The sequence below is a fragment of the Peromyscus eremicus genome, chromosome 1, assembly GCF_949786415.1.
Source record: "Peromyscus eremicus chromosome 1, PerEre_H2_v1, whole genome shotgun sequence".
NCBI lineage: Eukaryota > Metazoa > Chordata > Mammalia > Rodentia > Cricetidae > Peromyscus > Peromyscus eremicus.
Window position 1 is genome coordinate 8,137,243 of NC_081416.1, and position 66,304 is coordinate 8,203,546.

Sequence of the window (66,304 nt, forward strand, 5' to 3'; positions counted from 1 at the left end):
AGCACTTGAGAAGTGGAGGCAGGAGGGGCTGTAGTTCAAGGCCGTCCTGGAATTCACGAGACCTTGTCAAAAAAGAAAAAAAGAAAGAAAAAGAAAGGAAGAAAGAAAGAAAGGAACAATGGAATTAGAAAAATGCAGTGATCCCAACTCTCAGAAAAGGAGGAAACATACAGTGCACTTGAGGAAATTCAGCTGCTGTCTTAAGTACTGAAAGAAAGGCCCTGCCACCTCATAGTCCTACCTCCAGTAAGAATGCCTTCCAAAAACAAAGTGCAGGCTGGCCATATGGCTCAGTATAGTGTTTGCTTAGCATGTACAAGGCTCTGGGCTCTGCCCCCTCACACCATAAAAATAAAGGGGAGTGATGGGTAGGGAGAGGAGGGAAAGGGGAAGGGAAAAGTCACTTTAGACATGTGCAGTTGAAATAAATCACCAGACCCACACTCTAGGAGATACTAAAGCAAGTTTTCATAAGATTCCTCGGCCAACGAGCAGCACAGGTAAGATTTAAAAACAGCTTTGCCCCAGCAAGCACTCAGCAAACGTCAGCCGCCAGAACAAGGGATGCTCAAGACAGGCACCGCGAGCTTCATTTTATACAAGAAGAAGTCAAGACTGCAGAGGAGAGGGAACTTAGCCCAGCCACGCAAAGCTAAAGGTCAAGACTCTCTGGACTTGGAGATTGCGATTTTTCTTTATCTGCTAAGATCTCGAGTGCAGGAGCAGAAAGGTGGCCACAGGGTCAGCCTTCCCCTGGCAAGCATAAGCAACCAGACATGTCTGCACAGCGGGGAAGAGCCTCCATCTTTGACCCACGTGTCTGGCTCCTCACACTAAGGGACCCAGTGAAGGAAATAGAAATTCTAACATTAAGGCTAGCACCCTTAGGGGCTGGGTGTGTTCAGGGAGTCCAGACTCTGCAAGCTAGCACCATGAAGGAACTTATAAAGGGTTCCTTGCACCTCACCAAGAGTAGATTCTCACTTCTAGGTCCACCTCTCCAAAACCCATGAGAGAAGAGGAACCTCAGTAGTCCTCTGTGTTCCAAGAGGTAGTACTTCCTGTATTCCAGAACTCACTGACAGATACCTGATCTCTTTGATGACCCCAATAAAATGTTCTAATGGCAATATGATTGACCTTATTAATTAAGAAGTCCAGCGTGGAAGCAGAAGTGGCCCTGTACATCTCAGGAACACGATTGGGGCTAACCTGCATGGCCTCTAGACTCTGTCATGCTTAGCGAGGCCCCTTCACTGCCCTGGCCACCTTCTGAGGTCTGCTTATATGACAGTGACAGCTCCCACTTACAGCAGCCTAGCTATGCGTGAGGACGCAATGGAGGACCAATGCATGAGGATGCAATGGAGGACCAATGCATGAGGATGCAATGGAGGACCGAGGGGGCACCTGAAGCCTCAGGAGTATTGAACCCTAGAGAGACCCCCCCCACATACATACAATAAAGTTTAATTTATAGATTAGGTGTAATAATAGATATGATAATAATAGAACTATAATCAACTGCTTTAGTAAAGGCGAAGCTGGTTCTTCTGAGAGCATGCAGATGTCCTGTGAGGATGCAGGATGGATGACACAAGTCTACATGAGACGAAGTAGCCTCAGTCCTTCTGACGTCATCAGTTGGGTCTCATTTCCTGTTCTTGTCTTCCAGCCACAAAGTTAATACCTTTCCCACTCTAATTAAATTCTTATCACACGCTGTGGAGGTAGCAATCACAGGTTGAGGTGTGAGCGCTAAGCCAGCACAAACGCCCTCTTCCTTCTTCACAGTTCCCTGGATAGAAGAATCATACCATAGATCTTAACAACCTCAGAAGACATTTTCTTTCTTTCTTGAGAATTTTCACCTTTCAACTTAAAGGAAGCACTTTTTGGCGTCCTTCAGGCGTATCCAAATTGGCATCATTACTCTTACGTTTTTTAAAGCTCGTAGTATTAAGCAAAATAAGAGTGGCCTGGGCACCAGCACTATGATACCCAACAGCCCCTCTGATAACCAAAACTAGGTGATCAAAAGGTGGATAGCATGTACCTCATGAACACTCTGCACACAGGGAAAATCTGCATGAGATGGGAGGATGAAATCAGTGTAACATTCGTGTTTCTCAGAACAGTATGTAATTTCAAACTTATTTGTTGTTTCTGGAATTTTCAATTTGATATTTTCAGATCACAAGTAATCGCATGTATCCAAAAACACGGACAGTGAAACAACAGATGAGGGAGGACCAATGTATTTTAAGTGTTTATTGGCTGCACTGATAGTGGGTGATGGTAACACATGACTTCTGTTTGTATCCTCTGAAGACTTCCAGTGGGTGTCGGCTTTTGCGAAGTACCTGTTGAAAGCTGCCATCCATTTTTAAAACTGAAATAGTGTGGTCTGTATTTTCCCAGTCTGATTGACAGCTTAGTTTGTGTTACTCATTTTGTAAGTGGATTTGAGTTCTTTGTGTTGCTTATGATTTATTTGTACCTTTTTTTTTTTTTTAAGGCAAGGTTTCTCTGTGTAGCCCTGGCTGTCCTGGAACTTGCTCTGTAGACCAGGCTGGTCTTGAACTCAAAGATCTATCTGCCTCTGCCTCCCAAGGGCTGGGATCAAAGGCGTGCACCACCATGCTGGGCTGTGTCTGTTTTCCCTAAGTACGGTCTTCATCATTTGCTCATTTTTAAATTGGGGATTAGCCTTTCTCTTAAAAAAGAATTTAATGACATTTAAAGTTTTTTCTTGTGCATATATATGTGTGTAAGCATGGAGTGAGAGTGGAGGCCAGAGGACAACTTATACAAGTTGGCTCTCTCCTTCCACCTGGGACTAGAACTCAGGTCATCAGATTTGACAGCAAGTGCCTCTACCTGTTAGCCATCTTGCCAGCCCCTTGGTCTTTTTCTTTTGAGTAAGAACTCTTTGTATATTATGGAGCTTAGCCTTATGCCTAATATTGACACAACTTCATGCCTTTTATCTTTGCTGATTGTATACTTTTGAGGCCACATAGGGTTAGAGTTTTTTGTTTTGTCTTTCAAGACAGGGCTTCTCTATGTAGCCCTGGCTGGCCTGAAATTCAATCCGTAGACCAGGCTGGCCTCAAGCTCAGAGATCTGCTGCCTCTGCCTCCCAAGTGCTGGGATTAAAGGCATGTGACACCATCTATTTTGTTTATTTGTTTTATTAATTTGTTGCATTTATTAATCTTTTATGATACATGCTTGTTTTAAGTCCAATTCCCCTACCAAAGGCAGATGGTAACAGGCAAGGTTCAGCCTTGCCACCTGCCAGCAGAGGGCCTGAGCGGAGAGGGAGTAGGGAAGGGCTCAGGTTCCCTCCTGGCTACTCACTAGCTGTGGGTCTCTGGGGAGGTAATTCGCTCCCCCTTGGCTTTGCCAGTTCCTTTACCCACACTGTTAGTCAGGGTCCTCTAGAGGAACAGAACCAAGAGAAGGAATATTTGCTGTAGGGGGATTTACTATAGTGGCTCACACACTGGTCTGGGTGGTCCTACAGTGGCCACCTCACCCTGGAGAGGCTGAGAACCTGGTAGTTGCTTGACCCGTAAGACCAAATGCCTCCACAGTCCCAATCTGGTCCAGAAGGCCCGGAGGGTTCCTGGAGAGCTGCTGGTCTGCAGTGCACTCTGGAATCTGGAAGCTGGGTCCTAATACCAGTGAAGGAACGCAGCAGAGGGAGAGCAGCACATGAAGAGCTCGCTTCCGTGTGAAGGCGAGCTGGCAGAAGACTGCGTTCCTCTCCTTTATCTGGGCTGCCACTGGGAAAAGCTGCCCATCGCTAAGTGGATCTTCGAACATCAAACAATCTGACCAAGAAAACTCCTCATAGGAGTACCCAGTCATGTGTCTTTTAGCTAGTTCCAGATCCACACAAGCAATCATGCTTAACCATCATACCCACAAACATGGGGGTCGTAGGGCCCCCTTAAGGAGCTTCGTGTCAGAATTAAATGAAGTAGTACATGAAGAGCACTCTAACACGCCACACATCACATGTGTAACAGATTACAAGCCCTCCATACAAAACTCCTCCAGCCCCTTTTGTGTACAGGTGGGTCTGTGTGTGTGCGTGTGTGTGTGTGTCTGTGTGTGTGCGTGTGTGTGTGTAACAGGTGTAAATGAGTGTGTGTTTGTGAGTGGGAGGAGAGGGCCAGGCTGTGGGAGACAGGGCGCAGTTGGCTCAATTACTCATGGCCTCAAAATAAAAAAGCCGCTTGAAGTATTTACAGGCCCCAGGATGATTGTAAATCCCACAGCCCTGGCTCCTGGCCACACTACTCTTTACTCACCCTCCCCCATCTCCACTGGGGCCAGTCTGGCTGCCTCCTGCTTTTCCTCCGGATAGCCTGAGCATGAACATCCAGAGGAGCAGACACCAGGGTGCTCCAAAGGGAGGCTTGGACTTTTGTGGTCTGCTGGGCTTTCTGGAGATCCCTGTCTGGACTGCTTGCCTGCTCTGGTGATCTCTTAGGTAAGAAGACTGACGCAGAACCAATGGACTGCTGCCTTACCTGTTGGCTTAGCTGGGTGTGCAGTTCCCAAGTACCCATCACACCAGCTTACATAACAAGTGAGGCTTTATGCTTCTAAGAAAGGAACAGGATTCCTTCCTGTATGCCCCTTCCTGTCCCTGGTCTCTGGAAAAGCTGAGAATTTAAAGGTCTCTTGTCGTGAATTAATTTCTAAATAGATAACCACATGCCAAACGAGCTTCCTGGAGCTGCTTTTCTGTGATCTTGCTAAAGAAAAACAACCAGGAATTGTCTCTCAGTATCCCGAGTTGCCTAGAAGCATATCTCCGATCCCAGGAAGCTGGTGCTGGGAATAGGCTCATGGTCAGTAAGTCCAACCTCCTTATGTCTAAGACATAGAACTAAGGAATATTTTCACTGTCTCCTCTGGGTTCCCAGCACAGCTAACAGAAATCCTTGTTCAAGTGATGGTTGGCTGTACTGGAACTCGGGCTTCCTGATGGCCAGTCCAGGACTCTTCCTACTCCACCAAGATGCCACTGGGAAGGTTCTAAAAGCAGAAAAACTTTGTAAGATTCATTTTGGAGCCAGGCATGGCACACGGCTGTAATCTGGCACTCTGGGACCCAGGAAGAGGGTCTCAGACTTAAGGCCAGCCTAGACTACATCACAAAAGCCTGTCTCCAAAGACAAAAGAAACAAAATGATCCTTTCTCGGGGTAACTATGCTGGGTTAAAGATGACCGAAAAATGTCTGTTGTTCCTCCATGGAGATCTGGCTCCAACACTGCATCCCAGGAACTAGGCTGGGCATTGCAACCTGCTAGACAAATTGGATGAGGTGGAAGTGAGAATCTGGGATTTCCCAAGCTAGGTCATTAAAAGCCCAGACCGTAGCCATTTGTTAGCACTCCATTGCATCCCTGCGCTTTTCTGTAAATCCAGCTCATTGCCAGAGAAATCACTTGCTCTCTGGCTGCCTTGCTGCCAGCCTGGCCAGGCGTCTAAATCGCCTGACAACCCACCAGAGTGAAGTTACTTTGGACCTCTGACAACTCAGTCTTACTCAAGTGACCACTACTGATGCCACATGCTGAGAAGAGCCACTTAGCTCAGCCCTGCCCATTCCCTGACCCACAGAATCATAGATGTGATAAGATGGCGGGTATTCTGATCTGAGCTTTGGTGCCACACAAAAATAGACACAGTGTGATAATTATCTTGAAAAGCTGCCTGCTGGGTTCTTTCTAGAGTGAGCTCATATACTCCTGGATTTTATACACATTCTAAGCATGAATTATTTACTTATTATTTAGAGGATAGGATTTCTCTATGTTTTCTAGGCTGTCCTTAAACTCCTGGAACCCAACTCAAATTGGATTTGTAAAACAAAAAAAACAAAACAAAAAAACTCTTCTTAGAATTGCCCCTGAAAAGATTGTATATGCCTTTAACCACACTCAGGAGACAGAAGCAGATCTCTGTAAGTTCTAGGCCAGCCAGGGCCACAGAGACCCACCCTACCTAAAAAACTAAAACCAAACCCAACTCTCCCTAGACTCCAAATATGACGATATGATAAATCTAACTTAGATGGGCGGGCACGCACGCACGCACGCACGGAGACTACAGCTTCACTCTTTATGGAGTAACTGCTGTATTCTAGCAGTTTGTTTTCACTCAATTCTTGATTCTTGAACTGTCTTTGAGGACAGATTCATACGATGTCCCCATGTTGCCAGAGAAGAAATGAGGACACAGATTCAGCAAACTCCCCAAGTCCATGTGATCAAGGACAAAACTGAGGTTCAAGACCCATTCTTTTCAATCCCTGGGGATTCGTCCGCCTCTCAGGCAGGCTGTGCTGGTGACACTCAACCGTGCTGTAGGTGCAGTGTGCGCCGAGGTCCCAAAGCCCCACAAAAGCTGCTTGACCCCAGGAAAAAGAATGAGGACTAAGCCAGTCGCTCTTCACCAGCTCAAGCCCCGCCCCCCTCAGGCCCTACCACAGCTGTCACCACCACAGACCCAAGGCTCCCATTTCCTCCTCCCCCTTCTAGTCCACAGGAGGGCAGGAACCCATCTTTCCTGGGACCGTGGAAGCCAGAGCTCAAATCTGTCAAAGGCCCTGCCAGCTGCTGACATGGTGCCCACCCCATTCTGAGCTTGTTCCCTGGTGTCTAAGGCGGCTGGTGCTGAAGAGGGTCCTGCCATGGGGATGTGTGGAATCCTGCAGTTGGCTTTCTTTGGATATGTCCCAGGCCTGGGCTCTGCACCTGCTGCTGAGGAAGTCACCTCCTACTTCCCATCCAGCCCTGTCTCTGCCGCCCAGCCAGTACATGCACACATGTCCCAGCCAGTGTCACCTCCACCTCCCACTCAGGCCTCTGGTGCTCTATAGGGTGAAGAGACACAGAACTGGACTAACCACGAACTTCTTCACTTAGTTTGGTGGCTTTGGGTCTTTTCTTAATCTAAACTTAAGATTCTCTATCTGAAAAATTAATTGTAGAATCTGACTCGTAGGTTTTTCTGTCCGGATCCTTGACAAATCCATCTCCTGATCAATCCCTGCTCTAACATTCCTCCGGCACAAATGGTAACCCACTTCTCTTCACCCTTGGCCTCCCTTCCCCCATCCCACACCTGCCCTGCTCCATTTGGCCTAAAGAACCCTTTGGCCTCCTTGCCTGCTGATCCTGTGATCCCAGCAGCGATGTACTCCATGTCAGACTTTAGAGAGGCTTCATGTTTAGAAAGTGTATCCAGCCCTTGAAACAAGGCACAAGTATACTGCAAACTCTTATGGCCGTACGCGGGAAGCTGCCCCCACCCCAGGGTCATCTGACCTCCTAAAAGATTAAAGGTAATTGTTTGGTCCACTATTTCCTGATTAATCTGGACTCTGTAAAAGGAGCTGATTTGTGGTAGAACAACTGCTAAATTGGAAATGATTCTTGTCATTGAGAGGACTTAAGTGTCCTGTAGAACTTTGGTCAACCTTCTGGTCTCCCACATTAACGAGATGCATAGATTGCTGACATCCATTCCCTGCAGTTGAGATTCTTTCAAACGTACACATCAAAAAAGATCTCAGATCTTGGGAGGAGGGCAGAACTGAGATGGGAGGACTCGTGAGGGTGAAAAATGGGTGAGAAGCTACCATGGGTGATAAAGACTATGCTTGAGGGAGGGCTGTGCACCTACATCCTGGTAATGATGTGCACAGTGTTGTGGTTAATGGGTAGGTGTATGAGTGCAGAGGGGTGTGTGTATGTTTGGGAGGACAACAAAAGTGTCATTGCTGACAAGTAGTAAGGCAAAGTGTCAGCCACCCCACTTTGCTGGACCTTCTTCTAAACCTGAGAGGTGGACAAGAAAAGCTGGTCTCAGGGCTAACAGATGGCTCAGTTGTTAAGAGCATGTGCTCCACAATCCTGAGGACCCAGTTCAGATCCCAGAACTCATTTAACAGAGCATCCCCACAAATACCTGTAGCCCTGGAGACAGGGAATTGCTGGTTTTCAGCCTAGCCGAGAAAACATGAGCCCCAGATTCAGGGAGAGACCTGCCTCAAAGGAATAGGCAGGGAGTGATAAAGGAGACACTCGACACTCTCTTCTGGCATCTGCGTGCATGTAGACATGTACACCAACACATACATGCACTATCCTCACAGACATACACACAAGTAACATACATACAAAAAAAGAAAACCTGGTCTCCACCAAAGGTTTCTAGAGAGATTCAAGTCCTTAGGAGGAAAAAGGAAGGTTTAATGTGGTGAAGGTCAGGTTCTAAAAGGCTTGCTTACTGGTAAGGGCTTGAGGAAGGTGTGCCCACAAACATGGAAGGCAGTGGACGAAGACCAGAGACATCTGGTTCAAGAATGAAGACCACTCCTATGATAGTCTGGATTCTGAGAAAGGATACTGTGGCTTTCTTTCCTTAACAAGATTCACAATGGCCTAGAGACCAGCACTGGATGGGCTCATGCTTGCTTCAGCAAAAGTGCTCTAGAAACCACTGGAAAGTTTTCTCCCACTTTGCAAACCAGCGTTTTAGTAGGTTTTAAAGGTTTTAGTAGGTCTGACTGTGCTCTGAAGCCAACAGATTCCCCTGGCTAGCTAGGCTTGCCTATGAATCTCTAGGCTTTGGGCAGGGGAGGATCACACTCCACCAACCATAATGTATTAGTTTAAATAGGTTTTTTTAAAAAAAAATTATTTATTATGTATACAGTGTTTTGCTTGCATGTATGCCCCTATGCCAGGAGAGGGCACCAGATCTCATTATAGATGGTTGTGAGCCACCATGTGGTTGCTGGGAATTGAACTCAGGACCTATGGAAGAACAGCCAGTGCTCTTAAACTCTGAGTCATCTCTCCAGTCCCTAAATAAGTTCCTTTTTTTTTTTCAAATAAGTTTTTTTTTTTAAATAAGATTTATTGGTCTGTGTATATGTATGTTCTTGTGAATGTGGGTGCCAGATCCTTGGAGTTGGAGTTACAGGTGGCCATGAGCTGCCGTATGTGGGTGCTGGCAACAGAACTGTGGTCCTCTGCAAGAGTAGCCAGGGTTAATGGCTGAGCCATCTCTCCAGGCCCTATATTAGTTACCTTTCATCACTGTGACTAAAATACTTGAAAGAGACAGACTGAGGGAGGAAATGTTTATTTGGGCTCAGTTTCAGAGGGATTTCAGCCCATCACAGGGGCACACAGGGTAAGGTGGCTGTCAGGGCAGGAACATGAGGCAAGGAACGGTGTAATCTTCAAAGACTTGCCCCCAGTGACCTCACCCTGCTTCAGGCCCCACCCCTTCCGGGCACAGCTGGAGACCAGTGAACAGAAGCAGACTTAAGCCTGGGGGGCCATTCCAGATCCAAAGCATAATCCCCCAAGAGAACACGAGAATGAGGCAGAGACTGGCAGTCTGTCCTGCCCATCTACACCTAAGGGAGGTTCTGGAGTCCTCTTCAGCCACCAGCTGCCCCACCCTCCATTGGCCACTGAGTGCAGCTTCACCCCAGCACCCACTCACCATGCTCGGTGGCTAGAGTGAATCACGACAACAAGAGCTTGCAGAAGGCACAGCAGGGAAAGCAGACAGTGTTGCTTGAGCCCACCCGTCCACACTGACAGAGAGGTGCTGCATCGTGTGGAACCTGGGAATGGCTTTTGTATGGCTTGGGAGGTAATGATAACCTCTTGGAGGCTCAGTTCCTCTCTTTAGAAAATGGGAAGAAGAGGTCTTGCAGGGGTGTCCTGACAGATCACACAGTGCATAGTGATTGCTACCAATTACTCCCAAACACCCAGTGGATTAAAATGTCAAAACCAAGAAACAGTCAAACGTCATCAAACACAGAAATACAAAGTAGGTCACACTACAGTCTGCTCTAAAGACCAACGTGAGACTTTAAAGGGAAAAGCAGAGGGGAAGCATGGGTTCACTCAGATCAGAGCTCTGCCCCCACCTTTCCTCTAACCCTGTCTATCCTAAGAGATTGAAGTCTCAGAAAATGGGCAGTGTTGTAGGACAACCCAAGACGTCTCTCTACTCCCTGCCTTGACAATCAGGAACTGTCTCAGTTCTGCCAACATCAGTGTTACCCTCTACCTCAAATGTCCCGTTTCTGTTTTGAGCTGGCTCTATAGCTGAAGATGACCTTGAACTCTTCCCACCTCCACCTCCCAAGAGCTTGAATTACAGACGTGTGCCACCATGCTCACTACAAGATGAATTACAATAGATCTCAGGAATAAAAAACAGAAGACATGGGTGGAATCGAGTCCTGTTCCAGAGCTGCAAGTCAGAGCTCAATCCAAGTTCGTCCAGGAAACCACGCTCTAAGCGGCAGGCTCAGAGGTCAAGAGGCAGAGCCCACTGTACAACCTTTTCTAAGTGGGAAGAGAAGACAAGGGCCAAGGCGGAGGGGAGGAACTGAAGGTAGGGCAGGCCAAAGACCCTTCCAACCTGCCAGCTGGCCACAGAGCATAGGGTCCAACACAGAGAAGGGCAAGGAGGGTCTCCTGCCCAGACACTGTGTGGAAGAGCCTTAATTCCCAGGAACCTTTGTTGTGTGGCATCCCTGGAAGACGGAAGCCCAGCAGCAGGGACCAAAGCTCCATATACACCACCAGCTTTGAAACCAGCTGGTTCCAAGATCCCCTCTCCCTTCCTTGTGGCTCTAGTTGGGGGCAGGGGCTTCTCTTTGAGTTGAAAACCGGGACTCTGCTCTCAACTCCATTTTCTAGCATGTTTGGCAAGTTACTTCACATTGAGGAATGTGGGTTCCTTCTGCATCCTGGGGTTACTGTCACCCACTTAAAGTCTGTTCCTTTCATGAAACACAGAAGCCCATCTGTACTATGTAGGTTCATACAGGCTAGCTCATAACCATCAAGACAGTACAGCAGCATTTTGAAAGATTGGAATCCTCATGCTTTGGCCACAGTGGGGTCAAGAAATCACTTCTAACCAAGTATCTTTTCTCCCCAACCAAGTATAGGCATCTTAAGTGTGTCCACAAGAAAAACAGGATGAAGCCACAGAAACAGCCCCCTTGACATGTGGCGTTAGTGATTTCTCCTCCACAAAGCTAACTTCACCAGCAAGGCCATGCTCAGAACAGTTAGTATTATAGAAAATGGGTTGAGGCCACTGTGACTGCAGCTGGGCATTCAGACAGGATTGTGTTGGCACAGGCATGAAGACAGGCCTCTAGGCATGTTCACCATGGAGGGAATCCTTTATTTCTTTTTACAAAGGTGTGTGTATGGACTTCCATCTGTGCACTTCCATCTGTGCACAGTTCCCGAGTCCAAAAGAGGACATCGAATCCCCCAGAAGTGGAATTTCAGGACGTTGTGAGCTGCCATGTGGGTACTAGGAATTGAACCCAGGTCCTCTGCCAGGGCAACAAGTAAAAAAGAAAGAAGGGGGAGGCAGGAGGCATAGTGGCACAGGCCTCTATCCCAGCACTTGAGACACAAAGATATGTGGACCCCTGTGAGCTGGAGGCTAGCCTAGTCTACAATGTACCAGGCCAGCCAGGGATACATTGTGAGAACCCCCATCTCAAAAACAAACCCCCCAAAAGTGCTCTTAACCACTGAGCCATATCTCCAGCTCCAAGCCCTTTATTTACTTATTTAGGTTTTTCTTTTTTCTTTTTTTGAGACAGCGTTTTACTATGTGGTCTTGGCTGGCCTCCAACTCAGATTAAAGGTTCATATCACCACACCCACCGGAGCCCTATACTCTAAAGCAATATCCAATCTAGGTTTGGGGACAACCTGAAGTTAAGCATGCCTTTCCCAAAGCTGCAGATTCTCTAAGAAGAAAACAAGCAAGCATTCCCATCATGCTCTGAGGGAGAGAACTTAGCAATTATAAATTGAAATATAACAAAGGGGGACACTGCTGATTTAAGAATGCCAGGCTAGACAGAAATGAGAACTGGGACACATGTGACTTTAAATGAGGACTCAGAAGGCACAGGCCGAAGGAACCAATGAGCAAACCCCTGCTCTGCAGGGAACAAGCAGGGCTGCTGCAAGGAAGGATTGCCATCTTCACAGCACCCAAGCTGCTGAACTGTTTTCCAAACAGTGACACAATCTGTTGTGAGCACCAGACACCTTTGCCCAAAAGCGTCCAATTTATGAGTGAGCTGCAAGCAGTTAACACTTAGCTCATAAAGCTCTGCCCCTGAGGTCTCAGTTATACCACACCTTGATCTCACAACTTCTGCAACTCTAGCAAGGAGCCAGTTTGAAAAAAATTAGACCCAAAACAGGAGGGGTTGGCATGTAGTAAGTGCCCCCTCTAGTGGTTATGGGCAAAATAATTTGGGATTTAGAGAGCTTTGAGAGAAAAAAAAAAAGAGCACCATGCACAAAGCTGAAGAAAGCATGGTCTCTGTGAGGTGGCCCGATACACTGTCTGGAAACTGTTCCCGGCAAGTCTCTGCCTTAGAAGTGGCACTGACCTTTGCATTAGACATTCACAGGCTCCGTAACACTAGTCCCAAATAATTTGGCTCTAAACCCATGTCCTTCAGGCTCAGTCTCTCACAGTGGTATGCTTTCTTCCCATCTGAGTTTTCAGTCTTTGGGGCTGGGTTTTGTTCTAGTATATTATCACCATCATTATTATTTGGTATGTCTGCACCGGCTTGTCTGTATGTGCACCACGAGGTGCCTGATACCTTGGAACCGAGTTATAGGCAGTTGTGAGTCACCTGATGTGGACTCTGGGAACCCAATCAGCAAGCGCTCTTAACAGCTGAGCCATCATTTTTAATGGCTGAATAACTTCAGGCAGAGGTCCTGGTATCACTGCTTTTTGACATGTGCTTGATAATTAGCTTGCAGATACTCAGTTACAAAGAACCCATCAAAGATAATGTTCAAACGTTAATGTCTCTGGAAAAGACTCATACCAATGTGCCAATGTGACAGAGTAAATATATCCACATTCTCTTTGCAAATCTAATCTCCATGCTGCCTCATATCCTGTGTATTACTGGCTGCCACAAGGCCTCTTACACCCAGGAGACACTCTGTCTCTAGGAAGAGTAGACTGACGGCCGCATGGTGGCAGATTTATGGAGAACACTGGCACCTTCCATGTAGAAGCCTGGCAGCTGGGAGTAACCCAGTCCCCGAGACATGGAGAAAAGTGACCTGAGTGTCCCTAAATTGATGAGCTCTTTAAAAAGAAAAAAAAAAAAAAAAAAGAGGCACAGGGAGAGGACAGACTGAAGGTGATACCCGGTGAGTTTCCTTGATTCTCAGTTCACGCTGGAGAAGGGAACCCACAGCGTGGTCTGGTTATCTTAGTTTCTAAGTATGCTAATGTATCCATCTGGGTCACTTACCTGATCTGGGCTTCAAATTTCTTCATCTGTAAAATCGAAAGTATTAAACTAAAACAAATAAATGCAACTCTGGAACTAAATACATTCCAACTCCAAGGCCATGGCCCATTCCTAGGCAAGGCTACTAAAAGAGATTTTGTTGGTGTTACCTTTTCCAGGTAGACTAAAGGCACTGGGCACCAGGGCTCCACCCGAACACAAGAGGGCAATGCTACCAATGACACGGCATCTAAAGAGAAAAGGCAGACCCTCCTACAGGCAGTGGCCTGCTCCTCTGTGAAGCCAGCAGGTCGCTGCTGTGGCCTATAAGGACTACTAGTTGGGACAGTGAGGATTCTTCCGAACACCAACCAGCAAGCTCCTGTGAGCTGAATAGGGAATTAGTTCTTCTAGAGTTAGGAGAAAACCCAATAATAATAATAATAATAATAATAATAATAATAATAATAATAATAAATACCCTTTAGAATAATAGACATTAAATAAGAGTTTGAAAACACCTTTACTGATGCTTATTTTAAAGAGATCATTCGAAAATCAGCTTGTCTTTTCCCATTTCTGAATTTATACTTTCCACCTAACCCATCTAATATCACAATTGAAAAAAAGCTTTATTTGCTGATTTCCAGAGGTAATCATCATAAACGCCAGAGATTTCATGAACACGTTAAGCCCAGCACAGTGGTGCATACGTATGGTCTGAGTTACTGTGACGGTCAAGGTAGAAGAGTCACTTGAACAAGAATTTGAGATTAGCTTATGTACTAGAGCTAAATTCCAACTCAAAAATTTCAGGTTTAGATTCTCAGATTTATTGTGGCTACATAACTGAGGATGAGCTCGTGGCTAGGGCTATATAGCTCACTGGTGGAATATATGCACAAAATCCAGGTTTAATCCCTGGTACCAGATAAAACTCCCCAAAACATATCCCCTAATCCTAAATTTCTTGGGCATCATCAACATGCCACTCACAAAGTTTCAGACTTTGAGCTGACAAGATGGCTCAGCAAGATGAAGGTACTTGCTCTGCAGGCCTGACAACCTGAGCTTGATTCCTGGAACCCAATTATAGATGTAAGGAGAGAACAGACTCTACAAACTTATCTGACCTCTCATGTGCACATGTGAGTGTACACACACACACACACACACACACAGAGTTATAAATGTATCTATCGTTTTTAATATTTAAAGGTTTGCAGACTTGGGGCATCCAGCCTATAACAAACTGTTACTGCATGACTTAAAGTTAATGTACACCTTAAATTCAATGTAAAGTCTCATTAATCTTTAAAGTGGCTCTTTTGGTGTTTCTAGGTTCTATTAATGGACGAGTGCCTATTAAAACAAATTCTTCCATAGATAATGACTTCAAGTCACTGGAAATATGAGCAAGCAAAACCAAGTTAAATATGGCGGAAAGAATAAACAAAACCGTGCCCTTGCAAATAACCTTACTAATAAAGAAAATCTCATATATTCTACCGAGAAAGTTACACTGCAAGTTGTCCAAGGTCACAGGAGACTCTGAAGGGTGGTCACAGCACGAAGGAGTAAAGTTCAAGTTACAATGGAGAAACTCAGCAATCCTGGGCAGATTAAAGTAATTATGACTGGTGATAAACCATATTAAGAATGCACACTGCTTATATGGTGGTACTTCACATCTGTAGTATTACTATTCACCCTAGAAAACTATCAGATAAACCCAAATTGAGGAACATTCAGTATCTGAAAAGTACTCTTCAGAACTGTGAAGGCTGCCCTCGGGAGGCAGAGGCAGTTGGATCTCTGAGTTTTAAGACCAGCCTGGTCTACAGAGCGAGTTCGCTACATAGTGAGACCCTCTCTCAAACCAACCAACTTCCAAATACCTATCTACCTACTTGTCAAGTTGTAAGAAACAAAGATGGAGAAAACCACACATCAGAGGACACAGACAACTGTCATGTACTCTGCAGAATCTGAGGCAACACAAAGGGCAGTACTGAGTCATACTGGTGAAATCTGCGCAAAATCTGCAGTTTTAATTGATGGTCATAGAGTAATGCTGGGTGGTAAATACACCATAGGAACCATTGGGGGCTGAACTGTGCCCCTGTCCCCAAATTCACATGTTGAACCTGTAAACAAAAAAAGGCAGGTTCTTAAAGAGGTCCCTAAGTTAGTATGAGGCCTTAAATCTCATGACTGGTATTCTTACTGGAAAAGGAAATTCAGACACACAGATTTTCTGTTGTTGTTGTTGTTGTTTTTTCAAGACAGGGTTTCTCTGTGTAGTCTTGGTCGTCCTGGAACTCACTTTGTAAACCAGACTGGCCTTGAACCCACAGAGATTTGCCTGCCTCTGGGACTAAGAGTGTATGCCACCACTGCCCGGCTGATGTTTTTGTTTTTAATGTCCCACTTCAAAAGACCCTATATTAAGAATACACACACACACACACACACACACACACACACACACACACACACACACTGAAGTAAATCTAATTTTTGAAACATTTTTAAAAAGCCCTCTTAAAATTCGACAAGAATAGGCTGGCCAGATGGTTAAGTGGTAAAGGCTCTTGCTGCCAAGCCTGACGACCTGAGTGAGTTCCACCCCCGAGACCCACATGGGGGAAGGAGAGACCCAACTCCCATCTCTCCATGCACATCATGGCAAGAATATATGCACACATACATAAATAAAATTTAGAAGAATTCTTCAAGAATTCAAATAACAGAATTTAAAGATAGACAAAAGATATGAATAAAAGTTTCACCAGAGAAGATACACAAATGACAAACTCACAGAAAGTTCTTAACATCATTGATAATCAGAAAAATGCAAATTAAAACCTTTACTGAGACATTGCTTCACATCCATAAGAATGACTATTTTAAAAAGAAAAAGGAGTAACAAGTGTCAGTAAAGATGGAAAAATAGTAACTACATTAGTTAGAAACAATGGTCAGCTCCTTTGGAAAAGCTTGACAGTTCCTCAAAATGCTGAAATTAGTTACTCTAGGACCAAACAACTCCATTCTTAGACACAGTCCTGAGAAACAAAAGTTCACAGATACCTGACATTCACAGCAGCATTATTTATAGAAGTAAAAGTTAAAAAACAAAACAACCCTCCAAGCCCCGATGAGGGATAAGCAAACCTCAGTGCATATCCACACAGCAGGAATAGTCCACATTATGTCACAGAGGAACCTCGACAACACTAGGCTAAGTTAAAAGCTGCCAGTGACAAGGGCTACTATATTGTATGAATCCACATGAAATCACCGAAACAAACGAATCTATAGCACAAGACTAAGAGCCAATTTGTGGTTGCCAGAGGCTGAGGGGTCAGCTCACATCCACAGTTCTAATATTATAGAAATGACTGTACAATTCTGTGATTATACTAAACATGCTGAATTGCACACAGGCATACATGGGTAAATTTTATGACACATGAATGACAAGACCTTTTAAACAAACCAAATGCCCCAAAAACCTCATGCGGAATGTGGCTTCAGTAACAGACTCTCACTTTTTGTGGTACTAGGGAATGGGCTTTGCACATTGGAGACAAGGATTCTCATACTGAGCTACTTCCCCTGGCTAGTTAAAAACATCCTATTTAAACTGTCCTAACTTATCCAGGAAACTGCATGGCTCATTTTTGGAGTCAGCATTTTAAATTCCACTTAAAATTGCTTTCCCAAACCCACAACAACTTCTGTTAAAATACACTGTCATATTAAATTTACTATGTCCAAAGGGAGTGGCTAGAGAGATGCTCAGTGGCCAAGAGCACTGGCTGTTCTTCCAGTGATCCAAAGTTCATGTCTGAGTGGAAGCTCAGACATGTCTATAACTAGCCCCAGGAGATCCGATACCCTCTTCTGGGTATATGGACATACACTCAGACAAAAATGTTCAAAGGACTACTATACTGAGTGAAAGCAGGGTGTTTAGCAACCGTCAAACTCAGCATCATCCGATGAATTTTCAAGCAAGGTGGTTGGGACAGCACTCCCTTAAGATTGTGACTGGACTGCCCAAGGAAAGACCCTTTGAAAAGTTCACAACAGATGAAAACCTGCAGCCAGAACTGAACACCCACTGATGCAATTAACAGAATATGGAACTGCATTTTTCAATCCTCTATTAACTGAAAACCAACACTTTCTTATGCAAAATATTTAATGTTTCTAACCATTACAATGACAAAAAGCCACATTTACACTAAATTAGTCACAAACCAATTATTTAATAGAAGCTATAAAAAGTGTAACTGGTAAAATAATTCAGAAGAATATTTAGAATATCTCAAAAGATTTAAAATAGGAGGACACTTTACAAAAAGCTGTGTAGGAAATAAAATTCCTCAACTATACGTAGAAATGTAACATTACAGGGGAGTTTATAAAATACAAAGACAAGTATAAAAGGACTGTGTATTCTAAATCCAAAAACTCAATAATAACCAATTATTTAGTTTTAAAATTTACAGTTCTGGGTATGAAGACCACATTATTATACACATCTTCCAAGACAACAGGCAGTATCTTTCAATTAACCATGGGTGGTATCATCTTCTACAAAATCTTTGGCCATCTCCGCTGTGATCACATCAATGTGACTGACCTGAAGAACAGTAAATGTTCAAGTCTGTTAGATCTTAAAGGAATATATCAGTTACTATTAGTACTGCATAGGGTAGTATCTAATATATACAGCAACCACCCACAAAACTTTTAATTTTACCTACCATGTCAAGTGATTCTGAAAGCACTGGCTGTTGGAAGTCTTTATGAACAACCCTGTCTGTTCAACGTGGAAGGTAAAACAACAACAACAACAAAAAAAAAAAACCATTCTACAGCTTGGCATGGTGTCAACACCCATGATCTCAGCACTTGGGAGGCAGAGGCAGGACTGCCAGTTGAGGGCAGCCTGGGCTACATTTCAGTTTGGGGGCTGCCAAGGATCAAACCCTAAAGCCTTATAAATGCTAGACAAGCACTTGGCCACCCACACCCACAACTCTTTTTCTCTTAATGAAAATCAAGGTAACAAATGGCATGAAAGTTAAAGTTTTTCCTTTTTCTAGGAAGACGTCATCATTTAAACAATGACTTTCTAAGTCTTTCACTAATGTAACATAAAACCAAAATAAAAAATACAATGAAACCTAATACAAAATAATACAACCTAACATAAAATACCAACGTAATACAAAATAAAATTACCTTATTTCTGAACTTTACACCATAGAATTTGTCGGCTGACTCGAGCAGTTCAGGCCTAAAAGTAGTAGTAATAAACTGGGCATGCACAGCTAGTTCCATGATCATATCTGTGAAAACAAAAGTGAGTTAACAAATCTCCTTTCTCATACCTGAAAATTTTAAAAGCAACTATTTTTATTCCTGCCTAAAATTCAAATCTGCTAAAGCAGACTGTGATTTTTTTTTTGTCTGCAAAAATTATCAACTTAACTTTTCAAAAGTAGTAATAAAATCTTTGGCAGAGGCAGTGTGGTCTACAGATTGAGTTCCAGGACAGCCAGGACTACACAGAGATCCTTGTCTCAAAACAACAAAAACAATTAAAAAAAAAAACAAACCCATTTCATCCTAGTATGTCTTAGAGTTACAGAATATAATGTTTTTATTTACTATAAAGAAACTTCTAACCCAGTATGGTGATATTATAATCATAGCACGTGGAAGGAGGCTAGAGGATTAGTTGTCCAAGGTTCCTGTATGACATTGTCTCAAAATGAAAAACCAAAAATAAATCCGAAACAGAAGACTTTTAACATTAGAAATGTCAGAGCCTGGGCTGGAGAAATGGCTTAGAGGTTAAGAGCACTGACTGTTCTTCCAGAGGTCCTGAGTTCAATTCCCAGCAACCACATGGTGGCTCACAACCATCTGTAATGAGATCTGGTGCCCTCTTCTGGTCATACATGCTGTATACATAACAAATAAATAAATCTTTTTTTTTTAAAAAAAAAGAAATGTCAGAGCCAAACATTTTCTCATGTACACACAAAATCCTATGCTAACTACACCCATTACTCCACTCAAAAGCTTTTAACACATAAGATCAGATTTAGCATCTCAAATAAAAAATTAAGTTTATGGCAAGCACTACTTTCTGAACATCGTGTGTGTTTGTGTGTGTGTGTGTGTGTGAACATTTTGTCTGCATGTATACATGTATACCATGTGTGTACCCAGTACCCTTCCTCGGAAGTCAGAAGAGGGTGTTGGATCCTCTGGAACTGGAATTATGAATGCCATGAGTCGCCATAAGGGTGCTTGAAATCAAACTCAGATCCTGCAAGAGCAGCCAATGCTCTAATTGCTGAGCCATCTCCAGACACACAAGCACTACCCTTAATGCCAAAAAAAACCACAAGTTTTAAGGCTTTTGGATAAAAATTTAATTGAAAGATTTTTCAATTAAGTGAAAGAATTAATTACATCTATTTCTCTAAAGTAAACTCTCAAAACAGTCTAATACTAAACTATTAAAACTGTTCAGAGAAAATATTTACTGAATATACACATGCACTCAAATACTTCAGGCAACAAGCCACTAAGAAAGGGCTAAGCCACCATTACTATTATCTTTAAGACATTTCTGGAGACAGGGTTGAATGCATCCCAGGCTGGCCACGAACTTGATGTGCACTTTCCACTGGTCTTGAACTTCCGATCCTCCTGCCTCACTTTCTAAATGCAAGGAACACAGACAAGGGCCACCTTGCCCGGTTTATGAAGTACTGGACATCAAGCCCAAGACTCTGTGCTTGCTGGCTAAGCACTCTACCCTAGCCCAGCCAGTTCTTCAGTGTGCCTATGTTTAGCCCGATACTAATGTCTTCCTGCCACTCTCCCTGGCCTTCCACCTTATCTTTTTTTTTTTTTTTTTTTTGAGATAAGGTCTCTCACTGAACCTGGAGCTCATGGTTTGGCTACACTGGGTGGTCTTTGAACTCCCAGGATTCTCGACCAAACTCCATTTATTCCCTGGCCAACTTTTAGGTGAGTGCTAGAGGTCCAAACTTGGGCCTCATGCTTGCATGGTAGGACTGTACTCCCCATCTCCCCAGGCATAGCAAGTTCTTATCGAACAGAAAATCAGAACTCTACCTGAGACAGCTTTTCTGTGCTGAGCATCCAAAGCTTGGTCAATCTCATCAAACAAGTAAAAAGGAGCAGGGTCACATTTCTGAATGGCAAAAATCAGAGCAAGGGCCACCAGAGATTTCTGTCCGCCCGAGAGCTGCTGCATTTCTCTCATTTCACCTTGCTTTCCCGTAAATGATACCTAAGAGAACACAGAGTGTTACTATCCTAAAGGCGATGGTACCATCACCCTTCAAAATTAAGCGGCACATAAGCAATTCAGATAAAATACAAAGTCGACTTTGGTGAAGCTACAAGGAAAACTGAACGTAAAGGGACTCTTACCCTAATTCCGACTCCTGTGAACTGGTCAACCGACGGAACACTGCTTTGTGACCCCGAGCCCCTCTCACTTTCACCACTCCCTTCTCCTTCATCCTGAGACTGACTGCCCTCCACGTCGCCTTTCTTCATCACCAGAGTCGCTTTGCCACCAGGCACTAACTTCTGGAATACTTCACTGAAGTTCTTGGACACCTTAAAGAAAAAAATGTCCACTGAAATACAAATGTGGCCCAGGGATAATTCTGTCTGAAACCAATATTTAAAAGCAGTAAGAGGTATTTTTAAATGTTAGCCAAAACAACAGATCCTTTCCAGAGCTGTGTGAAACACTCAGTCACTACGTTAGTGGCCAGTAAGCTGCATTAGTTCCTGTATGTTAAATCCACCTTCAAACAAAAGAAGAACTGAAGCTTCTGCCTATCTGGGATTTTCATTACCACCAGAACATACCTGTTTGAAAGTTAACTGAATAGCTTCATATTTTCGAAGTTCAAGTACGTTCATTAATTCCATGATTGATTTGTATCCTCTATCCAATTCTTCTTGTCGCTTTATCAACTTTTCTTTCTGCTCAGAGAAATTCACAAACTGATCTAAAGCTTTTTTGTTAACATGGCTGTACTTCTTCAACTCTGTGTTGCACTGCTCAAGTTTTCGAAACAACTGAAAGAGAAACAAACTGGATTAATATACTCACACACTGGAGGGGATTTAGCAAGGACAACTCTGAAGTGCAGGGAGAAAGCTTTACCTGCTTAAGGCTCAGTGTCTGATACTTCTCAAAGGCTTCCTGGGGAAGGGAGCCCAGCTCTCGGATCTTCTTCATGCACTCCTCTTTCTTCTTCAGCAGCATGCCTTGCCGGTTGGTCATCTTCTCCAGTTCTTTAGTGTCATGATTTATGGCATCCATGTGTTCTTTCTCCATATTTTTCCAGCGCTCCATACTTTTCTGGAGCTCTTTAATTCCAGCTTCTGTTTTGTCAATGGAATTATCCAAATCTAAGATGGGGAAAAAGAAAAGTAAGGATATTAAGACTCATTTCATAATCAGAATGTTATCTGAGTGAAGACTAATGGTCAGACTGTCTAAAGTAGGTAGGCTTTAAGTTTTCTGTTTATATTTTACTATGAAATTCACAAATTACCCAATTCCAGAGCACTACCACCGGAGAATTTGTAGAATCATTTGCATATCTACATTCTATCATGAATGACTTAAAGAGGTAATGACATTCCCTCCTTTAGACCACCACACACAGTTAGGACCTGGACATGACTTTGGAGCATGGCCCGATGAGGACCATCTCTTCTCCCTCTGACACTTTCCTCCCAATAAATAAAATGCAGAACATGTTACTAGTCTCATAAAACTACCAGAATCATTTTAACAAGTCACTTCTGTATTTCATTTTGCAGCAAACAATTTTGTGAAACAAACTAAATTCAACAAAACACTGAAAAAAATTTAAGTATTTACCTTCTGATCTTGCCATAGTATCTTTTACTCTTTTATTGATAGCTTCAAGTTCTGAGGTTGTGGCAGTAAGAACAGTACCACCTTCTGTCTCTCTCAGTTCATTAAGTTCCTGTAACACAAAGAACAAAGTTTAATGAGATTAAACCTTAAAACAGAAATTTTGAGTTTAAAAATATTATAATTAGCTGTTTAAATGAACATTTAAGGAAGCACATGTCTCATATGTGTATGTATTTATACTTGAAAATAACTGAAGCAGCCATTACAGAGGAAAAACTTAATGATGTAAATCTGAGTGCCTAACTACTAAGTAACTGTAAAGTGACACTGAGCATGTAAGCATCTAGAACACAACAAGATTACAATCAAATAAAGCAGGTGTCACTATTATACTGACATTACACTACAGAAAACTGGGAACAGAAATATTAAATAATGACTTGCCCAAGTCACACACTAGGTGGCAGTGCTAGAATTCCAACCTAAGGACTATCCTCAGTCAGTCTTTTGGTCCCTAACTGATGCTTCCAATCAGTGCTCACTGACACACTTTCTCTAGCTTATGAGAAGCTCAGAAAAGAATGTACCTGTTCTACTTGGTCCAAGCGTTTCCTCAGATTCTCATTCAGGTAAGTCTCTACTCGAGTAATAATACCTTCTAGTTTAATTCTTTCATTTAGCAGCTGTCTGTTTTCCTAGAATAATAGAATTTTTTAAAAAAAATCACAGAATTATGAAATTGTCAAGAAATGCTAAGGGCCAGAGAGATGGCTCAACAGGTAAGTAAAGGCACTTGCACACAGCCTGATGACTTGATTTCAATCCTGGAACCCACATAAAGGTAGAAGCAGACAATCAACTCCACAAAGTTGTCCTCTGCCCTTCACATATACACTGTGGTATATACATGTGCCCCACCCCAACATCACACATACAAAGAATAATAAAGTAATGCTTAAGAAAGAAAGAAAAAAAAATCTGTTGTCTTATTGCTTGTACTCAAATGAGCTGACATGGGAGTGTTCCAATCCCTGGAACGCCCGCAATGCAAGGAGAGACCCGATTCTCACAAGCTGTTTTCTATAATCTCCATGTCCAGCCATGAAATAAAAAAAAAATTAAAGTTATTGTTTCTGTTCCTAGTTTGCTTTTTATAAGACATGCTACCAAGAGGGCTGAAGAACACCAACACAGGGGTTCACAACTATCTATATCTCTAGGTCCAGGGGATCTGACATCCTCTTCTGGCCTCCAGCACCAGGCATTTAAGTAGTGCACATACATACACACAGGCAAAACACTCATATACATTAAATAAGAATAAAAGACATGCTACCAAAACCAACTTTCTTATCTCTCTTATGTTTTGCGATGACTATTGATTGTTTACAACTATGTATTAAAATAAAAATCCAAAGTCCTGGGCTAGCAAAATGGCTCAGTGGATAAAGGTATTTACTGCCAAGACCACCAAACCTGAGTTCTACCCCAGAATCCACATGGTAGAGAGAACCAACTCCCAAGCCAAGGGCTGTCTCAACAACCCCCCCGACACACACACACACACAATGAGTGGCCAGACTAGGCTAAATGTGGACAGCCCTGTAAGAAAAAAAACAACACCAAATGTAATTAAAATGTCATACACAAAGCTGATTATTGGCATGTGTACACATGTGCATACATATACATGTAAGTGCAAAGAAAGCTAGCAGCATTACTGATGACTACACACCCTCCACCTGACAGGCTCTTGTCACGCCTGCAAGACAGGGATTATCTCTTAGGTTATATGAAGATCTACTCTGAATGTGAGAGGTACCACTCTATGGCCTGGGGATCTGAACTACATAAAAAGCAAGCGAGCTGAACACAGTTATTTGTTTCCCTCTGCTACAATGTAGTGACAGCTGCCTCAAGCTCCTGATGCCATGATGGACTGTGGCATCAATGACGGATGCTATGCTGTGCGCCAAAAGAAACCCTTTCTCTCTAATGCCATGTTTGCTGGTGCATTTTATCAAAAGTGACCACTGCAGTTACTAATGATAAACATGCATTGAATAAGACGAATGTAAATGTAAGATACCCAGAACAGCTTAGACAAACATAATAAAACCTTATTTACTCTCATGGGTATTCAAATGCCATGTCTGTTTTTTTCTGTTTTCTTAACATTCTTCTCTTTCAATTTTTGTTTTCCCCAAGACAGGATTTCTCTGTGTAGCCCTGCTGTCCTGGAACTCGCTTTGTTTTTTGTTTTTGTTTTTGTTTTTAAAGATTTATTATGTATACAGTATTCTGCCTGCATGTGTCCCTGCAGACCAGAAGAGGGCACCAGATCTCATTACAAGTGGTTGTGAGCCACCATGTGGTTGCTGGGAATTGAACTCAGGACCTCTAGAAGAGCAGCCAGTGCTCTTAACCACTGAGCCATCTCTCCAGCCCGGAACTCGCTTTGTAAACCACCAGGCTGGCCTCAAACTCACAAAGCTCTGCCTGCCTCTGCCTTCCAAGCGCTGGGATTAAAGGCGTGGGCCACACCCCCAGCATCAAATACTTTATTTTGAGACAGAGTCTTCCCGTACTTCTGGACAACAACCCATTTTCAACAGGTTTTTTTCACTGTTAGGTGTACTTGCCTGCTGAAGTTGACGGATTTCATCGTTCAGTGCATCTACTCTTTTCTGATCTTCTAGACTGAGTTGAGAAAGCAAATCAGTTCCTAGTTCTGCTTTCAGTGATTCTCTGGTAGACTCCATAGCATGCAGACTTGCCTCCAAGCTCTGTAAGCTACGTTGCTATATAAGATTATCATTTATTAATATTAGTCACTACAGTACATATAAACAGCAAAACACTGCAAACTATGTATATATTAAGTGAGCTAAACTATATAACGCAACTATTAAAGTACTATATAGGCTTCTGTTAGGTTTACTGAATGTGTTTTGTGCTTATGATATTTATAACTTATGATAGGTTTACTGGAATAAAACCAAAATCAACAGAAACATGTGCTAATTAAAATTTTTCCCTTTTGTTGGTGCTGGGAGTTGGATCCAGGGCCTCAACATCACCCCTGCTGGGCAAGACTCCATCACCAAGTATACTCCAGGCACTATACTATGTTTGGTAATTAGAGCTATGTAGGTATTTATAATGTAAAACTGAGAGGAGGGACAAATATTACATGGTTAAACTATATAAAAATCTTCAGGCATATTCGTAAGAACAGAAGTTGACATAATGTTCTGAATAATGTAACTAAGGAACCATCTTTTGTCTTCCACTGTGTTGTCTTATTGCTACTGATATACAAAGCATGAAATCAATGATACCTGTACAACCGACAATCCACTGCAAGTCTACACTAAAGCAAAGCTGTAACAAGACATACTCACGGACCTTTGGCATAAAGGTCTTTTCTGACTGCTGCCTCTTCTCTTTTAGCATCTTCATCTCTGACAATATGCTATCTCTGGATGCTTTAAATTTCCTTTGTTGGGTCTCTATCTGCTGCATTTGGTTCATCAACTGATCAATTTCATTATTAATCCATATACAAGGCTAAGGAAAACTCTCTTAAGGTTGTAAACACATCACATACTCTAGATTCCCTTCAGTTCTTACAATATATCATCATGCATCCTCTCCTTTACCCCTAAGTAATTTCCACAAATTTATGGACCACAATAATGTTGAACTAAATACTATCACTAAAAATGTTCAGTCTTAAGTTTGAAACATTTTATTACACTTTCTATTCTAAATATGCATATTTATTTTACTTCTACTTGAATAAAACAAAAAAAGTAGGATTAAAATATGTTAAGCAAAATCAAGTAATAGCATGTATGTGTGTATACATGGGCATACACACACACACTTAAATATATTTTCTTTCAAAAATATATATATTTATTATGCTGAAGGCACTGCTTTGAGGGGTCAGGTATGAAGAGTAGCCTTGCCTAATGTGAAATAATTAAATCTAAATAGACTGGCAAATACAGACAGCAGCTTCAGCTGTCAACACCCTTTCTCTTTGTATTTGTGTGCATGAGGGTGGGGTGTACAGCACAAATGTGGGTGAAGGCCAGAAGCTAACATCTGTTGTCTTCTTTTACTTTCTCCATTACTTTTTGAGAGAGTATTTCTTCATGAGTCTGGAAAGCACCAGTATGTTAAACTTGCTGGCCAACAAAGTCCTAGGATCCACCTGTCTCCATCCTTCTCCAAGTGCTCGGGTAAGAAAGAGCTCCCGCCACACTCAGCTTTTCACATGGGTGCTGGAGAACCGAACTCATGTCTTCATGCTGTGCTCCAAGTACCTGACCCACTGAGCCAGCACCCAACACACAGCATCCTTTTTCTAATACTTCCTCATATTCTCTCTCCTAATATCTTACTGCATTTAAGCAGTTAAAAGTATCATACACAGATCCCTGCAGGATCAAAGCTAAAGCATTTGTCTCTTTCTGTATGTTGTTTGAACTACAAACTTGCAGTTAAAAAAATACCTTTCAGTTACGGATGTCCTGAAGCAGTATTCAGGTATCCACACTCTTAGGTGACAAAACAGGACACACACACCAAAAGCACCACAGCTGTTTTAAGAAACACATATGCACAAGTGTTCTGGTAGCTGAACCAGCCACCCTTCATGTAGCACTACACTTATCTGGAAGAACTAGTTACTCGGATTTGGATACCTGTTGTCATTACCTCCACTGAAACTAAATCTGCACACAATTTTGCCAAGATAGTAAACACTAAAGGACATTTTCCAGTGTGGTCATATGTGACATCTGTTTACAACAGCATTACTGACGCTCCTCCCCCCGAAACATCAACCAGCGCTTCATTCCATTTACTCTCTGCCTGACAACCTTCAATTTTGTTGCTCCTCAAGTTTTATCTCTTCAGAGCACTCACTAGTAAGAACTACGTTAACAGTGAAATAAAAATCAGCATTACTTTTCAAATGTTTTCTCTTAGTCTTCAGAAGCTAAACGAGCTCTGATGTTGAAATAAAAACTAAAGTGGAATGTGTAAGCTCCCCTATGCAATATGAAAAAACAAAACACCTAACACACAAGACTGTATCTGCAATTAAAACACAGTTCTTTCTCCACAGTATGGCGTTAAGCACAAAACAAAAAGATATTTTCAATGTTTCTGCGCAGGTTTTCATTGAGCTTTGCTTCAAGCTCACCCAGCTCCTCTTCTGCTTTTCTGACATCTTTCTGTAACTCAAGTCGAGACTTTCTTGTGTCGTAATAGCCTCCAGTCAGAGCACCTCGATGGCTGACTTGATCACCTGAAAACAAAACATAAGACTACTATACGTAGCTTTCTACTAGTAAATTAACTTATAATGAAATACTAACCTAAAGGCTTTAACAACATGAGATTTACAAGGGTAACTTAAGAATTCCAGCTACTCTTAAAAAACCCTACTTTCCAATATTAAAATTGGTAGTCTTTAATTTGGGAAGATTTGAGCAAATGTGGAACCACAGTAAATTTAAAACAAGAATCTACAAATACTTAAAAAACTGAGAGGAGGGTTCTTTGCCAAAGTAATAGGTAGAGTAAATGAGAAAAGAAACACCACTTTGAAACACTGAGTTATTAATAACAAAGAATGTTTACTAACAAAGTATGTTTAAGCAATTGTCAGGGAACCTGATATTCTTGTAGACTATCAATCTATCAATTAATGTTTATCTATCAATCTACCTACCTACCTACCCACCCACCCTACCTATCTTTCAGTGATAGGGTCTCACTATGCAGTCCTGGATAGCCTGGGACTAGTTATGTAGACCATGCAGGCCTGAAATTCAGAGATCCACCTGCCTGTCTCCTGAGTGCTGGGATTAAAAGTGTGTACCATTGTGACCAGCTCATGTAGTCCTATAAATAACCTCACATATTATTAGATACAAAGAAGTAAAGTATCTTTACCTGAAAGACATGCTAATGATCAACTTTAGCATCATTAATATTGGGACACATTATCTGATACCTTAAGAAACAAACATCACTTACACAGTAGTCATATCAAGAATGTTGAACTAGAATCTAATGAGAAGGAATAAATATGATAAATCCAAAGAATGGGACATTTTCTCAAAGTCAGTTTCTAGGGAGGAAAAAGGGAGAAAAAGCTAGGTATGGTGGCACATGCCTTTAATCCCAATCTTGGGAGGCAGAGGCAGGAGGATCTGTGAGTTCAGGGCCAGCCTGGTCTACATTATGAGTTCTGGGACAGCCAGAGCTACACAGTGAGACCCTATGTGTGTGTCATCATCATTCCCCCACCCTCGCCCCACCAAAACGGGAGAGAGACAAGAGGCAGTGTCTTTTAATGTTCAAAGTTTTAGGTGTGACAATGTACTGACTGGAGAATGTCCTTCAGAGACACTCAGTAAGTTCTAGGATGAAATAATGTTTACAGCTTATTTTCATTCAGATGGTTTGATAACAATGTGGGCATGTTACTTTGAAAAATTAAACAAAAATGAGGACACTAAAACCTACATTATTAAAAATTCTTATCCTGAATTATACAGATAAATTCAATTACATCTGAGTAGGGGAAAGTTTGTTATTACCCTTGGAAGAAAATGTAGTATTAGCACTCATGACTTCCTTATAAAGAAAAGTTATTTTTATGTTAGATTACACTTGTTACAAATATCAAAATATTATTTACATGAAGTTTTAAATTTTTGTAATTTGGTAGTTAGCTGGGTGTAGTGGTGTACGCCTTTAGTCCCAGCACTTGGGAGGCAGAGGCGGGTAGATCTCTCTGAGATCGAGGCCAGCCTGGTCTACATTATGAGTTCCAGCCTAGCCATAGATGAACAGTTAAGACTCTGTTTTTTTGTTTTTTGGTTTTTGTTTTTTAAAGTTTTAGACCCACTGCTATTATTTTAAAGAATCATGTTAAAATTATTTTGGTAATTATCCTAATAAACAGGTGCTTCTTAAAAAGTTTTCTTCTCTTTTTTCTTTCTTTTTCTTCTTCTTCTTCTTCTTCTTCTTCTTCTTCTTCTTCTTCTTCTTCTTCTTCTTCTTCTTCTTTTTTTTTTTTTTTGTTGTTGTTTTGTTTTTTTAAGAGAGGGTTTCTGTGTAGGCCTGACTGTCCTGAAACTCACTCTGTAAGACCAGGCTGGCATTGAACTCAGAGATCCGCCTGCCTCTACTGGGATCAAAGGCATGCGCCACCACCGCCCAGCCACTGTTTTCATTTTTGAGAAAAGGTCCATAGGCTTTGTTGTTCAACAGCCAAAGGAGCATATGATGCCAGAGACCAAACGTTTACACTTACAAATAGAATCCATACTTTCATTTAAACCATTTTAAAAATTGATGAAACTGACATGAATTTTCAAATGCTTTTAAAATATGACTAAATTCTACGAAGTACTCCCCAATATGCTTACTGCCTGAGTGACACATTATGCATTGCATATTACATGTTTCTTTAGAGTGTGTTTAAAGCTAATTACTATTACAAACCTTCCAAAGTAATACAATCCATAGTGAAAGCACGAGCCAGCTGAGTGGAAACTTCCATGCTCCGACAGATGAGTGTCTTCCCAAACACATGTTTGAAAGCTTTGTCAAACCTGGGATTGTACCTCAGTTTACTGATCATAGGAATAGCATCCTAGAACAAAAGTATGTTAGGAAAAATACTGTGAAACAGTTGATCAAAAACTGTTTGCGGAATTATTACTATAACTATTTCTTTATGAAATAAAAATGAAAACAAATAGCCTAATATTACAAATTACTGGTTTTTATACAGAAGTCAGTAGGGAAAAAATCATTGTACTGAACTAGCCTCGAAATCCTTCCCCTGTAACCAAAGGTTTACCGGCTGGTTACTGTGAAGAGCTACTCTAAGCCGACCTGACCATGAAAGCTTAACTCCTAGCTCTGCTGCCAGGAGATGTGTGCTTAACTTACCCAGTTAAGACCTACTTTGAGACTGTAACAATGGCCCCTTCCTTATGTAGATGTAAAGATTAAATGAGGTAATATATGGAAAGATGAGACAGTATATATGACATAAAAGGTAAAAATATAAAACTAGTTATTTCCTCAGTGTTCTAATTAGTTATGACAGACATCTAAATTGATATTCAGAAAAATACTTTTTCAGATAATATTTATTTTCAGGCTAGGAGAATGGCTCAGCAGGTAAAGGGCTTCTTGTGCAAGCATGAGGACCTGAATTCAGAACCCCAGCACCCATACAAGAAGCCAGGCAGGGCAAAACACACCTGTAGCCTCAGCACTGGAGAATGTGGGGGTTTGGAGAAGTTGGAGATAGGCAGATCCCTGGAGCTTACAGGATAAGTCAACCTAGCCAAATAGTGAGGTAGGCTTAGTAAAGAAACCCCTTCTCAAAAATTATGGTGAAAAGGGGTAAGAGGATATTCTCTGGCCTCCACTTCCTCATAAACACACATACACATCATTTTCACTTTTTTCTTTCCTAAAGTCAGAATAGAGCTTTTTAATAATTAAAGAACAACGTAACCACTACACAGCACAAGAAGGAATATACTGTAGCACAGGAGCTATTTCTAACCGCACAGCAGCTACTTTGTGGTTACCCAATGAAGGTGACCACTACTCAGGCTACGCTACTGTCTATCTCTCTGGCCCATTATCTTAATTAGGTCGCTCTTTATACAGTACAAACAGAACCACCCTGCATCCATTCTTCTGTCTTCCTGTCATGCTGAGGACTGAACCCAGAACATCTTGCACATTACATAAGTGTTCTTCCAGTGAGCCACACATCTCAAACTCTCTCGCTCTGTACAGTATGTGTGTGTGTACTTGTCTGGGTATGTTGTATGTCTATGTACCTGTGTAGACATGCCACAGCCCACATGTAGAGGTCAGAAGACAATCTGAAAGACTCAGTGTCTCTTTCCACCAGGTGGCTCCAGGGATCACACCTGGGTGGCTCAGACTCGGCAGGACATGCCTTTACCCCCAGAGTCACCTTCCCAGCCTCTTTTGTGTTTTGTTTCATTCATATGTCATATCTGTGAGCCTCAATTTTCCCCTCAGAGCTTCAAAGGTAAAATTGGTTTATTTAAAAGCAAGAAAGCCTCTCTATATTCTACTTAAATTACAGATCATTCTCATATAGGTTCAGTCTTAATCCTAGAGCATAAGTTTGCTAAAACAATCAACATTCTGAGATCAAATACCTCAAAGCAACTAAAATTTTCAAAGCTGGCAATCCATTTAAAGTATATATACCTAGTAACAAAAATAGATGTTTTTAGTTTAAACTATTTTAAAAGCATATCTCAAAACCCTCAACATATTCCTTTTATATGACAGGTTTCTTGGGGAATTCTCCCCAATTCCTAAGCCTCCTGCTCTCTGTCACTGGGATGATAAACACATATACAATGATTGTTTCATGACTTGGCTGTGACCTTTCCCCTCTTCAACCCAACCCAGCACTAACTACACCCCATGCAAAGAAAGCATGTTTACCTTACAGATCAATGAATCGCAATGGAAAGTACCTAAGCACCAAAACACACCGAGTAGATGTTATAATAAAAAAACAACCTAGACTTGGACTCACATTGGTTTCAGGATATGCAGTATCCCTCACATCTAACTTGTTAAGAGGCAGAAAAGTCACTTCTCCAGGAAGATTCATTTTATTGAACTCCATTAAAATCTTCGTGCTGACTTCATCTGAATCAACAATGTGATAAAATAACCTACAAAACAGAATAAGACACATCTTTACTGCTAGACTGTAAGGTGTTTATGAGCATTTAAGGATCACACAGTTCACATTTTTCTATGCAATCCAATCAATTTGTCTGGAGAAAAGACTGAGAACATTCCAATGAACTGGTGAGCCCCAAAAGGGTAAAGTTCTAGAAACAAGTATCTAGCATCTACCTTCTTTAATTCGAAAGTTAAATATAAAACTAAGCAGGTAATAGAAGACATATTGTACTATAAACCACAAAATTGTTTTTACATTCTCATTTCTTCATCTTTAAAAGAACAACAACAGCAAAACCCACTTAAATGTCAGACTGGAAAACAACAATAACAACAACAACAAAACCCCCAAAACCTCACCTGTTACCAGCAGTGACTTCCACACAAGTATAGAAAGCTGGCTCACACTCAAAATTATTCATTACGATGCCATGATAGCCATTTTGAACATGTTGGTTTATTCCTTTTCGACGAAAATGATCTAGCACTTTGTTTATGCTGTCTATTCCGTTTAAAATGGCCTGTAAACCGGTTAGTGAAAAATATTAGCATCACCAATAACACTCTTGCTGGCAAGAAATGAGCCTATTATGCCATTTGCTTATATATAAAATACTAAAAATTAAACACTATCCAGCATATCATCCACTTGAAATATGATAACTACATTTAACACTATTATGAGCTCTGTTCTATGATGATAGACTTTAAAATGGGATCTTCAACAATCAAAATTGCTTTCATTAGTAACATTAAGTAGTAAACCAGGTATGATGGTACACACCTGTGATTCCAGCACTCAGCGAGCTGAGCAGGACTATGAGTTCAGGGTCAGCCTGAGCTACACAGAGAGACCTTAATTCAAGCAGAGCAAAATAGAAGTAAAGTATAAAGCAGACAAAAGAAAACCTGCCTACATAATCCCACTACTTCATACTTCTGAGTGATCTCTTTCCTGCGTGGAACTCAGGCTGTACATACTGACTGTCGGATGGCTGGGAAAATGAGAGCCCCGCCTACCTTTCCTGTTGCCGCTCTAAGAAGTTGCTGCTTCTTTTCCAGGTCTTCTCTTTTAGCAGCAAGTGCTTGTTGCTCTGCATTCTCCTCTCTCCACAAGTAACTAACCAGTAAGAATGAGATGTGCACAGTATTTAATTAAGAGAAAAATACTGAAACCAAACAAAGACCATGTAAAAACACAGCATCTTAGTCTACTAACTTTCTTTCACTTTGTAATTCATCTTTCTTATTTTTTACTTCATAATATTTTCTGTCCAGTTCTTCAACCCGAGCTTTGACTTCATTGAGATCCTGATCCAGTTTCTATGGGAAAAAAAATTATTATCAATTTAATCCATAGCGACAAAAAGCAGATAAACATATACATATTGAAATTCAACAAATGACATAACTTAAATATGTCCAATTTATTATATACTGATTATACGTAAGAGAAGCTACTAAAAACCCAATGAGTTCCAGAAACAGCCTGAGCTACAGATAAAACAATGTCTCAAACAAACCAAAACCAAAAAAGCAAAATTGTTCTTACATTGTATTGCTCCAGATTTTTCTCTTTATTTGCCTCGGTATCCTCCAGATCCTTATGTATAGCAGCAATCTGTCTTTTCTTGTCATTAATAGCCTGATCTAAAGACTTCAGCTCCTTTTTAATCCACTTATCCCTTTCTTCCTTTGATGTAAACTGGCTTCCTCGACCCTGCTTTGCATAAAGGTCAGTTCTTTCCTGGGTAGCTTGAGCCAATCTACAGAAGACAGAAGAGAACAAGAAATAAAATTATCTGTAATCATTATCAATCCTGCAGAAACTATCCTTTAAAAAATTACATTAAAAGAGAGTTAAGGGCTGGTGAGATGGCTCAGGACCCATATGGTGGAAAAAGAAAACACTCTTAAAAGTTGTCCTCTGACCTCTACACATATGGCAAGCACATCCACACCCCACAATGAAATAAATGGGGAGGGGGATTAAGTGCTAAAAATAACTGCTAAATAATAAAGCTCCTTGTGCTACTTGTTTTTGCTTTATGTAACACCAAATGAACTTGGATATCATAATTAAAATCAAGTAGAATAATCCCTTCACTAAGGATTTTACATAGACCCAAGGTCTGGTTTGGTCATTAAATCTAGACAATGCCATTGTCCTACTTCAGAAACTTTCAAACATGCTCTAACAATATTTAACTGATACATGAATTTTCAACTATACAATAAAACACCCTAGAGAATAATATAATGTTTTTAACATACAGAACATAAATGTTCTGATTACCTAAAACATCCCTATAAAACAAGGGGAGACCTTCACACAATGATGGCCAAAGAGTATAAATAGCTGTCCACTAAAATAAATACAAGTGACGTAAAAATGTTAAGGGGCTACAGCTGAGAGATTAGTTCAACAGGCGAGTGGAAGAGCATCTGCGAGGCATGTAAGAAAAACAGGAAAAAAAACCCCACAAAATATACTAAATCACAAGGAATAAGCAAACACTGAAATCTAGATGAATACTAAAATGTTTGGAAGTTAAAACAGTACTGAATGGGGAAAATATTCAAAACAAAGAATGCTATTTAGTTCTGGTATGGTAGTATGTACCTTTGGTTCCCAACTGAACTTGAGGCTGAGGCAAGAGGAATTCAAGGCCAGCCTCAGACTACAAGAGACCCAGGCCTCACCACCAACCCTCAAAAAGATGCTGCTTGGATTTTTTGACATTCAGTTATCTTAACTAAGTTATCTAACCTCTCCTGGGGATATAGCTCCTCTGGTAGAGATGCTTGCCTAACATGCAAACCCTGGGTTCATCCCTAGCACCTGTATAAATACTGGGTGTGGTGTTGCACACACAGTGCAGATGCCTGTAATTCCAGCCCTTTCTAAGCAGGTCAGGAGGATCAGTCATTCAAAAACAAAAAACAAAACCTCTCAGAACCTCAGGGGATTTTTTTTTTTTTTTTTTTTTTTTTTTTTTAGTTTAAAGTAGATGCTAGCAGCCAGCAAGAGATGGCTGAGTGGGAAGAGACTCTTAATAACAAACCTGAACATCAGCTCCATCCCACAACTCACATGACAGAGAAAACCAATTTAAATTGTCTTCTGACTGCCACATGCTCCATGGCAGACCACACACACAATAAAGAGTGAAGCTGGGCATGATGGTGCATGCCTTTAATCCCAGCACTGAGGAGGCAGAGGCAGATAGACCTGAGTTCAAGGCTAGCTAGAGCTCTAAAGTGAGACTGTCTTCCAAAAAGAAAAGGCATGTCCAACCTCCTAGGGCTTTTGAGTAGTAGTACTCTAGACCTTATAGGTACAAAAGCACCATGGGTATGATGGCACATAGAAACTAGCCTTATAAAGTGAGATCCAACCTCAAAAACAAAAATAAAAACAAAAACCACATGGCTCACAGTAATCACTAAAATAGCTTATATGAAGTGGTCTATGATTTTTGCCTTTATTATGCTAGTACCTTCTTAACATACAGATATGTAGGTTCTATAGAGGAACTCAGGCAGGCAAATATAGGAGCTTACCAACATGGGCTCCACTTGGCTTGGGCTATGCACACAGCCCTCTCCTAACAGTATACCTAGCAACCTGTTGGCAACCTGGGACCCCTACCTGCATTGAGCTGCAATGGAAGTTACTCCTCTTAGCAACCTCTTGACAACTACCTGTTTGTGTTCAAATGGGTATTTCTGCTTTGCTCTAAATAAAACTAGTGGTTGTTTTCTTTTGTGTGAGCATCTTTCCCAATTCTTCGAACAAGGCACCAAGAACCTGGAACCACCCAGAGATCACTGGTAACAACTACACAGCAAGGTTAATGGTTGGTGAAAATTCTCAGACCTAGCAATTCCTCGCTCTTCTTTTTCTTTTACGCTGTTGAATTTAGGTTCTGTCTCTGCCAGTTCTTTCTGTTTTTCTTCTATTTTTTCAAGCAGCTTCTGCCTTTCTTTTAATAAACGTTTCTGTAAATAAAGCAAGTAAAATGCAATCTGCTTAATTTATACATCAGCAAAAAATGTTTCCTCATGAAAATAACTCAATTCTACAACTAAACTATTAATAAAAAGAGCACTTATAAGTTGATACTTGAGTACAAATCAAATGTGGCAACTCTTTTGTAGAAACTCAACCATCACAGAAAAGGTTATCTTCTATAGTGTGTCTCTATCAACACAGTTTTATTCATTAACTTACCCGCTGTTCACTATTGCCTGCCAGCTCATCTTGTAAATCCTTGGCTTTAAGTTCCAACTTGGTCCTTTGCTTAATCTGTTCTTGTCTCTCAGCACTAAGCTGCTCTTTTTCTTCTTTCATAGCTGAAATTTTTGTTTTCAGTTCTCTAACCTGGCGCTCAATATCCTAATCAGAAAGAGAAAATAGGTCAGAAACACAAGTACAATGGAAGGACCACGACACCACCAACCACCTACATCTCTTTACAAAACATCCGTGGACCTGCATGCACACACACTGTGAGGGTGCACATGCCTCAGAGCACATGAGAGGGTCAGAGGACATTGTTCTGGAATCAGTTCCAGAGATGGAACTCAGGCTGCTGGCTTGCAGCGTACACACCACTTTGCTGGGTCCATCTTGTTCTTTCACTTGAAACTTAATCCAACAACTAAGTTCCAATATCCAATCTCTGTCCCTCCCTTTTACAGTCACCATCCCACAACTCTAGTACAAAAAGTTTGCAATGTTGAAAATATAAATAAGCTGGGCAGTGGTGGCGCACACCTTTAATCCCAGCACTTGTAAGGCAGAGCCAGCCTGGTCTACAGAGCGAGATCCAGGACAGGCACCAAAACTACACGGAGAAACCCTGTATTGAAAAAAAGAAATAGATAGATAGGTGGTAGATAGATAGATAGATAGATAGATAGATAATAGATCTGAAGCTTATTTATGATCTTACCTCCATTTTATCTCTTGCATCCTGCTGGGCATCTCTTAATTGTCTAGATTTCTCTCCACTTGTTTCTCGCTTAGCAGAAAGCTGAAAAACAAAACAACTTACTATTTCTAACTCATTTTGTATGTCTAACACTTTATAAAATTATTTTCCAAATGCCAAAAAAAGCTAACATAAAATTAACTTAAAATTTTACAAAGAAAATTTCTTTTATGTTTTCCTTTAAATAGAAAACAAGGATAATCTAAAATCAATTTTTGTATAAAGTATCATAAGTATTATTTTATAAAATATATTCTAAAATGTGAAAAAAAAATCTGGTCTGACATAATCATTCACTGTATTTTAGGTACAATGAGAGCTCTAAACACATCCTTTTCAGTAACCTAAAGGAAATCAGTAACCAATGAATCTATTACTTTTTGGCCTGGTAGAGAGGCTAATTCCTGTAAATCCAACACTCAGTAGTCACAACTAGCCTGGGTCTTAAAGTAAAATTGTCTCAAACACACAAATAAAAAGGTTTTTCATTTTAAAGTTTCTATTTAAAAATCACTAAAAGGTAAATACAGAGATGTTATCATGATCATAAATCACAACAACTTGGATGTAAAGGTCGCATCTTACCTCGTCCAGCTTGGCCCGAGTCTCATTGAGCTCCTGGTTGTAAATGGTGTACTCCAGGGCACGCCTCATTTTATCCCACTTCTGATACTGGGCGAGTTCTTCCTTTTCCTCTTCTAGAGTATGTAACCGCTCTTCAATGTATTTTAACAACTCATTGATTTTTTCCCGTTTGCCCTCTTCAAAATGAAAAACAAAACAATGGAAAGAAGATGGTGCTGAATATCACTTGTCAAATATAAATCAAAATTACCTTCTAGAAGTATAGCATTATTTTTTTGGTATCATGTGGTAATGAAATCTAAGATGTAAAAATGGCAATTAAGATTGATTTTTTTTTTAAAACGAAAAGCACTGGAGAACAAATTTACACACTAACAGTCACTCTGACATGTGGCAAAGGATCCCAGTTTACACTTTCTTTTCACATTAGTGTGCTGGTCACACAATATTAAAGAAAAGAAATTACCACCAGCATTACTAATCCACAGTTTTTATCATTAAGGGTGCTGCATGCTGCTACTATATAATCAACACTTACTATAATCCAGTCATGACATTACCTTTCTTTTTTTTTTTAAGATTTATTTATTATGTATACAGTGTTCTGCCTGCAGGCCAGAAGAGGATACCAGATCTCATTACAGATGGTTGTGAGCCACCATGTGGGTGCTGGGAATTGAACTCAGGACCTCTGGAAGAACAGCCAGTGCTCTTAACCGCTGAGCCATCTCTCCAGCCCCGACATTACCTTAATCTACAAGATAAATGCCATAATCTACAACAGGAGTTTACAGACAGAAGTCTTGGGACCAGAGAAATCAAGTCTAAAGTCATGTCAGTTTACTGACTTTGAACTTATAACTGTCTCTAAGCCATTATATAATATATATATAATATAGCATTTGAAATAACAAAGTAGGGTTCCCAGAGTAAATATACTAGTAAGGACCTCAAGTTAAAAATTCTACATCTACTTTTTTTCTGAACTATTTAGAACTTTGTAACAGCTGATACTTTCCAGTATCTGTAAGGGAGGGAAAAGCATAGCAGTTTATTGATAACACTTCTGAGGAAGCTAGAGTCAAAAGTTAGTTGACTTGCAAAGGCCCTATTACCTAACAATAGTCCTTCTTCATTCAAAGATGAAGTACTACAAACCTCAACCCTTAAACTGCTTCAAACTAATTTCCCCTCTACTCAAAATGCAGGAAAATTACCATATAGTGTATTTCTGAGTCCACACAACACTTTTTAACTATTATTAACACAACGAGAAAATAATTGATAATAAAAATTAAGTAGAACACGTTTATTTTACCTGTTTCTTTCATTAGGGAGATGCTTTCTTCCTTACGTTCATCATATACTCTAGTACCAGCTACTTCTCTCAATAGCTTTAATCTCTGAGAATCTGGTGCTGTTGCCATTTGGTTGATCTATAATTTCGGAAAAAATAATGATTATTAACAACTGACGACTATTTTTAGGTTTTCCTTTATTGTTCAGCTTCTTGAGACAGGTTCCATCTATGTAGCCCTGGCTGTCTTGGAACTCATCACATAGACCAGCCCAGCCTCCAACTTATCACCTGCCTATGCTTTCTGAGTGCTGGGATTACAGGCATGCAACACCACGTCTGGCGCGCGCGCTCGCGCTCTCTCTCTCTCTCTCTCTCTCTCTCTCTTTTAAAGAACTGCTTACATTGTGTAGCTTAGCTTAGGAGCTGGCCTCAAACGTTCAATCCTCCTGTCTCCGTTCTCTATTACTAAAATGCACCACTATGCTTGGCTCTGAAACATTTAATACAAATTTGCATGTGGTAAGTTTTTAGCAGATTATGATTAAACCAACATACATATAGTAGAGACCATTTCTCTTTTGTGTGCATACTCAGGTATATGTAGCTGCACATATGCACACATGCCTGTGATGTCAAAGGTCTATTCTTTAAGAGCTGTTCACCTTGTTTGAGACAGCCCTGGGAATCCTCTCCACCTCTCCAGCACTGGTATTACAAAGGTGAGCCACTGCACTGGGCTTTTCACATGGGTGCTGGGGATCACTAGACACTGTTCCTACCTACACAGCAGGCACCTCACCAACTGAGCTCTCTCCCAGCCCCCATAGTCAACATCTCTCTAACTCCTTTATTTACCAGTCTCTTTTACTAGTATCACTATCTTATAAATGAAATACTACCATTTTCCCCCTTAGGCAATATAATAAATTGTCTAAAAGATGAATACCACTGTCAAAGAACACTGCAAGAATAGTCAGAACTCTTAACCACTGAGCCATCTCTCTCTCCCCATTACCATGCATTTTCATGAAATGTATACATGTAACCTCATGATTACATCTCAATCTTATGGGCAAATATATTTGTGGATGGTCAGGAAGATGACTTCTCTCTACACTATGTTTTTCTGGTAAATAAAACAAGCTCTCCACATTATGGTGAGAAACTTAGAAGCCTGTTCTCTATCCTTGGCTTACTGACAGGGCAATTTGGCCAAACAAAGTGTCCTGAACAAATCACAAACAGAACTTTCACAGATTTCACTAAGGTGGATTTGCAGGTAGCTGGCCTTGTTATACCAAAGTCCTTCAAAGATTAATAGCGACCTATATTGCCCTAAGCTTCCTCCACTAGCCCTACCTTACCAACACCTCCCCACTCTGATTCAAAAAGCAATTAACACTTTGTATATACTTCTATACTTTTTTTATGCAAGAGTTTAGGCTCAGTAGACTGTTTATATTTAGGTCCTGAGATTCAGGTGACTAAGAGAAAAGGTTGTTAACCAACTAACCATGTCAAGATATTATTATTATATCTGGACATATTCTTTGCCTCTTCCTTAGATCTCTCTATGGTTTAGTTTCTCCCCTTTGTATCTTGTAGCTGCCCCTTGAAGAGAAAAGCCACAACTTTTACAACTGCAGCTGAGACTGGCTGCCAATTAAGCTGACAAGTTTTCTGTTACACGTGCTTTTTATCCTATCTACAAAGAATACTTGTGATACTGAGAAATAACCTTGCAGCCCTTCTTGTTGCCAACAAGTTGCTATATATAAACTTGGAAGCTTGTTACTGATGGAACAATACACAGCACAACGGAGTGAAGAACATTTTGCCCGTGTGTGAAATTATTATAGAAATCTTTCATCCCTCACTCCTGAGAAACAGTTCTGAGGAACTCTGGGTAGTGGCTAGGAGCTAGATTCTAGACCCTACACTCTCACCTCCACATGTAAGTTACAGCACCATGGATCCTCACACCATGCACATGTAATAATAATTTTAAAATTTCAAGTTACAAAAAAATAACAAGAATGGTATGTTTCAATAGACAAAGATACTGGTAGAATCTAAATGGCATGTCACTTAATACAAATCATTAGATATCAAAATACTACCACTGTATTAAAGAAATTGTTATTCTTACACTTTTACATAAAAAAAACTAGTTTGACGCCAGAGAAACTGGTCTATATATTGACTTCTGGGACAGCCAGGGCTTTCTACAAAAACAAATAAACAAAAATACCCAAATATACTTGGTACTTCATAGCCCCGAAAAACATTAACTTCAACACAAAATACATCAATGAATATAAAATAGTAATGACTAGTTTTTTTGTTCCAACTTAACAACTAGAACCAACAAATCAAACTCAATCATTCAGGGGGAATCGATATCAAGAAAAATAATTTCTACAAAAAAGGACGTACAACTGTTTTACCTTTCCTTGTTTAACAATGTAATAGGGATTACTTCGAGAAAACCCAGCACTTTCAAGGAGATTCATCACATCATTTTTCCTGTTAATAAACAATGAAGATTTCAAGATAAATAATTTTAAAGCAACTAACAATAAGCAAATTAGCTGCTGAGTTACTTAGCATTAGGAACTACAGGTTAGAAACTGAACCCTCTCTCAGAGAAACCAGGGACTGCATGTTCATACTGACAACTGATTGTTGAATATGAGGTAGTTTATCTCGTGTTTTTAGTGAACAAACTGTAAACATCAAGACAAATGCTTACGTGACCATCTTCTTATCTAGGAAATACTGATCTTTTTTGGCACCAATAACTCTTCGAAGTGAAACTTCCTCTTTATCAATCTAAGAAAAAATAAAAGCCCAAAGATAGTCAAGTAGACATCTTTTTAAATAAGTTCATTTTAAAGTCCTTGATCACAACTATTTTAGAATTACAACAATCTCTCTAAAGATGATACTATGAATATTTAGGAAAATTTTTTCTTATAATTGCTTTACATACTCCTTTGTTTACTAGAGTAGTCATTAAAATTTAAACACAAAATCCATAGACAAACTACTTATTTACCTTAGCATGAACTAAATTATAAATCTTCAGTGCTTATAATTTTAAACATTGAAGAATTAGCCATTGCATAAAATTCTCAACATTATTATTTTTAAAAAGAAATTAACTATCACTTACTGGTAACCGGTTGTCTGAATTGTCAAAAATGATTTCCACAAAAGCAGAAATAACACGAGGACCTGTACCCTCCTAAAACATGAAAAAAAAATGGGGGATTTTTAACTTAAGTGGTATTTTTATATTACTTAATATCATTTTAAAGTCTGCACAGATAGGCATGCTGGTATACACCTGTGATCTCAGCACCCGAGAGACTAAGGTGGGAGATTGACTTTTAGTTCAACATCAGCCTAGGCTACACAGTAAGACCCTTTCTCAAGACAAGCAACCCCCCACAACACACACAAAGCTTAGTGCATACTAAGCATGACTCAATGGAGGAAAAATGTCTACCACACTAGTACATATCCTGAGTGCCAAATACTAAAGGCATTAAATCAGAATGACAAAACTTCCTTACTAAATATTTTTTATTCTGAATAAGAACTCTACGAAAAATATAAAAACAAAATATTGTTATGGTTTGGATCTGAAGTATTCCTACCAAAAGACTCATACTGAAGTTTTGGACCTTCATGGGACCACTATTTTTGAGGCAGGGCCAAACTAGAAGTAGTGTAGTAGGGATCTATCTTTGAGGCTGTATTATGGCCCAGGTCTCTGACATTGTTTTTTGCTTCATTTTTTGAGGCTTAGGCTGGCCTCCCACTCAGAGATCCATGTTGTCTCTGCCTCCCAAGTGCTGGGATTAAAGGTGTGTGCCACGATGTCCAGCTCTGCTTCTCGTCCACCATGAGATGAGTAGCACCTGTCAGACATTCCCACTCCCATGATGCTCTGACTCATTATGCGGCTGAGCAATAGAAACAAGAACCAGGGACTATGAAACTATGAACAAAATAAATCTTTCTGCCCTGAAGTTGTTCATGCTAGGTAGTTTATCACAGAAACAACGCTACTGCAGACATACTTTCTGGGGGCTACTTTATTAGGGCACAATAGCCTGAAGTCACCTAATTCTACCAATTTGCTAATGTGTAATATACCTTAAGGATCTTTTCTTGTAGCCTCATCTTGATACTGGAAAGGAACCCTAAGAAATTGTGTGATGATTAATGAAAATCTATTTTTTAAACACATGAGGCATAGTTTGAGATTTTAAATCTGCTAACAGAAATACACACATTTAAGGTACCACATTCAGACCACTCTGTGACACAACTACACACCAAGTCCAGATAACTTACCATCATATCTCCTCAGCTCAGCTCATTCATTGTATCAAATCACTACTTATTTTCCAGAAATGGGGAAGTGCAGGCAAAGCTAGCATGAGGACCTGAGTCTGGATAAACAGCACTCACATAAAAGCTGGGCACAATAGCCATGTCTGTAACCTCAGAATTTGGAGGGCAGGAAACAAAGGCAGAGAAAGACGCCTAGGAGCCCACTGAGACATCACCTCAAAAAAATAATGCAGATAGCAACTGAGGAAAACACCTCATCTTGACATGTGGCCTTTTACCCTACCCCAACACACTCTCCCCACCTAAAAGATTAGTTCTTTTACTGCCAATCTGAGAAGCCTAACGAGTGTCCTATACTGTATCAGTTTTGATTACTGGGCTACAAACACAAAACAAAAGGAAAAAAATCATTGGTTAAAAAGGACTTCCTATATGTAAAAAACATCATTTAGATATACCATGCAATCTTATTATCTGATCTTAAAACTAATTATATACAATATGTAAACAAGCTAAATTGTGGTGTCTCATTACAGCCATTTATAATTTCTTATCCTAGTAAAATTCATAACAACTTTCCTTATAGGTTTTGTTTTGTAGTGCTGGGGATCTGATGAGGAATATTAGCTTAAAATGTGTTACATTTGTTTATGCTGTAGAATATTTATTCAATGATGCAAAGATATGTTGCATTCTTTTATGTTGCATTTGTTTAACTCTGTGAAGCTGTGTTACTTTGCCTGTCTAAAAAACACCCGATTGGTCTAACAGATCCGAACGGCCAATAGCTAGAGAGGAAAGAGAATAGGCAGGGCTGGCGGGCAGAATAGGGAAACAAGGGGGGGGGGGGGGATTTTAGCTCAGTGGTAGAGCACTTGCCTAGCAAGCACAAGGCCCTGGGTTCGGTCCTCAGCTGGGGGGGGGGGGGGAGAAAAAAAAAAAAAGAGAAAGAGAGGATGCCAGGGGCCAGCCACACAGCCAGCCACGGAGTAAGAAAGGAAGACATATAGAATAAGAAAGGTTAAAAAGCCTAGAGGCAAAATGTAGAAGATAAACAGGTTAATTTAAGTTAGAAAAACTAGCTAGAATTAAGCCAAGATAAGGCTGGGCATTTATAAGTAAAAATAAGTCTCTGTGTTATTTATTTGGGAGCTGGGTGGAGGGTCCCCAAAGAGCAAAGAGTAAAATAAAAAATCAACTACAGGAATCAAATCTATGACCTCAAACATGCCAGGCAAGCATTCTACACTGAACTACATCATTAGCCCTAAATATACTGTTTTCCACATTGAAAAGAAGAGGTACTAATACAAATATGAACTTCATTAGGTTCGCAATGGTAATTTCTCTATGCCCTCAACTTCCAGCTGTGTATCTTAAGGCTCCCCAATCTGCAATTCTTCTTTGTCCTCAGCAAACCTGTCTACAGAACCAACAGTCTTACAGAAACATAAATGGGCTGAAGAAATAGATCAGTGGTTAAGAACACCTACTGTTCTTGCGGAGGACCTAGGTTCAGTTCCCAGCACCCACACAGGGTGGCTTATAATCACCTGAAATTCCAGTTTCAACGAATCCAATGCCCTCTCTAGTTTCTCAAGCAACCTGCACTCATTTGATACACATAACAGAGAAGCAGGCAGGCACAGGCACATGTACACACATACACACAAATAAAAATTAAAAAAAAAAAACTTATAAAGCCAGGAATGGTGGTTCACACCTCTAATTCCAGCACGTGGGAGGCGAAGGTAAGAGAATTACAAGTATGAAGCCAACCTGAGCAACCAAGTGAAAACGGTCTCAAAAAGCAACAAAGAAGGGCTGGCAAGATGGGTCACCAAAAAAAAGAGTGCTTGCTATACAAGCTTGTTGACCTGAGTTCTCTTAGGAACCCACAAGAAGGGAAACCAACTCCCCAAAGTCCTCCGACCTTAATAATACATACAACTTGGCACATGTACCCACATTCACACACACAATATTTTTAAAAAACAAAATCTGAAAAAGTTCACATGAAAGGAATGTATATAACTTTCTTCTAACTATTATGAAATTATTAGGCATATTTATTTATCTGAGGAGGAAAAAAAAATATATTATATATATTAATATTATATATATAATATTAGGCATTATTATTATTTATCTGGCACTGATGTACAATAAATTTTATAAGAGACTAGCACACTTAAGGAATTAATACTACATCATGCTCACAAAGGATTTGTAACTTGAACTTTTTTAAAAAGATGTATTTATCTTTACTTTGCATGTACAGGTGTTTTACCTACATATGCATCACACACCGTGTGTATGCCTGGTGCCCAGAGGCCAGAAGGAGATACAGACATTTGTGAGCCACCATGTGGGTGCTAGAAATAGAGCCAAGACCCCTGGAAGAGCAGCCAGTGCTCTTAACTATTGAACTATCTTTCCAGTCCTTCCTCCCCCAACTCCCTTTTTAAAAACAGGATCTTACACTGTAGCTCAAGCTGGCTTGGAACTATGAAAGCCTTGGGTGGCCTCAAACTCAAGGCAATCCTGTATCTTTCAAGAGCTGCAATTACAAAGTGAGCTGTCATGCCCAGCAATTTTTTTTCAAAGCAAGAATTGACAATGTATGCTTAAAAATACTTAACAATGAATGTCTTAAAGTGTCTCACTCACATGCAACAAAGCCAATCGCTGCTCCGGGCGAAGATGACTGAATTCATCACTGAGAACAAACTGAATGGCTAAAAACACAAAAATAAGGCTATTAGTACATTCCAAAGGAGGATTTACAGCTTATTCATAACCCTGTATCTTAACAGAATGTAACGTATCAGGTAATAGACATTGCAGATAAACTGTTTCACATATAAACAAAATGACTGCAGACAATTTTCCAGTATATCAGACTAATCTGGTAGGGAGGATGATATTATCAAGAAACTAAGCTTTCACTGAAATATAAAAAGACACTCAAGTATCAAAAAAAAAAAAAAGAACGAGAGAAGCAGAAGGTAGGTCAACTCCCTAATAAAAGTATATACTATGCTAATTAATTAGGTCAACACTATAAAGCCATGCACTATAGAATAACAAACTACATAAACAGGCTACACAAGGTTTTAATTACCTTAAAAAAAGTCCTCTTGTCTAGTAACAGTACAATGATGTACTCCTAAAGCTGAACCCATTTCTGTGAACTAAGAAATACAGGGAACTGTTTCAAATTCCCAGCTCCTACTGCACTGTTTATACCACACTTTTGTGAGAACTAGCCCTACATTCCATACAAAATACCTAACCGATGGACCACTCACTGTCCAAGATACGGTTATTTTAGCTATTCTGGTCCAGATCTACCCAAGAGATCTCTAAAATACCATCAGTGTAAGAACATGAGGGAGGAACACTCATGTATGATGTTATGCGCTTTGACAGACTGGCTGCAACTCACCCTCACCTGGGATGGGTGGATTCGCACTGTCCTCCTTTCCCTGGGATCTGAGATGCATGCTTTACTTCAATCTGCTCTCTGACCATCACCAAATTACAACCATTACAGGACTTTCAGTATCCTTCAGGAACATGTGTAAAGGGACAGAACCTTTACTCCTACTAAACCCTGTTTCACAAGCATTATTAACTAAGCTAACATTTTTAACCCCTCCTTATATAGTCCAACTCCATTGATTTTTTTTTCCTCCTCAAAGGACTTGTTAAAGGCATGTTATTCTTAATACATTTTTATCAGCTTCAAACAGGTATCAGTATTTTTACTACACTGCTCTACCCTTCTCAGAATCCATCCAAGATATACACTGAACAAGTGTTTCTGCTTTCTCACAAAGCCAGACCGAAGACAGACAATTCAGACCCACATACGCTAACCCGCTACACTAAACCACAACTATGTATGACTTCTTAGGTTTCGTGCAGATATAATCTCAGAAATCAATCATTTTAATAAACTATTAAAGACAATTGAGGGCTGGAGAGATGGCTCAGCAGTTAAGAGCACTGACTGCTCTTCCAGAGGACTCCAGTTCGATTCCCAGCACCCATATGGCAGCTCACAACTGTCTGTAACTCCAGTTCCAGGGACCCAACACCCACAGCAAAACACTAATGCATATATATATATATATATATATATATATATAAAATATATATATGAATGAATGAATGGAAAGACACTTGAGTCTTCATATAATTAAAACCCAGAAATCTATACTTACCATAAAAAAAGTTGCTTTTTCCAGATCCATTTCTGCCCACTATAAAATTTCAAAAAGTACAGATTAGTTCATATAAAAAAGTCAATTTAAAATTACTAAATCTATTTTAAAAAATTTCCATAACATTTTTTTTTTAATTTGGGAATTTCACATCATGAATCCCAAGCATATTCACCTTCCAGTCCTCCCAGGTCTGCCCCGCCCTCTAAAATTTTAAATGCAACTTCCTAACATTTTAATATTGACATTAAAAAGTGGTGGGTAAAAGAAACAGAGCCAGGCAGCAGGGGCACACTGTGCCTTTAATCCCAGCACTCAGGAGGCAGAGGTAGTTGGATCTGTGTGAGTTTGAGGCCAGCCTGGTCTACAGAGCGAGATCCAGGACAGGCACCAAAACCACACAGAGAAACCCTGTCTCAAAAAACCAAAAAGAAAGAAAAGAAAGAAACAGAGCAGTAATTACCTACTAAATTTAATCTTTATATAATTTTTAGGTAGTTTTTGCTTGTTCTGTTTTGAAACCAGGTCTTCCTACACAGCCCTGGTTGGTCTGGTACTCACTATGTAGTACAGGCTAGCTTTTAATTTTGTAATCCTGCTGCCTCAGCTTTCCAAGTGCTGAGATTATAGGCATGCACTACCACACCTGACTGTAAAGTTTTTCTTTTTGTTAGTTTTCAGTGTGTGTTGTGTTTGTGTACACCCATGCACACACGGAAGACAAAAGTCAACACAGGTGTCTTCCTCTCTTGCTCATCCTAATTTTTGAGGTGGCCTCTCACTGAACCTGGAACTCACCATTTCAGCTAGCCTGACTGGCTACCAGCCCCATACAGCTGAACTCTAGCCCCAGTGTTAAGGTCACAGACCCACACTGACAGGCCCCACTTCTATGTGTACTGAAATCTGAACTCCACTCTCATGCCTGCAGAGCAAGCACTTTACCCACTAAGCTACCCCTCAGAGAGTTGATTCTTTTGATCTCTCCCCTAACAGTTTAAATGGGAGTAATGCTACCTGACATTGGTAACATAAAAATGCATGAAAAATTGTATGTAAATTATACATGATATTTTTAACAATTTGGATTCACATATTGTTAACCGTCTCATGCTATCTACTTATGATCAACCCTACACACTGGTGCAGCCTAATGAAATCACAAAAGTGGAGACAATTATAAGGCACTTCTTTTGTGTGTGTTTTGTTTTGTTTGGCTGGTCTCAAACTCAAAGAGATCCTCCTGCCTCTGCCTCTCAGTTCAGGGAATAAAGTTGTGCATCACCATGCCCGCTATAAGGCATGTTTTTAAAAGATACTTCACTTTTTTTTTCTTCGAGACAGGGTTTCCCTGTGTAGCCCTGGCTGTCCTGGGTCTTGCTTTGTAGACCAGGCTGGCCTCATAACTCACAGAGATCCACCTGTCTTTGCCTCCCCTGAGAGTGTGCCACCACACCCAGCAGATATCTTGTGTGTGCGTACTCTCGACAACAAGTTTGAGCAAAGAGTGCTAGGAACTGAAGACTGGTTCTCTACAAAAGCAGAATGTGCTCTTAACTGCTGAGTTACCTCTCCAGCTCTGTAAGGCACTTTTTCACTACCTGAATTTGAATGTCAGAAATTCCACACATTTGGCTTTCACGGGCCAAATCCTAGGAAATATGAGTACCTAACTGCCACCTTGATGATTAGTAGAAGGAATAATCCATTAGTTTATACCAGTAATAGTAAGAAAAATAAGGAGATCTCTTGCTTAGAGGGAAGCACCTACTGTCAAGTGATAAAAAGCAAAGAATACTAGAAATAGAAAAATCATTTTGTAACTATCAGACTAAAGGCAAAACTCATCTATAAATGCTAAGCATAAAGGCAATTTTTAAAAGCACTGGCTCCTCTTCCAGAGGTCCTGAATTCAGTTCCAAACACCCACATCTGTCTGTAACTCCAGTTCCATGGAATCTGATACTTTCTTCTAATCTCCAGTCACCATGCATGCACGTGTTACAGACATGCAGGCAAAATATCCATATACATAGAATAAAATAAAATAAATTTAAAAATAGAGTAGTTTCATGGTCCAAAAGTATCTCCCCATATTACGGGGGGGGGGGGGGGGGGAGAAAAAAAAAAAACCCAAGGTAGTGAAAACATTGGCTATGACCCTGACTAGTTAACAGTGTATCAACAGCACCAGTAAGTGGTAAACTGACTTCCTGTCTCCAAAAATGATACTGTGAGAACACAGGACACTATAGTACTTTTCAGAAGTAACATTATAAAAGACAAAAAATACCAAGCACAGTGGTACACACCTGTAATCTAAACACTCGGAAGGCTAAAGGATGGGGATTTCCAGTTAATAGTAGTCTGGGCAACACAGCAAGGCACTATCTCATAACCAAATAAATTATAAGTAAATAAGTAAAATTAAATAGAAAACACCTTCCATGGATGGATAATGCTCCTACCTCCCAGTAGCCAAATGTTATTAAAAGAAAACTCTAGTACCAAATATAGGATACAAGCTGTTGATCAGGGAAGCCCCAAGTCCCCCTAACATTACAGGCTACTGCCAATATAACTGGTTGCCCACTACAAACATATTGTAAGATGCTACTGCTGAAGACACCACATACTCGGGTTGCAAGACAATGAGAAATCAAGTTGTATCTGAGCTGGAAGTTTCCTTTCGACTGGATAAGTTTCATAGTGCTGCCAAGTACTACAGCAGATGTTGAGGGAGAAAAGTCATCAACGGTCCTAACCCAGCTGTGGGCCTCATAATCTACAATAATGACCGACCTGTCTGGTAAGATATGCCCAGTGGTGTAAGAGTGGCGTGACTACTGTAGAGTAACCAACAGCTCTCTGGCTGGATGCGAGGCTCCCTCCACAGGTGGAAACTTTAGGTCTGGGACTGTAAACTTAGACAAAAGCCTGTGGTTGAGGTAGTCTCAGGCCCCAGGGAAGAATCTACTATAGTTCTGCTAAATGGACATGACAGTTTTTTGGTTTTGTTTTTATGTGTATGGGTATTTTGACTGCAAGTATATCTGGGTACTACATGCATACCTGGTGTCTGTGGGGTTCAGAAAAGGGCATCAGATTCTCTGGAACTCAAGTTACGGACAGTCGTTAACTGCCATGTGGTTGCTAGGACCAGGGTCATCTGAAGGAGCAGTCAGTGCCCTTAATTGCTGGGCCATTTCTTCAGCCCCTAAATGGGCACGGTATAAAACTGCCTACTAAACATTACGTTTGCGCCCGTAGATTAGTGCTGCTCTCAGACTTCTTCAGAGAAGCTTCGTTCTATAAAGGGCAGTGGTTAACGCAGTAACTCACAATTAGCTAAAGAGCAGAGACTATGAAGCGCTCGTCCCTAAAAGGATCAACTCTATCATCCTTCAAGGCTCGGGGAACATCACAGAAGAAGAGGCAGAAACAATGCAAAAGCCAGAGAGGATGGGAAGGAGTGCTGTGGAAGCATGTCATATAGACATGACATGGCCACTAGTCATCAATTCACTGCAGCTATGATCACCCGCACAAGATTAGACCCAGCATCACTTCATCACAGTTGGCTAACAAGCTCATGAGTCCCCATCACTCACTGAGGTAATTAATGTGTACTGAGGACAAAGTGTCATTTTCTTCAGTGGTACAGCCACTGATAAGTTGCCAGGCTCCAATAAATAACTAAATAGCCCCAGACTCATACTTCTGTAAGCAACCATAATTAAATTCAATGGATCAGAAAAGAAAAATAGGTAGGAGAGGGCTTGTCAGGAAGCAGGGCTTCAGTTTGTGGTGGGAGCAAGGGTAAGGGAAATGGGGGTTTTGTGAAAACTCATTATATACATGTATGAAATTGTCAAATAAATTTTGAAAAAAATGAAGGTTGTTGAAGTGTTCCAGATTAAAGGCTCTTAAAGAAACATGACAATTAAACCTAATAGTTAATAATAAACTAGATCTTGTATGGGGGGGGGGGGGTTCCTGTAAAGAACACTTCTAGGTCTATTAAAAAAACTAAAAACCTGTGGAGAATGATATCATTAAGCTTATTTAAGATAATGACTACAAGAATATCCCTATCTTGCAAAGTACCCATTGAAGTGAGAGGCAAAAAAATGCACATACCTGGTGTGGGGTTTAAAAAGTATAAGGAGAAAAAAGTACAATGATTGAAACTAGGCATTCATTCCCATTGGGAAATTTTTCTGTGACGTCAAAATTATTCCTAAATAAAAGCTGAAAAGATCATCAAGTAAGTGTAAGTACTTAAAATGACAATTGAAGCTAGAGAGATGGTTAAGAGCACAGTGCTCCTGTAGAGGACCCAAGTTCGTTTCCTAGCACCCACATCAGGTGGCTCACAACCACCTCTAACTCCAGCTGCAGGGAACTCTAATGGCTTCTGCACGCGTGCACACACACACATATACATACACATACACACAAAAAAAAATACACACACACCTTAAAAATAAGTCACAATTCATTAATAACTGGAAAAAAATTAAGTATCTCTATAAAGATTATTCCTATCCATAGAATAAAACACTAAAATCTTAAAGGATGCTAGATATTTAATAAAGGAAAGACATTCAAGAGCTATGCTGAGCTAGGCACAGTGGCACATTCCTGTAGTTCTAGTGCTCAGAAGGCAGAGAAAGGAGGATTGCAGTAAGTTTCAGATCAGATCAGTCTCCAGCACTGAGGCAGCAGGACCTTGAAGTTTGATGTCAGACTGGGCTACACATGACTATATGAAAAATAAAATTATTCTAGCTGGGTATGGTGATACACATCTATAATCCTAACACTTAAAAGGCAGAAGCAGTATTACAGCCAAGTTTGAGGCCAACCTGATCTAGAGAGGGGACTTCCAGGCCAGCCAGGAATACAAAGTTAAAAAAAAAAAAAAAAAAACAACCCTGCCTCAAGTAACAAAAACAAACTTTTATTCTGGGTGAAAAAATAGCAGATTGTCAACATGTTGAAAGAAGAACCCGTTTCCATTTAATAAAGCTTAAATAAGTCTACACACTTATGGAATCCTGAAGTCGACAGTTTCTATAGGCTCCCAACTGGGAAACAACCAATAGGTTGTTTCAGCCTATTCCAGAGATACATTCAAGCCAGGCCTGTGGATAACTAAAGGAAGCTGTAACTCCACAATTCCTTCACAGTTTTGTATGCAGAGCAAAACATTCCAAAAGCCTGAAGGAATAAATGCCTGATGTAGTAAACTATGACCTATGAATGGCAGCCACTGGTAGACAAATCCCTCTCCAGCCTTCTCTCTTCTGACCTTTCCAAGGCATAGCAGGTCCAGAAAATCTGTTTGGAAATTATTCAACATGACAACAAACCAAATGTGTCTTCTTTAAAAAACTGAGACCATGGGCTGGAGAGATGGCTCAGTTGTTAAGAGCCCTTGTTGTTATTACAGAGGACCTGGGTTCACTTCTTAGCACCCACATGGTGGTTCACAACCATGTCTTAACTCCAATTTCAGGAGATTTCTGACTTTGTAGGCATAAAGCATGAACACAGCAGACTGACACAAATGCAGGCAAAACAATCATACACATTGTGGTAGTTCGAATGAGAATGGTCTCCAGTTGGTGGAACTGTTTGGGAAGGATTAGGAAGTGAGGCCTTGTTGGAGGAAGTATGTTACAGGGGGACAGGCTTTGAGGTTTCCAAAGCCCAGAGAGTGCCATTCCCACTTAGCTCTCTGCCTTGTGCTTGTATATCAAGGTGTGAGGACTCAGCTACTGTCCCTGTCCCATGCCTGCCGTAGCCATGCTTCTCACCACCATGGTCATGGACTCTAGCCCTCTGAAACTGTACATCCCAAATAAACTCTTTCTAGAAGTTGCCTTGGTCATAGTATTATCACAGCAACAGAAAAAAAAAATTAAATCAAAGAAAAGGTTGGTATCAGCTTCTCCACATCACTGTTGCCCTTAGATTGCACCTTCCATTAAAGCCTGCCTTTTCTGTCTTCAAGAAAAATCAGGGTTAAGACAAGTTTTTCTCATTTAACATTTATTTATGTGTATCTATGTGCCAGGTATGTGTATGCGTGCGTGCGTGCATGCATGCACAAGGAAGTCAAAAGATCCCCTGAAGCTGGATTACAGGTGGTTGTCAGCCTCCTGATGTGGGTGTTGGCAATCCAATTCAGGTTCTCTGGAATAGCAGCAAATACTCCTAACAACTGAGCCATCACACCAGCCCCCAGTTTTTCCTATTAACGATTATGGAGCAGAACATGGGAGGCTGAGGCAAGAAAATCAAAAATTTAAGGCCAAGCTTGTGCTATACAGTGCAGCTCTGCCTCAAAATGAAAGAAAGAAAGAAAGAAAGAAAGAAAGAAAGAAAGAAAGAAAGAAAGAAAGAGAGAAAGGAAGAAAGAAAGAAAGAAAGAAAGAAAGAAAGAAAGAAAGAAAAATTAATTTAGTAACAGATACTTCTTATTAAAAGGCTGGCAGAAGGGACCCTAAAAAGTATATACAAATCATCCATAATATCCATAGGGGATTGATTCTAAGAGAGCTCTCCTCTCCAGCCACAGATACCAAAATCTGAGTATACTCGAATCCCTTCAATAAAATGTGATAACATATACATACAAACACACAGGTCCTCTCTGGATTATTTATATATCCAATGCTATGGTTAAATAAGAGATTAAAACTCTGATCCTTTTGTTGTAATCTGCCAGGAAATGCTATATAACCGTCATACTATACTGCTTTAGGGAACAATGACAAGAAAAAAGTGTTTGTACGGGCTAAGAAGGGCAACTTTTTTCCTTCTAATTAACCTTCACTGGGTACTTGGTTATATCTGAAGACTGAGGACAAGGAGATGCAAGGTAAATGGTATTTGGACTATCACAGATTCAAACATCAGCACAAGAGATACTTGCTTTCAAATCTTTTTTTTTTTAATCAAAATCATTAAACAAAAGTGGGATGCTAGTATTAGCTTTTTTTTTTTTTAAAAGATTTACTTATTTCATCATTTATTTTACCTGCATGTATGAATGTACATCATGTGTGTGTGTGCCTGGTGCCTCAAACTGGAGTTATGGATGGTTGTAAACCATCACTTGGATGCTGGGAACCAAATGGGTCCTTCACAAGTGATCTTAACTGCTGAGTCATCTCTCTAGATCCTAACTATTTTAAAAGTCAATTTTATTACATAATTATTTTCTACTTTATTCACATAACAACTTTTCATTTTTCTCACATTAAAGTATCTTTTTAATTTAAAAACAAAGTACCAGCCGGGCGGTGGTGGCGCACGCCTTTAATCCCAGCACTCGGGAGGCAGAGCCAGGCGGATCTCTGTGAGTTCGAGGCCAGCCTGGTCTCCAAAGTGAGTTCCAGGAAAGGCGCAAAGCTATACAGAGAAACCCTGTCTCGAAAAACCAAAAAAAAAAAAAAAAAAAGTACCAATAAAACCACTTTAAGTACATCTCAGTTAAAACATTAAAGAATTCTTATTTTCCTCTCAAAAGAAACTGTAATGTTTTGAGCAAAGCTGATAGCAACTAAAACAAAGATATTTAACAGACCGTAAGACACACAATTCTAGATAAGGACCACTATCTCACAGATCACCTACAAAACCATATAACTGAAACATTAAGGTGTTTTTCACCTTAGAAGTAAAAGAAATAATGTAAAATCTAGTAATGTTTCTTTTTCCCCATTTCTAAATATTTTCAGACTGGCAAACATCTGAAAGCTCCTGTAATCAAAATGCAACAAAATGTTAGTACAATCTCGCTACTTCCACAGCATATTGATTCAATTAATACTCTTCTGTAGCTAGAACACAAAACAGTTTCCTCTATTCCCACAAAGGGTTGCAGCTCATGTACCGAGGGCAGAAAAAGCCTACTCTCCAATTTTTGTTTTTACTTATTCAATATCAAGGTCCTGCTATACTAACTGGGTTGGTCTTGAATCCCTGAACTCAAGCAATCCTCTCATTTTAGCCTCCTAAGTAGCTGGAACCACATCTGGGCCACACCTGGCTTTCCTTTATTATTTTACACAATGTCTGACTCTCTAAAGACCTTCTATGAACACTGGCATTCATCATTTCCCTTCAACTGATTCTGCATGCAAACCTCAGCTATCCCATAGACTGAATTAGGAGGTGACTAAGGTTGGATGAGGTCCTGAGGTATATGTTAGCTGTCAACTGGGCAGAAATGAGGCCTCATCAGAACTCAATCATGCTTGTACCACACACACAGACTTCTATCCTCCAGAACTGTCTAAGCCACCAAACTAGCAAACTGCAATGAGGCTCCTGTAATAGCCAAACTGTCAATACTACAATCTGTTTCTGATGTCTAAAAGCACTATTTCATCCATCCTTTAAAAATTCAGCAGAATGTGTTAACAGCTCTAACAGCAAAATAGAGACTTTAAACAAACAAAAATCTTAATAGCTAAGCACTGTTAATGACAACAACCACATACCTTCTCTTAATCTTTCCAAAGCCTTATAAGACAGGAATGATGTCTACTTGGGTCTACCATGAAAACTCATGTTCACAAAGAAATTGGAAAGGGAATGACTGAGGACAACCTGAGCCTAAGCCACCTTTCAAAGAAAGCAATAGTGAGCACTTGAACGGAACAAAGCAGGTCAAACGGCTAACTCCCAGTCAACACAACTCAAAGCTTTAAAAACACCCTCTCACACATAAAAGGCTCTCAATCAACATCCCCACACATGCTTGGCAAGCACTTCTACTGAGTCTACACCACCAGCCCCCAAAATGATTTACCTCTGACTAAGTGACCTAAGCACTTTATTCTATAAAATACGCAATTCATCGGTGCAGAAAAGAGAAAGAAATTTCATAGAGAAATGCTTAATGTTCAAAGACATTTCCGTCTTAGGCCTAGAGACAGAGTACACTTGTCTATCAATTCTCAATCTGACATTAAAACCAAGAACACTTACCAATAACATTATGTTTTGAACTGAAGGGATCTACAATTGTTTGATCTCGGTAACTTCGGAACCCCTGGATAATCACCTAGTAAAAAAAGACAGCCTTCAGAACCCGCACAGAAGAACTTCCATGGCAACATTCTTTCCATTTCTCGCTTCTTATTTAAGGCAAGACAGAAACATTCCATTTCGCTTTGGAGCACGCACGTTAACGATCCGCTAAAGCCCTTCCGATTATCTGCAGCCACGGCTGGTGCAGTGTTGACGGGGGAGAAGCCCTCAAACTTAGGAGGTGTACAGAATAACCTGCAACAGCGAACTCTGCAGCGCTACCTAAAGGTGTAGCAAGCCGGCGAGGGGGTCCCAGCCTGCCTGACTCCAAGCCCAGAGGGGGCATCTTTCAGTCAGACCAGCCCGAGGGGTCAATGTTGGGGAAAAAGGGGGGAGGAGGTGCTCAGAGTCTGACACGTCCTGCAGAAGAACATGGCCTGACGTGTGCGCACGGGCTCAGCCCTGCGGCGGACTGCTGCGCGGGAAGACCATTTTGACAGAAGTAAACAACTGAGTGATCAGGCGCGACACGTTCTGCAACGAGGGTCCGCCCTTCTCGGGGAAGGCCGGCAAAGGCGCGGTGGTGACAGCCTTCGGCGCACCCGGGCCCCGAGGCCGCCTTCCCACGCGGCGGCCTGAGCCCCGCCGTCCCTGCAGAGGGACGCGGCCCGCCGCAGCCCCTCACCAGCTCGCAGCCCGCGGCGCCCGAGAAGGCCGGGCCTCTGCACGCCAGCCGCCGCCCCCGGCGCTCCTCCGCCCCCGGCGCTCCTCCGCCCCGCGCCCTGAGGGGAGGCTCCGGCTGCAGCGGGACCCTCGGCCGGCCCGGGACCCGCTCCCCCACCCTCCCCCCTGCCCGGCCGGCGCGGACCCACCCGCGGGTCGCGCCGGGACACCCCGCCTCTCGCGGCCCGTGAGGACGAAGGACGCCAGCCCCTACCTGCTTGATGTACATGGCTCCGCGAGCCCCGGCAGGGAGAAGGCTTCACCTCAGCAGAACCACAGCGCGGCCGCGGAGACCGGAGAGCCGCAGGCGAGCCCCCTCCCACCGGGCTCCGCTCGCTCCCGCTCGCTCTCCTGAGGCCAGACAAAATGGCGGCTGCCGCGGAGGCGGAGCCCGCGGTCGGGCGGAACCACTCCGGAATCGCCACAGATCGCAGGGGGAGTCGGGGCCAGCCCCGCTCTGCCGCGTCGGGAAGATCCCTCTCCCGCGGCCCTCCCTGGCCGGTTTCATGTGATAACCTGGCGCCGATCGTACGGCTGGCTGAGAACTAGCTGGGGGCCCGGCTCGGAGGGGCCTTGCCGGGAAGGCTGGCCCGAACCACCTCCGTACGCGCGGACTGTGGTCGCGCTCACGGGGGGCGGGGCCTGCTCGGCGCCAAAGCCTAGAGTGAGCCGAGCGGAGCCAATCGCCGAGCGCGCCAGGGGTCACGCGGTCGCCCGGCGGCTTAATAAGGGTGGCCTATGGGGCTAGCGCCTGACTTGAATGTAGGTCTCATTGAGGCCGCTGGAATTCGGTGCTCGGAATCTCCGCGGATCCATTATTCTCTTCGTTACCTTAGAGCGCCTCCTGCTGGTTCTGAGCCTCCGGGCAGCTCCGAGAGGACTGGAGGATGCTAGAAAATTGGAAGGTTTTGTGTTTGATCAGGGAGATTGTTTTTGTCTTGTTTTTCGGGGCCAGCTCTAGGGCTGGCCTTGAATTCACCTTGTAGCGGAGGATGGCCTTGAACTGGTTATCTTTATCCTTCCCCTTGTAAGTGCTGAGATAATAGATGTGCCCGCACCACCACATCAGGCTTAAAATTTAATGATGTGCCAGGTGTGGTGGCACAAAAATACCTTTAATCCCAGCGCTCGGGAGGCAGAGGTAGGCGGATCTCTGAGTTCGAGGCCAGCCTGGTCTACAAAGTGAGTTTCAAGACATCTGGGGCTATTACACAGAAACTCTGTCTCGAAATAATAATAATAATAATAATAATAATAATAATAATAATAATAATAATAATATGGTAATATCCCGTGAGCCATAACATCTCCAAGTCTAGAAAGGCTTGTACAATGCCACAAAGCAATGTAGAAGGTACTGGGAGCAATCCTTAAATGCATAGGATCTTTCGGTCCTAGGCTTTCCTGAAACTCCCTCTGTAGAGCAGGCTGGTCTTGAACTCAGAGATCCACCTGCCTCTGCCTCCCGAGTGCTGGCATTAAAGGAGTGTACCACCACATCCAACTAATGTTCACTATCTTATCAATGTAGGACGTATAGTTCTGGACTGGTCTCCGTTCCTGCTGCCTGAGGCAGTTCTCACCCTCCTAATTTCTAGACTGAACTGCCAGTCTTGTCTTGTGCTCCACTGGGAATCTATCTGAAACATTGGCCAAATTCGACCCAAAGTTTGAGAAAAAGAAAGAAAAAATTTGTTTTAAAAAAGGAAACGGCCGGGCGGTGGTGGCACACGCCTTTAATCCCAGCACTCGGGAGGCAGAGCCAGGCGAATCTCTGTGAGTTCGAGGTCAGCCTGGGCTACCAAGTGAGTCCCAGGAAAGGCGCAAAGCTACACAGAGAAACCCTGTCTCGAAAAACCAAAAAAAAAAAAACAAAAAACAAAAAAAAAACAACAACAAAAAGGAAATGGTTCTATTTAAAAGTTTCCCTTGGGGATTAATGTGAGGTTTTAGGTATTTTCATGAACAGAGTTCTAAGCCTTCAATTCCTAGGGATGAGGGCTGGTGATTTAGGAAGTCTGCTGTACAAATTCAAAATTATTTTTGTTGTATTGTATATATGTTTCTACGTCTGTTTAAAATATTTTTTGTGTATTGATACAAATGTAAAAATATTTTTGTCATACTGTATATATGTTTCTACTTCTGTTTAGAATATTTTGTATATTGATGCCAATTAAGGTTATTTTTGGCATATTGCACTATATATTTCTATCTCTGGTTAAGATATTTTTGTATATTGTCACAATTTTGAGGTCACTGTCCCTATACTGTACATCTGTTTACAGATTGTTTATTTTCATGATGTGAAGCTTTAGTCTTTAAGCTATATAGGTTATTAAGAACTACAGGTTAATAGTCATCCATGTTTGTCATACTTATAGTTATGTTAGTTAGGTTTTCTAGGTGTGTAGAGATATCTTCCACAAAGATAGGTAATCTCCAAACACTTCATAGCCTAGAGAATATGGCATTTAAATGTTTTAATAACTTAGAATTCTGGCAGCACCTATCTACTCCCGAGAGGATGTCGGCACCAATGACACTCCATATGGAGTTTGTTTTCTTCTTGGCAAAACTGGCCTATTGGGCAAAAAACTGCCCTTGCCTTGGCTGCTAACAGTAAGCAAGCTGTCCATTCCAGACAAGCAGGACACAAGGAAAAGCTACTGCTGAACCTTGCCAAGATGGGGTAGGACAGTCCTTCAAATTTTCTTGCTTCTGAAAATATTTCTGTCAGATATTTGAGGCCTATAGCCGAAGTTGGATGCCCCAACATTGCAGGAAAACATTGACTGTCCAGGCAGCCAACTGTCTCTGTCATTCCTTGAATTTTTCCAAAGTCTCTTGTTTGCACTTTGTGCTTACTCGGGTAGTATTACTTTCCTTCTCAGGTCTTCAATGGAGTTGAAGACTGGATAATTACAGTTATAGTCCTCTTGAATCTTAGCTATATGCACATTAGGTACAAGACTTAGACTCGTCAGGATAGGACAACTACTGGAGTAATCTCTGTAATTTGCCAACTACCTGTGGTCTGGACATCAAGAATGTATTTCTTGCTTGATGTTGTTCTTGTCGGTTATAGTTACATTTTTGTTTATTACCTTTTCTTTCTTCTGGACAATACTTGATAATTATTCTTATTATATATAGTTTTATATTAAGATTAGAACCTTCTTAATTAGACAAAAAAGGGGAAGCATTGTGGGAATTCTATCCGTTTAGCCAATGGTATTGGGGCAATTAGCCCTATGGGCATGGTCTTCTCTGGGTACATGGCCAGATAAGAATTGAGGAGGAGACTCGTGCACTTTCTTGGATAGTGGAAGGCTTCCTGACCTCCACACACTGCTCGGTGACCTGGTCTGGACCTTTCCCCATCTCCCCTGGTGGACGAAAGGTAGCGGCACCACTTCGTTCTGTATCCCTGTGTTATATCTATTCATCCTTTAATAAATAAGTCCTGATCCAAGACTTCCGTGGATTGCCACTTTAGAAGTCCTCGGCCCCTTCCCCAGCACTGCGTGGACTAGCCTAGTGGCACACATCTGTAACCCCAGAACTCTCAGGAGGTGGAGGTGTGATCAAAAGTTTAAGTTCACCTTTTACCACATAGCAAATTCGAATGAGACCCTATCTAAAAATAATAATAAAACCAAGAGAACTTTTGCAATGGCTTCCACGGCAATACCATTTTTGCTTTCTTTCTTAGGCCTTTACACATTTTATGAATTTTATACAGTTAGCTTGTGTAATTGTAAAAGTAGAAAGAAAAGACTTTTTAACCCTAAAATATCAAATAGTGATTTTAGAAATTTATCTATTGCCTTGTTTATATGTAGTTATTGTCTGTCTCCATGACAATACAATCCAAGAGATGGAGAATTTAATTTTGTTCCTGTTGTTTCCTTCAGCAATTAGTTTGTACAAAGTAACCAAAACGTATAAATGAAAGCACACAGCAGCAGTCCTTGCCACAGTGCCTGCTCATGTCTGACAGCTCTGACAATACACAGGACACCTAATGTCAAGTGATGTGACGTGGACATCACAAAAAACATCATTAAGCAATAAAAAAGAATACTGAGGCATGCTACAAAGATGAATGATTTTTGTTTTGTTTTTAAATTTATTTCTTTATTATGTATATGGTGTTCTGTCTGCATGTATGCCTGCAGGCCAGAAGAGGGCACCAGATCTCATTACAGATGGTTGTGAGCCACGATTTGGTTGCTGGGAATTGAACTCATGACCTCTGGAAGAACAGCCAGCACTCTTAACCTCTGAGCCATCTCTCTAGCCCGTGAATTACATTTTTTTAATGCTAACAGAAGAAAACAACACAAGGTCTACAAAGTATATGGAATAAGAAGGTTGTAGGGTTTTTGGTGCAAAAAGTTTAACAAAATTGTACGTGAACATTTATAGCACCTCAGTCACAGTAGCTGAAAAGTAAGGGTACAGGTAGTTCATACAGAAGGTGCTCTCAGACAGCAGGGTAATGGGGTAGGGGAGATGAGACAGAGAAAAGAGAACACCAGCAGTAGGTCCTCTGGGGTCAATCCTACTGGGAAACTCAGGGGAGATCAGTACAATGTGTCTTAAAATTGTCAGAGCAAAGCACAGGGCAACTTGAAAATTGCCTTCAGAAAGCTTGACTTCCCCGCAGAATTTCAACTCTACTTGGCTGTGCAGACTCCCCTTCAGCCTCAGAGAAAGAGAGAAGCAGAGAATTGAGCTGTACTGGTACAGCACTTACGGATGGAGTCTACATGCAAGGAGCTATCTGCAGCCTGCTGTTCTAAGGCTCTGTGTTTGGGTGGGATTTTTTTTTACATATGCAACCAAGTGCTGTGGGATGTTCTGTATGACAAATGTGTTAATAAATAAAACACTGATTGGCCAGTATCCAGGCAGGAAGTATAGGCGGGACTAACAGAGAGGAGAATTGAGGGAACAGGAAGGGAAGGAAGAGAATGCCTGAAGCCGCCGTCAGGACAAGGAAGATGTAGGGTACCAGTAAGCCACGAGCCACGTGGCAAAGTATAGATTAATAGAGATGGGCTGAATATAAGAGTAAGAGCTAGACAATGATAGGCTAATGGCCAAGCAGTTTAAATAATATAAACGTCTGTATGTTTATTTTATAAGTGGGCTAAGGGACTGCCGAGGATTGGTGGGTCCTGGGGAGAAAACTCCAGCTACAACCGAGTTAGCCTGAAACTTGCTGTGCAGCCCAGGTGGCCGGAAACTCTTGATCCTCTTGCCTCTAGGGCACTGGGATTACAGACAGAGTGCCACTATGCTGTATCTCTTTAATCTTCCATTGATTGTCAATGTTTACACACCTTTGTCTTGTCACCCTCTATACAGGCAGACTGTTGGTCAACCTGAAATGTATCATATCGTAGCTTACACATTTGTCAGTAGTTTATCTTTAACCAAGAAATGTGACCATCATGGCTGTGCAAGAAAAAAAAAAAGACACACTTAGACACTTTGAAATGTATACTCTGCTGACCTGGCCTTCCCTCACCTCTGATTTTGTGCATCCTTGAGAAGGAAACTAGAGAGGCAGCATTACCTCTGGACCAGATGTTGAGGTGAACATCAGCTATAGAGACACACTGAGCTAAAGAACTAGAAATTATGGAATTAAATCCCTACTGTCTGCAGGGATCATGCCTGAGGTCACAGTTATCTTTGGGGTTGTTTTATTAAAAGAAAAATAAGCAGTCATTGGGAGTCCTGGTCATATTATGTCATCTGAGATGGTTTTAGAGTCACCATAATGGCTTCTGGAGAGAAAAGCTAGTGATTCTGGTATCTGGAGAGGAAGACCGTGTCTTCCTGCCCAACCTCTGTCCTAAATAAGTAACGCAATGCCATCATATACAAACATACAGCCAGGACAATGTCCCCTGTATGACTAGATTATTAGGACGGTGCCACTGTGATGGTTAAATTGTCAACTTGACACAACCTGAATCACCTGGGCAGAGAGCCTCAGTGAATGATTATGTCAGGTTAGCCTAATGGCATGCCTGCAGATGATCAGTCACTGTCATTTGTATGAGAAGACCCACCCAATAAATGTGGATGCCACCTTCTAGTAGTGGTCAGTTAAAAGGGCATGAAAGCAGGACCACCTCTGCTTTTTTGTTTACTTGATTTCACTGTCACTGGTGAGTTCATCTCTCCTGCTGCTGCTGCTGCTGCTGATGATGATGATGACGACGATGGTGATGATGTTGATGACAATGATGATGATGAGTCCTTCCCTAATATTAGAACCAGTGTCTTTGGGCTTCCAATGTGGCCTAAAGACCAGGTAACTGTAGATGTAACCAACCTTCTTATTAAATAAGAAACACAGAACCAATGCAAAGAAGAAAGCCAAGAGGTCAGAGCTAAGAGCTAAAACCTTACCCTTCCTCCTGCAGTGGTCCTACCTCTCTGAACCAGTGCTACCCCTGTGTTAAAGTCTTTATATAGAGTTCCTGTTCTGCCTTCTCATTGGTTGTAAACCCAACCACATGACCACCTCGTCACGGCCTGTCTGTATAGGCCTCCAGGTTTTCCATGATTGGTATTGAGATTAAAGGCATGTGTATCCAATAATGGCTGTATCCCTGAACACACAGAGACTTACCTAGCTCTGCCTACCAAGTGCTGATCCTGATCCTACACAGGACCCTCACTTGTACAGCCACCACATACAACTAGGCAGCCAAAACAGTACCTCCACATACAGCTGGGTGGAGTGCTCTGCATAGTTTCTGAATGCCATCCCCATAGCAGTGCAATGTGAAGACCTGAAGATAAGGATTTTGAATAAAAAAAATCCTCAACTATGAAAGCATCAGGAAGAGAGAGCACTAATGAATGCAGACGCTCGGTTTCTGTCTTAGTCGTTGTTGTATTGCTGTGAGGAGACACCATGACCAAAGGAACTCTTGTAAAAGAAAGCATTTAATTGGGGGCTTGCTTACAGTTGTAGAGGTTTAGTCCACAATGACCACTACAGGAAGCAGGCAGGAATTGATTCCGAGAGCTAAATGCTTTTTGTAGAGTTGTACTGGCTAGTATTGTCCTAACTATACATAGGAGCTAAAAGAAGCAAGTTCAAACCCTGAAGAAACACTTTGAAAGAAAGGACATAGGATCTAAAAATTGATGGAAGAGTGTGGAGAGATGGCTTAGCTATTAAGAGCACTTGTTCTTGTAGAGGACTGGGGTTCTCTTCCCAGCACCCACATGGAAGCTTACAACCATCTGTAACTCTAGCTCCAAGGGACCTCATACCCTCTTCTGAACTCTGCAGACACTGCACCAATATAGTTCACAGACATATGTGCAGCCAAACCACCCATAAACATCAAATAAAAACGAACAAATCTTTTAAAATATATGTATTTATTGTGTGTGCTTGTATGTGCACACATGGAGGTCACAAGACGAGTTTGTGGAACCGGTTCTCTCCTTGGGGTGGGTCCCGAGACTGAACGCCCGTCACCAGGTTTGCCCAGTAAGCACATTTATTTACTCTCTGGGCATCTCACCAGCTGCCTTAGTTACTGGTGTTGTTCTCTGTCGTGTGGATGATCAAAGAATGTAATTTAGGCTCCAGAATGTAAGGTAGGCTCTAGCAGCAGGGAGGTCCAGCGTCTGATGGACTGAAGCTTGAATGGCCATTTAGAATCATATTTATTGATTATTACACAAGTTATTTTTTTGGGTAAAATATGTTCCTCATACCAAAGACCCTTTGATATAGTCTATATGTTCCACGAAGGAAATCATTATACCCCTGCAACCATTAGTCCTTATTACATGCTGTTTTCAGTACCCAATAATGCAAGTGTGCCAGCATAGTCTTGTGACCAAAGTAATGCAATGGATGGAGAACCCCTTCAGAAAAAGAACTCTATAAATCATAGAAAACAATCACTGTTCTCTACTATGATTTCTCCAAGGTCTAAGTACCTCCAGCAAACAACTACCACATTTTAGTGTTACCCTAGATACAGAGAGAAACAACTGTTTCATTCTAATGTGTGCCCTGGATACAATGACTCTACTAGATTCCCACTAAAAAGTTAGTGTTTCTATTGCTGTGATAAGACACCGTGACCAAGGCAACTCTTACAAAAGAAAGTGTTTAATTTGGGCTGGCTTACCGTTTCAGGGTCTTAGGCCATTACCATCATGGCAGGGAGCACAGTGGCGCAGGTAGACCTGCTACTGGACAAGCAGCCGAGAGTTCTACATCCTGATCCTCAGGCGGCAGGAGAGAGGAGGCAGAGAGGGCTCGACCTAGCACAGGCTTTGGAAACCTCAAAGCCCACCGCCAGTGACACATTTCTTCCAACAATCCATGCCTTCCAATCGTTTCCAACAACTCCACTCTCTGGTGACTAAGCATTCAAATGCATGAGCCTATGGAGACCATTCTTCTTCAAACCTCCACACCAACCCTTCACTAAACACTCTCCTCTCCTCTCCTCTCCTCTCCTCTCCTCTCCTCTCCTCTCCTCTCCTCTCTTCAAGACAAGGTGTTTCTATGTAGTCCTGGCTGTCCTGGAACTCTATAAGTAAGGCTGACCTTGAACTGACAGAGATCTTTTTGCCTCTGCCTCCTGACTGCTGGGATTAGAGGCCTGTGCCCCATGACTGGCTTTCCACTAAACTCACTCTTTTTTAAATTTTTTGATTGAAATTTTGTTTTATGTGTACGGGTACTTTGCTTGCATGTATGCATGTATGTAACACTTACATGCTTGGTACCTGCTGAGGTTAGAGGAGGGCGTTGGAGCCCCTGGAACTGGAGTTACAGAAGGTTGGGAGCCACCCTATAGGCACTAGAAATTAAACCTGGAGCAAGTGCTCTTAACTGCTGAGCTAGCTCTGTAGCCTCTGC

The 66,304-nt window shown here is 41.3% G+C and overlaps 1 protein-coding gene across 1 annotated transcript; it reads right to left on the reverse strand.

Annotated features, from left to right (window-relative positions):
• Positions 1–17,628: 17,628 nt before the first annotated feature.
• Smc3 (structural maintenance of chromosomes 3) lies at positions 17,629–57,757 on the reverse strand. The gene is made up of 29 exons (XM_059256516.1): positions 57,596–57,757; positions 56,617–56,692; positions 47,611–47,649; positions 46,052–46,119; positions 42,192–42,263; positions 41,769–41,848; positions 41,464–41,542; positions 39,035–39,152; positions 37,717–37,892; positions 37,093–37,173; positions 36,369–36,533; positions 36,015–36,136; positions 33,687–33,900; positions 33,354–33,457; positions 33,155–33,254; positions 32,495–32,655; positions 31,980–32,121; positions 29,876–30,026; positions 27,513–27,665; positions 25,751–25,902; positions 24,985–25,143; positions 22,930–23,037; positions 22,343–22,451; positions 21,617–21,864; positions 21,316–21,528; positions 20,866–21,057; positions 20,545–20,722; positions 18,631–18,737; positions 17,629–18,025 (listed from the first exon to the last, which is right to left on the reverse strand). The coding sequence occupies exons 1-29, from the start codon at positions 57,608–57,610 to the stop codon at positions 17,954–17,956; spliced, it is 3,654 nt and encodes a 1,217-aa protein (XP_059112499.1). The 5' UTR covers positions 57,611–57,757; the 3' UTR covers positions 17,629–17,953.
• Between the last annotated feature and the right edge of the window lie 8,547 nt (positions 57,758–66,304).

Coding starts and splice junctions, on each gene's coding strand:
- Smc3 (XM_059256516.1), bottom strand. Junction 42,264..46,051: donor AGCGATTGGCTTTGTTGCAT/GTGAGTGAGACA, acceptor TTCATGTTTTAG/GAGGGTACAGGTCCTCGTGT. Junction 22,452..22,929: donor GCTTGGACCAAGTAGAACAG/GTACATTCTTTT, acceptor TTTGTGTTACAG/GAACTTAATGAACTGAGAGA.